The sequence below is a fragment of the Octopus sinensis genome, unplaced genomic scaffold (genome assembly GCF_006345805.1).
Source record: "Octopus sinensis unplaced genomic scaffold, ASM634580v1 Contig14555, whole genome shotgun sequence".
Taxonomy (NCBI): domain Eukaryota; kingdom Metazoa; phylum Mollusca; class Cephalopoda; order Octopoda; family Octopodidae; genus Octopus; species Octopus sinensis.
In genome coordinates, this window is record NW_021833274.1 from 33,560 (window position 1) to 94,507 (window position 60,948).

Below are 60,948 nucleotides of genomic sequence, written 5' to 3' on the forward strand. Positions count from 1 at the left end.
TGTCCGAAAAGTCGGCAGAAAGTCTTTTTATACAAAAAGAACACATTCTTGGTCTCAGTTTGATTGGTGCCCAGGTTTTTGTATGGTGGGATTTATATTTTCTCTTTTCAAGCTTTCAATATATTCAGCAGTAGACAAACAATTGCAGGAGTTCATGATTAATGTATAATGTCAGCGCTCTATACTTATTTTAAATCATTGGGATAACGCATAATCGATTATTTAAGTTATTTCAAATTAAAAATTAGCTTCATTGTAATTAAGCTCAATATTGTATTTAATTAAGAGCTGATCTTTATAGTCATTATGTCATAATCGAAATATTTTTTCACAGTTCGATTACTTTTAATGATAGAGTATAATAAATATTTGCTATGCTTGACATATTTTAAAAAGAATATATCAAATTTTACTCTAACCATATTGGATAATGACATTTCTTATTTACTGTTAGAAAACATTCGACAGACAGTTAAAAAAAGTTTATAATAAATTATAGCTCTATTCTGAAGAAAATATTTTAAAACTAAATTATTTTCAATTGTCTAATAATTAATTTTTTTTTAGAACTTTAATTAAGAAATCCATTTTCAGGATGGTAATTTGAGTTATCTCTACAATCAATAATTTTATTTACATTTCTCGTTTTTTGTTTTATATTTGGTTATTCTAGTGGCTCGCAACCTGCTTTCCGCAAAATTTATTCTAAATTTTTGTGTTAGTATTTCTCAATAAGGATTTTTTACGTCAAAGATATTATTCCGTTATCATTAGATTGTAGAACAGGCCCTGATTTAGTTTGATGTCTTCTCATAGATATAAAGTGTAATTTGATTCTGTTGGGAAGTTAGGAAGATGTAAATCGTTCTTCCAAAAAGTCTCAATATACACTCAACCCTCTCAAATTAGCCCCTCTCAAATTGGCCACAAATTTTATAGCTCCCAGCCTGCTTGGATGACTGGGAAAATCTTCATAGATTGGCTAATAAACTTTGATTTGAATCTAAAATTACAGAGAAAACAAATTTTGCTTATTCTGGATAACTTTCCTTTCCATTGCATACCAGAAAATTTGTCTAATATTGAAATCATGTTTATACCGCGAGATAGTACAGGCTTGGTCCAGCCAATGAACCTGGGAATCATAAAAAATTTCAAAACGCTTTTCAATAAGGACAAACTTGCATTTTTAACGGATTTGTTAGAACATCAAAAAATATTTGTCATAGTTCACATTAAAGAATGTTGTGATATTTGTTAAAATGGCATGGAAAGATGTGTCGCAACATATTATTTCAAATTGTTTGGAATTCTTAATAATAATAACGTGAAAAATAATTCAAAAGATAGTATATCAATAGAAAAGACAGATATTTTTGATCCGTTGGATATTGAAGAATTTCTTGCATATGAATATGCAGAAAATGATACAATAAAAAAGATGGACAATGGCGGAAACATTGAAGATGAAAATGATGAAAATATAAATCATGAGGAAGAAATTAACAAAAATGACATTCTGGTAAGGTTAACGACAATTGAAGAAGATTTATTTAAAAACATTGAAAACGAGAATGATGTCTTACTAATCTCATCTAAATTTTTTATTAATTTGTCAATAAAAGCATGAAAAAATGGCTAAGCAATTTTTTTTGACGAGCACTGTATAAGACGTTACAAAGAAAATATACTGATATCTAAAAAAACAAATGTGAATTGAATTTTACTTTAAAAAATTAAGATTTTTTTTAATTTTATTTAAATTTAAAAAAATTATGCTAACTGAAGATAAATTAAAGTAGTTTGTTTGTAAAATTATCGATTTTATTCTCTAATTGGCCAATTCTCAAATTGGGCAACAAAATTGAAGGAACCAAAAATGGCCAATTTGAAAGGGTTGAGTGTATGTGAAGTAGGTATAATCAATACAATTTTTCATGTTAACTGGTGATAGGATAATTACCAAGAACTAATTTCTTCTTTAGGGTTAATTAACCCTAATATTAACACTTATTTCTTGAAAATTTAATTTTAATATCTAGGGCATAGATCGAGTCAGTCACAATTAGGATAAAGAGTAAATTGAGGGTCAAATTTTGTAAGATAAAATTAAAATTATTAATTGTGTTAAAAAAACCTTTTTAATCTCCTCTATTTAAAATAATGTGGGATGAAATGCGATGCAATCATACATCATTACTTTTTAATTCGTGTCTAACCAATGTTTAATAAAAATTAATTATGTAAATTCTATCTTAAATTATTTAAGAATCCAGATCGTCAGTGATTTCTCTTCTTCGCTTGGAAGAAGAGTTTGCAACAAAATTCTCATCATTTTCCATTTCTGCGTCAAAGTAATTGTTCAACTGAGTGTCCTCACGACATGCCAGCTCCGCAAGTTGATTGGCGGCAGAGGCGTACTCCTCGTTGTCTACCTTCATCCCATGTCTGTGTTCAATAAGCATACTCTCTAGAGTCCTCTTCAGCACAACCGACTGGATGTATGTCCTCGTTCCTTCTTCAATGGATAATTTGTCCATATGACTTTTAAAGAACTTTGAGACAACTCCATCCCATGTCAAGACAATTGGAATAATCTTCACTTTTGCTTCATAGAGAACCGACAGTTCGTTTGCAAGCAGGTCATATTTGTGAAATTTCTCCACTTCAACTTGCTTTAAACGGTCTTGCGAGGTAACTCCCACTTCGATTAAATGAATTTCTCTTTTCCTCTTGTCATAAACGAAGATATCAGGTTTATTGAATTGAACCTTTGTTTCAGTCATAATTGAAGTGTCAACTCTGATTTCGACATTTTGGGTCGACAGTGTTGACACGACTGAATGTCCTTTCAATTTCCTGCTTCGTTTTATTCCATACATTCGACACAAGTGGAGATGAATACACTTTACCACTTCGTTGTGTCTTCGGAGATAATCACTGTTTAGCATCCTACCACACCGCGTGGCTAGATGGTCAACAGTCTGCCTGCTTTTTTTGCAGTGGACGCATAGTGATCCCGTGTATGCAAAGAACAAATTCCTATCTTGCAAAAGACAGTACAATGCTTCGCTTCGTGGACCATTGTTCCCTTTCGATAGCTATTGCGAAGAAGTAGATATGTCGACATCTGATTCCTCCATACATTTGAACATCACCGAGTGTAGTGATTTACTGTTAATTCGGTTAAGCAAGAGTTTCCTTTGTGCGTCCTTCAGTAACTCAATGGTCAGATTTTCCCTGCCGACAGCTGCATATTTGGAGACAAGAAATTCTGCGATTGTGGCTAAGTGCCATTTTTTTCCTTTTATTACTCGCAGAATACCCGACCTCCGCAGACAGGTAGTCGACTGTTTTTCCAAACTTTTAAGAAACTGGAAGAGCATTAATTCGCTTTTGAAAGAAATTGAGGCAAGTCCTCTTCCAAGGGTCTTGCGGTCCAAATACAACCTCTCCTTATTTGCAGGCTGGAGGTGTAACTTGAGAGTCGTAAGTAATCGGCGTATTTGTTGGTCAATCTCATCAAATTCGTAAGGTTCAATATTGATTAGCCCATATAATAATTATATAGGGATAATGCATATTCATTGATTCCACGAAACAAATTTACAGCATTCAGGTTTGTTTTTGACAACATAGTTATCCTCTTCTTGACATTCTCCAATATGGAGTCCATAACTTTATTCTTGAGAACATTACTTCCGCCATCTTCAAGTACACCCAAGTAGCGATATCCGTTGATTCCATCGACAGTCTCACAGCATGATAAAGATTCAACATTAGATGCTGATTTTTCGGAATTCATCTCTAGGCCGACACTTTCAAAAAATCCATTAACAGTCTCCATCATTTTGACTAACACATCTTCTTTGAGGGCAACTATTTTCAGATCGTCAATAAAGAAGAAATGATTGGTGGAGTATGTCAACATATTGGGATCTTCCCGACTAATTTCGAGTTTGGGAAACATGGAGTTAAGCATCCTGCTTAGGGGATCCATCGCCATAACGAATAGCAGCGGGGACAATGAATCTCCTTGGAGTATTCCCCGGCTTAACTTTACTTTCCCAATTCTTTTCCCATCGATATGTAAGTTTACTGTCCACTTCTTGACTATGTTCTTTACAAAGCTGACAATCCAATGTGGTATTCCAGAGCAATCCAATACGTGGAACAAGAACTCGTGATCAACTGAGTCAAATGCCTTCTTCACATCGACCCAAGCAGAATAGAGGCCATTTCCATACTCCTTATTTAAGCATTGGTTAATGAGGGCTTGCTCTTTGGCGCCTTGACATTGCTTTCTCGTCCCAAGCTGATTATCTGAGATTAAGCCAAATGCCTCGATGAAATCGGCCAGTTTGGCATTAACACATTTGGTGACAAGTTTATACAAAGTTGGCATACACGTTATAGGGCGTAAGTCCTTCGGGGTCTCACACTCACTTTTTTTAGGGATCAAGTAAGTTACGCCAGTGTAAAACCAGCTATCAGGCGTGTACTCTCCATTAATTATTCGGACTATCTCTTTACACAGAAACCCATGCAAAGAATCCATCTTCTTTAAGAAAAAGTTATACGTTCCGTCGCATCCGCATGCCTTCCAGTCAGGTGCATATTTGAGCATATCCATAATAAAATCACTTGTGAATTGAGGTCGCATGGTTTCACCGCCAGTACACCTCACACCCACAAAATCATAAACTACGGGCCCCATATTTTTCTTGCTCCAGACATCTTCCCAAAATGATAAGCACTCACCATCACCAAACCCATACAGGGTGGCTTCGTTGCTCGAAGATAAGTTTCGATAAAATCTTCTGCGGTTTAATTCAAAACACGCATTGTCTTTCCGGAAATTTTTCCTCGAGGAATGGATAGATATCTGTTTCTTTTTGATTCTAATTAGATCATTCAATAGAGTCTCAATTCTGGTTAGCTCCCCCTTCTTAGACTTCTTATATCCGTAGCGGCAGAGAACATCCATTGCCTTTTGCTTTTCTGCCTGAGGCAAGGTTTGTTTGGAGAAGGAACGAACTGTGTCAATTTCATCTGCTAATTTAGAGATTTTTCTTTCCGTGTTTTCCAACCATGTGCTCTGTGGTCTGGCTTTCGTAGTTAAGGCCAAATAAGCACACTGTGCAGCATATAGAATATCGGTAATTTGATTAATATCTTGGGGCGGATCATCTTTTGTAATATGATAAATTGCAGAATTTAATCCAGCCAGGATATCAGTTTTTACCATCCTTCGTTGCACCTTTGGAGTTGGCTTTCGAGAGTCTCTCTGAATAGACTGAACTTTCCCAATTTGGAATTTGAGTTCCTCTAGGCAATTTCTGAAACTGGAAATTTCTACGTCCACATCATCTTGCACTCTGGAAGAGTCGCATCTCCCTTGCACATTGTTATTCCGTCTAGCCATGCTCTTTAGTTGGCATAAACTGGAGCACTTTGCCGAGTACTTCTCATTGAACTTCTCCAGGACAAGGTTCCAACCACCTCTTGGCATCCTTCCAAGTCTTTGCTTCGCGGCAAGGGCAATCTGAGACACCCATTCGCCTTCAGAGACACCATTGACATTTCCGATGATCGCAGAAAGAGAATGCAAGTTAGTTTTGGCAGCATCACCAACAAGATCTTCTTTAACACCATTAGCTCTTGTGGCATTGTGAGGTCCCATAGGCGACGGTCCTGTCTTTTTTAAGTTCTTTTTATTTGCAGGAAGGCCCGTAGGTTTCGTTTTCCTTAACTGCTTGGAAACGTACATGCACACACCACAACAACTATAAACTTTACTTTTTAATATTAAAGTAAGATGGTTGTCATGTGGAAGGGTATTGCAAAGTTTGTTCGACTTACGTAGCGAACTTGTTGTGTTTTCCAAGAATCAAAATTTCTCAATTTAAATAAACAATTTTTTGTTAGTAAGGGAAAATTGGATATTTAGTTCTCATTTACGCGAAACTTAATAAATTTACATTATCGCTTTAGGAAAAATATCAAACTTTTTTATTTTAAATGTAAGAGAGTAATGGAATAAAAACGAAAAATCAAATTTTAGAGGGTTTTCGTTGATAAAATAAAATTTCATGTACTATTGATTTGCAAGAATGTCTTGATAAATCAAAATGCGAATTGAATGATAAAGTTCTTCAGGACATCAAAGATCAGTTGGTTATATAATTATGATAACATTCTGAAATATTTTCCGGATAAACTCGAGGACATTAAAAATGCGGCAAACATTCTTGAAATCGATATGTCAAGAGCTTTTGACTCGATCAATCGTTAGAAATTGATGGATTTCCTTACAGAATTTCTTAACAAATCCTCTACCAGGATGATCAGGGAACTCTTATAAGAAACCTATCTATCGGTCAGGGTACGTAACAAGTACTCTAAGCCATTTGAAACAACATCCAGAACACATTAAGAGGATCCGTTATCTTCTATGCTGTTTGTCATATATCTGGAAGATACACTGAGAGAATTAAAACTATACTATGAAAGAAAGATCAACATGGTGGCATATGCAAATAACCCGGATTTTATTTTCTCTGACAGGAATGCTCTAAAAAGCATATTGCAGGTGATGCTAAATAAACTTGCAGGGTAATTCCTCAATGTAAATGTGGAGAAAACAGAATTTAAGAAACCTATATCTCTATTGGGATACGAACAAGACCTGTTTATGTAAAAAACACATGTAAACAGCGCACTGAGCAGCCTAAACGAAAATTAGTTAAAGCGCAAAGGACTCAGTACACATACTATCATATCGAGGTTACCTCCAAGGTATAAAATGGACTGTTCTGGATGTGGTATATACTTTGGGTCATTCGAAATAACGGGGAATACTTTGATCAAGGTATTGAGGATCCTCAAGAAGAATATTTTGGCGTCGAAATGTCTAGAGAGCTTGTTCTTGCTGATCAGCAAGGCTATCAGCATTCGCAAACACCTCTAGAAAAACAGGACGGATAAGGATTCCAAATACAGACTCCTCACCGAGTGCAAATTAGTACGTCCACTCATACCTTCTCTATCATATCCTGGTTTTTCGATTAATTGTTTCGTTTATTGAATATATCATAATTTTCAAAAATTCAATTTATATACATTTATATGGTTAGCTGAGCTTTAATATAAGCATTAATGTTGAAGTTCTAAAAATTAGCTTTAAACAACATTTTTAAAGAATCAAAGTTCTATTCATTAATTGTTGATTTCAAGTAACAGAGATAAAGCAACGTTGTAAGTAGCAACTAACGGAAGAATACTCATTTTCGCCCAATATGCGAATTCCCTTTTCTGTTTGATTTTTTCGCTTAAATAATGAAATCGGAAGAAAATATCTGCAGACTTTACACATAATGGACAGTTGGATTCTCCGCTCCTCCAACTTGACAGAGAGATGTTTAGCGTGTCAGAATGTGAAGGGAAACGTTCGATATAATTCACTTTGTGAAGACGGGACTACTATAGCAGCCCTAAAATTAAATCTGGCTATTGAGGTTTAAAGTAATCAGCCGCTAGATATTTTGTATCAATAAATTGGCTGACTTTTAGGATAATTTTAATAAATCTTCTTGTTAGCAGGTGAATTGTTCATGTTGTGAAAGTGAGAATATCGTGCATTATATGGGATTGAATTGTCACAAAGTAATACAAGAGCCTCTTAGATTTTGTGGCTATATAAAAAAACAACTAAAGCAGGCATAGAACACGCAAGCGTGAAGAAACGTTGATTTTTATGCATTCTCATGAAGAAAAGCCCGAATTTAGGCACCTTCGAATCGATCGGTCTAAGAGAAAAAGGTCAGAGTCGATTAAATATTTATTCAGTAGACAAAGGTTATTCCACGGGAGACTCCATGATCAATTCTACAATATATTGAAACAAAGATAAAGATTCTTAGAATTTTAAACTGCGTGTTGATCCTACCATAACGACTAATACCAGTGTGACAAGTCTAAAAACTTTATTTACATCATAAAATAGATTAAAGAAAACTTAGGTCCAAAAAGTTCTTAGTCTAGCGTCAACATATTCGATAACTATTTTGCAATAATCCATTCCAGTTATTTGAGCATTCTACTAGAGTTTTTTCTCAACAGCTTTCCTTTAATGCGATGTCTTTGAGAGCATATCTAACCTCATCAAACGTTACTGTTCTCGGAGTAATCTTAACCTCTCTTTCCTGGCCTACAGTGTCTTAGAAACTGTTGGAAATGATGTTGTGAGCAAAGCCAATTTTATTATCAGAGAAAGAATTGACAACTTTGAAAAATGAAGAAAAATTGTCACTTAATTGCCATTTCACTATATATTTGTTATTTATTTGATAAATAACTTAGATTACTTTACGTTCGTCAATAAATAATTGGTTAAAGTATGATTTTTTAAAACGGACATTTGCAATCATTAGAAGTTGTAGATGATCAAAATAGGAGATAGATTAGTATTTTTGTAAAGTGAAATAATTGGTGGTTTTCAGTTGGTAGACTTCCGGCAAAGACGCTGCTCTACCGGTAGGTCAGTTTCATAAATTCGGCCTCATTGCTTCTGGGTCTCTCGGTTTGGTCGGTATATTTGGAAAAGTGTGGATATCTGTGAATCTGAGGCCAAAAATGTGAAGGGAGCTAATCTAGACACAAATACTCCTAATCGAGAAGAAAATATGGAGTTGTCAAAGAATGCATGAATGATTTCGGCTTTCACTAGAGTTTAATAAATCACGTTGAGATTATTTAAATTGATTAGCCAGAGGAGAGAGACCAACTTTGTTATTTAAACATAAAAGACAAAATCTTAATTATTGCTGAGGAAGATTGAGATTATTCTACAATTTTGCTACGATCATCGATCTGACTATTTTCTTCAATTTGTTAAAATATCCGTATAAAGTATTGACACTATACTCAATGTTCTATCTCAGCTTTAAATACAATTCTTGGATGTTTTGTTTAAGTTTTCGTGGAAAACGGTCATCGAATTGATACTAGGCTACTTAATAATATATTTAAAGAAAATATTTTTTTAAGCAATAGTTACAATGCAATTAAAAAAAATCTAGCTATTAAGTACCGGCTCGCAGGATTGAGAGACAATTCCTGCGTAAAACAGCCAGCGAGATCCTCTGAATAAGGAATATAAATTCCCTGGGATCTCTGGAACGATGGGTGCACAGACGGCCAAGTTTCTTAAAATAAGCAAGCGTCTTGGCCCCAAAAACACAGTTAGTCTCGACGGCAATTGCCCTAAATCAAAATCGATCGCGTAAATCCTCGTATTTCGTCAGTTTCGTTAATTCGGCCTTCTCGGCCGACGAACTGGGTCGACAAGCCGTGGAATTCAAGGCTCCCTTGGCGAAAGAGTCGGCACAGCTGACGTCCCAAACAAGCTGCTTCCGGATTCAAAAGCGAAAACCATAGAATATTTGTATTTGAATATCCTCTAGCTTTAGATTGAAGTTGCTTTCTATAGTTATATAATTGAAGTAACAATTATTCAAACAACAATTAAATCAATGTATTAAAGCAATTTTTTTATTTCTACAAAAATATTTAACACAATAAACTCATTGTTTTAAAGACTAAAAATAAATAACTTGCCTTTTGATTCTTTAATTTTGGATAATACAATTTGATCTTAATAATTCCTGAATGATTAACTTTAAAATAACACTGAACAACCAACAAAAAACTTAAATTCTACAAAATAAAATTTTAATAATCTTCATATAGACTGATTGCAAAACATTCTAAAAATCTGAAAATTGACAGAAATGATTTCAAAGGTTATTATTTTAATAAATAAAGAATTTATGCGCCCGATTAGTCAAAGATGACTTTTTTTAGTAAAAGCCGATAATTTTTAGTTTCGATAGTTAGTTAATACACTTCCGCGTTACTAATAAAACATGTTTATCGTTTCGTTTGTGCCATATTCTTAACTATTCTCGTCGTTAATCTTTTTCATCCGTTTCTTTGTCTTTCTCGCATTCTGATTTCATCCTTCAATCGGCCCCCGATAACAGCATAGTCCTCCCAAATATCCCGGGGAGACATATTTTTAGACGTCCTATAAAAGTTGGATATTCATTATGGGAAAAATTCTTCCAAGGAGGCATTACAAAAATGTTCCTACATTAATCCGTAAAATATGTCCAAAGAGGCGCCAACAAGCTTCAAGACTTATAGGTTAGCTTTGTTAATGAAACAAGATTACAAAATAATTTATTTTAAAAAATCAGGACTTCCTTAACGTACACTCATCAGGCATCCGTTCGACATAATACCTACAGTCTACAAAACAGTCAACTTGTGATTGGATATATACAAAATGGGAACTCCCGGTACTTTTCTGATTCTCCTTTTCAGATCCCGGTCACAAGTGGCCACAATGTAGCATTTGTGCTTAAAAATAAATCGACCAACTGGGAACCTCGGTGACGCGTTTGACAATGCAGTCGTCGCTATACGTCCCCTTATGAATGCAATTTAATCGACGAAAATTGCTTTCCTTCACAATCCTACGAAAATATACACAAAAGACACTTTAATGCTACTCTGAATTTCTTTCCGAGTTTTTCTAACTCACCGATCACGCAATCTGTGATATATGCCGTGCCTATAATCAAAAATGGCGGGAACTTACATTTGGCAGTAAGACATGTCATCAGATTCTCAACAATGTCCAATTTGTTACGAATTGATATGTTTATGAAGTTTGTGTCGAGAATAACATGATAGGGAGGACCAAGCTGAGTGTTGTAGCTCAGGAACATGGAGGATGATATTTTGTTTCTGAAATATTGAGGAATAAGCACAACATATGTTTCACGGTGATTTGGTGGCCTTCGTCTGGCTTAGGCTTGGGTTTGACGGGAGGACGATTTTCTTCTTTTCTAAGAAAATGTAAGTTTAATTATACATTCTACTGTCGTTTAAATTAATTAGACGTTTTTTGGTTGCAAATCTCTTTGTTTTTTTAATTCGAGTCTAAATATGAAATAAACCAGTACCATCACGTGATACCAAACGTTTCTTATATTTTATCCAAAATTAATTAATATAAAATAACTGACTAAACTCATATTATTAATAGAAAGTTTAATTTACTAAAAATTTTAAAAAAACTTAACATTAACTCTATCTTAGTTTCATTTCGTAATTCAATCTAAATGTTAGGAAAGACTATTAACCAATAATCTGTTATTGGACATTATATTGTTTACTTTTCCATTTTCTTCATATCCAAATTCAAATCTGTGTAGCTTTAATGACGAATTCGTCTCATAACCTTCATCGTTGACAGTATAACCTACATGATTTGACATTCAATTAATAATGAAAATAATTTATTATAAAAAGGGTTGGCTTCATTCACGAATGTATCCCAAAGGAAGGCTGCCATCCTTGCTGCTGAAAATCTCGTCAATTCAGAGACTCCCTTTGATCAAACCTCCCATAACGCGCTTCCTGCCGCGAATGATGGCGACTATCTCTACAGGAAGATAAACAGCAAACTCATAGATGGGGATGTTCGAGGAGCTGTCAGGCTTCTCGCCTCGACGAGTTCCATCTTATCCCCGACACCCGCCGTTCTGAATTCTGTCAGGAAGAAATATCCCTTCCAGCCCCTCGACTTCAGGCCTCAGCCGTCTCCTCCCACACTTGCTGTCAATCCCTTTTTGGTTTCGGAAGACCTCGTACTGAAAGACCTGAGGAACTTTTCCCCAAGAAGCAGCGGTGAATAGATGGCCTGAAGCCCAGTCATCTAAAAGATCTGACTTCCCCTTCACCGCTGAAGCTGGACGGAGATTACTACGTATAATTACCAACCTGTGAAACTGTTTTATTTCCGGTTCTCTTTTTGATTTTGCACGCGGGATCTTCTTTTCTGGTAACCTTATTGCCTTCTGGAAAAAGGACAACCGTATGAGACCTATCGCCGTGAGGAATGTTTTCTGGAGGCTCTTTGCTAAGTTTCTGTGTCAACCCATTGTCGACTGCTTGTTTTCGGAGTTTCTACCTGCCCAACTCGGAGTCGGTGTCAAAAATGGCTGCTAAGCGGCTGTTTAGTGAACTAATAGAATCGTCCTCGAAGTTTATCATGGTTAAACTAGACGTTTTGAACGCCTTTAATTCCATCAGACGTAATCACCTGCTAGAGCGCTGCCGCGAAATGCTTCGTTTTACATATCCTCTCGTGCATGTCTCATATACTTCTCCAAGCATCCTTATGTTTGACAATGTTCCTGTCTCTTCGTCCACCGGGGTCAAGCAGAGTAATCCCTGGGCCCGTGGCTTTTTGCTCTGAACGTTAATAGTATCGCCCACTCTGTCTGATTTTTTATTAACATTTGGTACCTGGTAGTATTAAAGAATTTGTTAGTTTTCTTAATAAAAAGAAAGTATTACGTAAAAGTCTCGATTAGTAAAAAGATGTTAGTTTATTGTTAATTAAACAGTTTTACGGAAGTAAAACATTTTCAATGACATTTCCATCTAAATTCCTAACAGGTTCATCTCGTATTTTAGGAAAATCTTCATTAGGGTTTTTGTAAGATTTTCCGGGAATGTTTAAATCACGTTCATTTTTATATTTTGGAGAAAACGGCAAATTTTGACCAAATCGGTCCATTTCAGGAAAATTCATATTTCTATTTTTCTGTGGTCTATTATGAAATCTTTGTCTTGATCTAGTATTTTCCAGATAACCTCCAAATTTTCTGTCGAAATATTCTTTACGACTTTTGAGATAATTTAAATATGAATAAAAATCTGGGTAATGTTCGGCAAGCTCAGACTCAGATTCAAACAATTCATGTTGAAGTGGATTTTCAAATCCTTCATTAAAATCAATTTCCGGTTTATAGAATCCGTGTATTTTTAAACTTAGTAGTATTACAGAAAATAAAAATTTGTTCATTGTTCAAAGTTTTATCAAGCTCTTTATATAGTATCTTTGACGTCGTTAATACGCAATGGTATATTTATTTACAGAAGTAAATCCAGATTTTGCTGATATTATGGTTATTTTTATCAAGCTAAATTGCAAAACATAAAAATAGTAATTAAATTACTCTTTTGAAAAATAGCAGACTTTTTAGATACAGTAAAACCTCTCTAATCCGCCGATTTTTTGGTCGGTCCCAAAATCGGCGGATTCGAGAAATCGGCGGATTCGAGAGGCAATTTAAATAAAATTTTATAGTTAAAACATGAACTTATAATATAGATTAAATATTTCTTTTTATATACAAATGACTGAATACACAAATTATTTATATTCAAATTATCAGAAATTTTATAACATTTCCTCAATTCGCATAATATTTTAGAGATCATCTATCTATTGCAAGTAGAATTTTTCTTTTTTGCTTCGCAAGTTCACAATCAAAATAACTGAGCCACTTGTTAAAAATTTCAGGGTTCATCCATGTCTTATTGGAATGGGTGTAGGCAACATATTTTCCAATGTTGAAATTTTTAAAACATCTTGGACTTTTAAATCTTCCTATCATTACAGGCCTTCTTTTATCGGAACCAGAACAATTTGCGCATAATAGTAAAGAAAATCGATCCTTCAATAACTTTATTCCAGGCCTTGATTTAGTGCACACATGTTTAGAAGAAATCGCCTTGTAAAAAACACCACTTTCATCTGAATTATAGACATTGTCCAATCCATATTGTTTAGTTTTTAAACTGATTGTTTCATTAAAATCAGCAATATATTTTTCATCATGATTTACTGATCCAGTGTCTCCATGAAATTTTCTGACTTGATGCCATTTCGTAATTTAAACTTTTCTAGCCACCCACGACTTGCTTTAAATTCTGGAAAATTTTTTTCAAAATTTAAGAGCTTTTGCAATTAACATCGAATCTGATAGAATTGCTCCACTAGATTCCATTAAGTCAATCCATGTTATCATCGCTACATCAATTTCATTAAATTTGAGTTTTGGAATTCTCATTATGTTTAATTTTTTGATATCAGTCCTATTCAAAAAGTCCGATTTTGATTTAAGGTCGTTTATAGTTTTCGGAAAAATTTTCTTTTTTAATCGTGAAAAAAAATCCTGGAAATTTGAGGTGCAGAAACAAATGGGTTGTCAGAAATATAACGTAGTATAGAAATTTTTTCGTTGATAGAAAGTCTAACACAACGACGCATTACAAAAATACAATTTAACGTGTAATGAAAATTTTAAAATGTTAATAAAAAATTATTTTTCATAATACTTGAGGAGCGGATTCGAGAAACAAGCGGATTCAAGAATCATTCATAAGAAATATCAAATTTTTGATTAAAACAAGCGGATTCGAGAAGCGACGGATTCGAGAAGCAGCGGATTCGAGAGGTTTCACTGTATTTTATTTTTTGCGAGTTTGTTCGTCCAAAAGTCATGGAAGCAAAAAAGACGATTTTTTATCTTATCCTTACTTAAAAATTAACGTGTTAGGTAGTGCAGTTAAAAATACTTTGAAATTTAGGCTCTATTTATATTTATCAAATTAATAAAATGTCTCTAAAAAGTGTCTTGGTCAAGTTTAAGCTTGATCTTAAATAGACCATTAGTAACAAATTATAAATAATTTTTTATTTACAACAGTTATGATATCCGATAGTTTTTAATTACGATAAGATGAAATTAATATAATTTACGTAAAAGGAGAAATCGTCAAAAAAAATCTAGCTATTATGTACTGGCTCGCAGGATTGAAAGACAATTCCCGCGTAAAACAGCCAGCGAGATCCTCTGAATAAGGAATATAAATTCCCTCGGATCTCTGGAGCCGTAGGTGCACAGGCGGCCAAGTTTTTTGAGATGAGCAAGCCCCAAAAACACAGGAAGTTTCGACGGCAATTGCCCAAAAGCAAAATCGATCGAGTAAATCCTCATATTTCGTTAGTTTTACGAATTCGGCCTTCTTACGTAAAGAAATTTAATTAAAATCTAAAATTACATTTATAATTTATTAAATTTGCTTTTTACAATTTATTGAATATTTTGTATAAATAGTACAATTTTTAGTAAAAAATAAAATTTTACATTATTATTTTATCTACAAATCACCAGGTTAGAATAACAAAAAAATCCCCAATTGACTAACTTTAGCACTGTCCAATTATTTATTACTTTGGAGAAAACATAAGCTTTAAGTCTAAGCTAATAAAACAAAGCGCTCGAAAGGTTTATAGACCAAACGATCAGTTTTAAGAGACAGAAATTTAAATGTGAAAATAAGAACTTTACAATTCCTGCATCTTTATTAGAAAATATACAGGAAAAAATTCGAATTTTATCTAGCTCTTTTCTCCAATCTTTTTCTCTTTCAACTTTATCTAAAAGCAACTGACCATAGATGATGATCATTAAGTATTCTAGTAACCGTTTGAGATCGTGCGACAAAATAGGAGACATTTCAAACCATTTACAAATTGTTTTATTTGAGAAGACATCATGAATTTCTAGAAATGAGTTTTTCATATCTTTCTAACAATTATTTCTCAACTTTTAGTTTCAGGATATAATTTATTTGATCTTGACACTCGGGTAAGATGAGGAGTTTTGCCATCTTTCAAAAATTCTCTTTTCTAAGAAATAAATACTTTTGAAAAATTTATTAAAAATATGAAATTATACCAATTAACAGCTGCATGCTCCTATACAATTACTTAAACAAACCACAGCAATCGAGATCAACAAAATATTTATTTATGTTATTTATTAAAAAATATTTTACGCTATATTTTTTGCTAATTCGATTGAATAAGAATTTTTTGTTCTACAATTACGTGTTAATTACGAAATATTTTATATATAAGAAAAAATCAAAATATGTAAATAGTGTTATCGCATTATTATTTATTATTTTTATTAATTTATGATATTTTACTACGAATTTGGTATAAATATAATTATTTCACATAACAAACAAAACAAAAACATTTAACAAATTCATAAATTATGAAAAAACACATTTTCACATAAATCATATTGCAAAACCTTAATTTCAAATAACGAATTTTTATCCTTTTCAAAATTCCACAAAAAACTATATTTATTATCCTTCTCCTTGCAAGAACCATAAACACACGGTGGATCTTCAAAAAAACAGCATGCACACAGAAACTAATGACTAAACCAAGGCTTTCAAAGTCCACCAAATAAGCCCAGATCTCCAGGCTTCTTTCAGTACTGAAACAGTAATTTGCTGTCCTCAACTACCACAGCACCCTCATTCTTCAAATTGAATAAACGCACTCCCAAAAACAATTTAAAATCCGACTCCGCCTACGTGACTATTGGTTGTAGCCTGAAAATTAATAAATATCCCACCATTTCCACTTCTATCCATATTGACTCTCTTCTAAAACTCCTTTGATGAAGTTGCAAACTCAATAGGGGTACTTAAATCTGAAAATATAACTACACATTTCTAAAAAGCATTGTGGGACAGGCTCGGAAGACCCTCTACAGCATATATGTGAGGACTGTGACCTATCAGTATGGATATTGATTTGGAAAATGTTATATCAAGTAAATAATTTTGTGCATCTTCAAAAGTAGCTGTGGCGTATAAAATATGAGCTTCAGTTATTCCGCTAAATCTGTTGTAATTAATTTAAAACACCAAAACGTTGTATTGTTATCAATGACTGTATTTTTTGGTTTTACAAAAGAGTCATAAACAATTTTATTAGTATGATAAACAACACTAAGTCTTGCTAACTCAATTCCAATAGTTGTGTAAACCTTTAGATAAATTAAACTAAAAAAAGCCATTCTGCAATCCAAGGAATAAATTCCATGCAGATTAAAACCATCAGAACAATCACGAGTCTTAAGCTAATTCTTGTTACATCTTAAATTTATTTTGTGAAGATGTTTCTAAACGTAAGTACAAAAAAACATTTGCAGAGCAACTGCATACCACCACAACAAGGAAGATATTGCATAGAATGATATTTACATTGGTCACTATCAAAGTTTGTATTATAATGTGTTGAAATTTCAAATGACTCACCGCATCTATAGCATTTTGTGACATTATCATCTGGAAATATTTTTAATAAAAAACATTCTAAAATCTCCATAGAACTCTTGAAAATCGCAACCCTTGTAGGTGAAACATATGTTGGAAAATCGTTTTCATAGCAATCTTGCGAGGTAAGTTTTTTAATATTCGCGGTGCAGCCAGTGGCGAATCATAATAGTTTTCTCCTTCTATACTTTGAAATAATAAACTTAATAACCAATAATCAAATTATTCCAGATTCCATAATAAAACTGTAAGTTAGAAAATTAAAGACAGCTTATCAAAAATATGAGCATAAGTTAGAATAATAGAGTAAGCATAGAAGTCTGTGTATCACTCAACGGCAGCACTAGTCGCATTCTAATGATATCATTATCAGTCGATAATACATTTTTCGATCTCATGAGCGTGCATCCAGACTATCACATATAATAAGGTTAGGTTAAAAACTCGGAAATTAATTGACCATGCCCAAATTATTTACTCCAAACAGCCTGTTACTTAAAAAAGTGGCGGTGTGTATTTCAGAAAATCTTTGTGTCTAGATTTGGATGAACATATCGAGCAATATTTTTGCCTATTTTGGGGTATCCATAGTCATTGGTTTGGAAAATTGTTTCTGCTCTAATAAAGGCTCCATACTGAAAACATTATTTTTTGAAAATTTTATTCAGATAAGGCAGATCGGCCACGCCAGTAGTACCTTCCATAGTCATAAATGAGTTACTCCCCTTTTGGAATAAATTCATTAGTAAAAGCGATGATACGTGTCACACCTCCAATAATGACCCACCGAGAATTCATGTTTGGTAAATCACTACGATTATAAAGTGAATAAATTTTCCCTTGTTTTTTGCGTCGATAATGAATAGAATGCCTTTCTGCCCAGCCATATCTCTCGAAACACGATTGTGCTCATTAAACTGTATTTTTGCACCGAAACACAATCATTATAACATTTCTCCACAAAAAATCTTATGCAATTATTTGTTTTTACGGATATGGCATCGTATTTTGTGACTCAAACTGGCCAATAACATAATTTCTTCTCTATTCTTCAAAATCCGTGAAACTTGGGACTGAGTTTACAAGCATTCGTCTTTTTAACTCCTTCTGACACTTAAACATAATCTATCTGAGGTAATCTAGGTGCTTATTTTATTTAACCCAATTCCCCCTGAAATTGGGAGGAATGAAGGACATACCTCTTAGGTCACACCATAAGTTAAGGAGCTCTAATTCCTCGGCCACTTTTCTTTTGGACCTATTGTATTAAATAAACCATATTCATTCATTCATTCATAAGTTAAGGAGGGAGTTAATCTTATATGATCTTCTTATAGCGCTTTTTTGCAATCCAGGAGGACGTGCGTTACTGTGTGTCGTCCGTCATGGCAAATTAGGCAGTACGGATCAACATCCTTATCCAGTTTGTTTTGATAGTCAAAGAGTAAAGGATGATGGTCACAGTGAAATCTAGCGAGTTCGACCCGATTATTGTGACTGAAATCTTTTTCAGCTGAGTTTATTTTTTAGGGGGGATAGTTGAGGATATTGTTTTCGGTTAATACATTCAATAATGATTTTGTTATTAATTCTTTTATTTCCGATGGTTTTTTATTAGAGAATAAAGTTAGGATACGTTGCCAGTGCCTGTCAGGAACTCGAAAAAAAGAGCCGAGCTCTCTTACCTGAATCACTGCGAATAAACATACCTATCATTATTAAGTTTTTGAAGTGTTTTTGTAGTTTATTTTTGACAAAAATAGAAATAAAAATTTCCCCAAAAACTAATTTTTAGTTTTTAGTCGGCAAATTTAAAGCATCGAATACCGTCGTTAGATTTGTTTCCGCCTATCCCAATCACTTTGCCTAAGGTCTCAGCCCCTAGCAGCAGTGGTGGAATAGACGACTTAAAGCCAATGCATCTTCGTGATCTCTTGTCTTCATTGACCCACGATTCGCTATCTTTCATCATTCGTCTTTGCATGTTGTGTCGAGACTAATTTCAACCGTCGCTAGAAAGTTTTTTTTTTCTGCAGGGTTTATTGCTTTGATAAACGTGTGAGGCCTATTGCTGTAAGTAACGTCTTTAGGAGATTCAGCCAAAATAATGTCATATACAGTGCTCGTCAAAAAAAATTGCTCAGCCATTTTTTCATGCTTTTATTGACAAATTAATAAAAAATTTAATCTTACGCTTCATTTTTTATTCTAATTTTTAAGTATATTAATTTATTTATGCGATTTTATTTCAATATAAGGAATTTAAAGCATAAAAATTTAAATCTCGTGACAAAAAACATTGCTCACTTTTCGTGTTACAGTCCGACCCCAAAATGGGGCAGACCCCAGGGGTGGGGCACCCTCGGATTTTGGGGCACCCCCGCAATTTGGGGCACTTTATTCCAAAAGTACATTTTGGCAGAAAAAAAATAAAAATCGATAAAAAATTATGGAATTTTTGGGGCACCATAAAATCATTTATAAGGAATTAAAAATAAAATAAAATTATAATAAATTAATTATTTTTTGTTTTATTTTCAATTTATATTTTTATTGTTGTGGTTATGGATTACGAAACTAAATTGAAGATTGCTAAAGAAATTTTGAAGAAAAATTTATCTGAGAGGCAACTAATGAAAAAGTACAACACAAGTAAAGGAACAATATCAAGAATAAAACGAAATATTGTACCTTTCTTGCAACACGGCAATACTATTTCTGAGGAATATGACACATTTAAAGCCGATAAAGATAAATTTGATGATCAAGTCTTTGAAATATTTCAAAGACTACGCGTAGATAAAATTCCGATTTCAGGCCCTATTTTGAAAAAAATTGCCTTAGTTACAGCTTCAAAAATTGGATTTACTTCTTTTAAAGCTTCCAATGGGTGGCTTGATAGATTTAAATTGCGGCATGAACTTCAATTCAAGTCAATATGTGGTGAAAAAGCTTCATGTGATTTATCTTATGTGAAAAATTATTTTGAAAAATATGACCAGAAAGTATTAAAATATTTTGCCGAAAAATACAACGCCCTATTTACAACCTTTGGATATGGGAATAATCAAGATTTTTAAAGATTATTATTCCTCTTTCTTAATGGAATTTTTATGTTTTCAAGATTTCGAAAACGATTTTACACATTCTATTGGTAAATTAAATTTGCGTCAGGTTATGATGCTAATTTCAAAAGGATGGGAGAAAATAGATGCTAAAAGTATTGTTAATTGTTGGAAGAAAATCGACAGGAACCGTGATTCTTATGCAACAAAAAACTGTCTAACAGATGAACATTTAGATCAAGTTGTTAACGAAACAATTGATGGAGAATGCGAAGACATGAACAATAATGTTTATGATACATATTCAGAAACCGAAAATAGTGAAAATGTCGTAGCAAAAACAAAAGATCTGCTTAACAATTTAGAAGAAAAAATTTCTAATGTTGCACCAAGTATGCTCCGAGATTTTTTTGATTTTCGGCTGAAATTGACGAACAATATCAGACAAAACTCTACAAATAAAAAGAAAATAACTGAATATTTTAGTAAAAATGTTTTTTGATGTTTATTAATGGTTTAATTTTTAAAAAAATAACAAACCCCTGTTTTTGGGGCACCCCCGCATTTTGGGGCACTTGGTGCCCCATTTGGGGGTCGGACTGTATTGCATATGCCACGTTCTCCCAAGAAACAGTTAACTGAATTTAAAAAAGGCATGATTATTGCGTACTTTAAAGAGGGTAAATCAATCAGAGAAATCTCAAAAATACTTAATTTGCCGTATTCCACAATTTCATTTAATATCCAAAAATTTCGAGAATTTGGAACACTGCATCGGAGACCGGGCTCAGGACGTCTTCCGAAACTAAGTTCCCCCCAAATACAATTTTTATGTAACGAAACCGATTCACATCCTACATTGTTGGCAGTGGATTTGTCCAACAAAACTAAAGAAACTTTCAATATTGATGTTTCCCCTAGGACAATTCTGAGAACTTTGAATAAAAATGGGGTATATTGTCGTGTAGCAAAAAGAAAGCGATTGCTTTCTCAAAAAATATTATTTCGAGATGGTCTGCGTCACTACGATTTTTATCGATATCTGATAGTACATGGAAATCGGTGATATTCTCAGATGAGTCAATGTTCGATATTTTTAACAACAGAAAACATCAGGTTGTTTACAGAAAAAATAAAACGGAGTTAACAAATGCACATTTGCTGCCGACTGTTAAGTTCGGAGTAGGGAGAGTTATGATTTGGGGCTGTATATCGTATAGTGGTGTAGGCAATTTGATTTTTATCGAAGAAACTATGAACTCTGGATATTATATAAATTTACTGTCTAATAATCTGGACTAATCAGCTGAAAAAATGGGCTTATCCTCGTTTATTTTTCAACAGGATAATGCTCCATGCCATACATCTCGTATGGTTAAGGCATATTTCGAAACCAAAAAATATATTATTCTTGATTGGCCATCGCAATCACCGGATCTTAACCCAATAGAGCATATATGGTGCTTTATGAAAAGAGAATTAGCTAAAAATCCTCCGAAAAGTAAAGAGGATCTAAAGACAAATATTATGAAAATTTGGCAGTCAATTCCTAAAAGTTTTTTACAAAACTTAGTAAATTCAATGAGAAAAAAGAGTTATTCTTTATTTTTAGCAAGGGGAGGACATATTAATTACTGATAATGAGATTTCCAAATTTGTGCTAATGTTTTTTGTCTTGCAATTTTTTGTTTTGTTTAAGTTTGTAAATAAAAAAAAATGTTATTACAAAAATTAAGGTACAATAATAAAATACTACTTAAAGATGTTTACAAAAAAATAAATCAGAATAATGCTATATAAAGACATAAACATTGGTGAGCAATTTTTTTTGACGACCACTGTAAGATGGTTTTGGCTTTGAGTTTAGAGTTCTTCCCTTTTCATTATGGCGTCTGTTTTAAAAATGCAGACAAAAATCTTGTGGACGGCACTCGCCAACTTGCCAACTCAAAACCCAAAAATTCAAGTTTATTGTTATGGTAGACGTTACTAATGCTTTCAATTGTGTTCGACAAAACCATTTGCTCGAAATAATCTCTATACGATGCCCAGAGCTCTTACCATTTGTAAAATTAACGTATTCCTCCACAAGTCGTTTTTGATTTATGACCAAATTATCATGTCTGAATGCGAAGTGACCCACTGGACCCATTGCTGTTTGCCAATTCTGTTGACCATATTGCACACAACATTTGCAGCGATCTATAGTTATTTTGAACTCGTCAATTTCCGACCATAGCATAGTAAAAAATTTTTCTTTCACTCTCAAGCCAGGCAGTCTTCCCGGAATGACAATTTCATTTTTTTCAATACTCTTAAACTTAAATCTCTTTTTTGAAAACTATATTTTGAAATTAAATGATAGGTAAATTAAAAAAGTTGAAAGTAGATTCACACCAATGAAGTCCTTAGTTGACGAATATTCAGTGGGAATCGGTAGACAACGGATGTTCTTGAAAGCCACCCCGTCGTTTTGACTGTAAAAGATTTGGGGGCAATTAGACATTTTTTGAGGACAACTATGACGGAGAAGGATGATGCGACTAAGCGTCAATTAATGCAGGGAATTTTAGAAATCAATCCAAAGTATGACGAATTTTATTATTGAAAGACATCCGATTGTCGTCAGACTACATGCGGTAAAGGATAGTGACAAGGAATTGGCAGTCATGTTGGTTAATCAGTTATACGAAAATGCACTAGCTAATGCTGGTTTGTGCGAAGATCCAAAATTGTTGGTTCAAAAAATTAATCTTTTGGTTGCTAAATTATTGGAAAAATAATAATTTTGACTCGTTAATAGTCGTTGATTTCATGTTTTGTTGTTCGAAAAGATTTATAATTAGAATAAAAAATGAAACTTTCCATAATTTTAGTTTTGTTAATGGGATCGGTATTCGGTAGAATTCTTTGAAAAATTATTTAAGATAATGCCAGAAGTGATTGTTTGATTCGCTGCTAGGTGATATCCATCTTTTTATATATTGGTTAAATGATTGAAATTAAATACTTCCTAAGTACTTTTTGACTTTACCTTATACCGAATGACCTCGGTCGATCAAAAAATACTTGATTTTGGATAGTTCACACACTTCATTTAAATATGAGTTTTTAAACTCTGTTCCATTGTTAGTGTGCTATGTAATTGCCGCCACAATTAAAAAGAAAATCTCCTTTAAGATATTGGAAATTTCAATTGCAGATTTTAATTTGGCAGTCTCAACCACACCAAATTTAGAGAAAGAGTCAATAAGTAAGACAATCTTCTATAAATATACACGAAGCCAGACCCATGAGAACGAATTGTTTATTTCCGAGTATGTTCGTAAATCCACGAGATGGATATTATATCTGACCTGCTGCGCATAAGCAATTAATGTCTGTGTGTTTGAGAGGTTTAGATGGCATTAACCGTTTAGAATACGAATTAAATTACCTAATTTACCTGAAAAAACGCACTGTCCGATAACTTTACAAATTTCTAGTCTTTCTATTCCATATATTTTGAATGATAATAAAGTAAGAAGTATATCTGTACGAAAATGGTTAGAATTGTACTCAGGCTTAAAATTCTAACCAATACGTTTACCTAAATAGTTTTCATCTTCAATTCAGCTTCATCAGTAGGAAATCTAAAAGTTTCCCTTTTTCAAAAATAAAAAGTTGAAATATCTTTAAAAAAAACTTTTGATACAAACAGCTCTTTTTGCCAAAGACATGACTAATCTAAAACGAAATCTGAAAAATGGTGATGATTTGGATTGCAAAGAACCGTGAATTTAGATGAAAATAGCGAAATTCATTTTTATCAGTTCGAGTTAATTCATGGCGCATGGTCGTTGTCACCTTCTTCTCGTGAAATGAATCTGCATTTATTTTCCGCAAGCCTCATACACATCAACTTCAGTAGTAATAAATGACCTCAGCCTCTACTCTTGGCCTCAAACATGCTCTCAATTTTGGCCATTGAAATTCTCACATCAGATGCCATGTCCAACTGGCATCCTTCTAAATATGGTTTTGGCCACATTCACTATTTCTCAACTCAATGAGACTTTTCACAGTTAGGGTTCATAAGAATTGTATTATTAAATTCATTTAAAACCAGCATGATTCTTCCACGCACATTAAAAACTCAAATTATATATTTATTTATATTATGGAGTTTAGCCTATTAAATGGTAAACCTAAAACATTCACATTGCTTAATTAACTGCGTCAACGAGTCGCATGTGTTTTTATTGCAAATATTAATTTTTTATTTATAATTATTTCAATTCAAGGACTTTATGCATATTAATATTTGCTCAGAACCTTCTATGAATTAAAAAATTGTTGGTTATGAGTTTTTTTTCAATATTGTGATATGTATTATTTCTTTGTTTAATGAATTCTTTTTAATGACCTAATTTTAAATCCTAATTCTCAAATCGATTCTTAATTTGACCTGTTTATAATTTTATTTTTCAAACAATTTAGTAATTTATTTTTAATGTTTTTTGAGTGCTATTACTCTAACAACATTTCTTAATGATTATTAATGTCTTTTATACTTTTATTGTATGCCGAATTCTTATTTTATTAAATATAACAATTTCTATTATTGGATTTCCTTTTATTTATTTTTTGGTTGGCTTATCAGTGCTAAGTACAAATAGAGTGATATCGCAGGATAACGCAAGATAAGGCACGATTGTTGTAACTCATATCGTCTTTCCCGTATTATCAACGAACTATCTTTTGATTTAAATCCATTGTAAGAAAACTAACTCACCATATGCTTCCTCGGTGATTAATGTTGCCATTTGAGTTTTATCTTTATATATTTTTCACGTTTTTCAAGAGAGAAAATTTGAAACCCAGCAAAATACAAACAGCGTAGAATTTTGACAATCGGAATGTTACTGTGGATATCATAGATTCTAAGTTTCCAAATTCAAGATATTCAAAGACCATGAACAAAAAATTCTGATTTTTTTAATATATTAGAACCATTGAGTAAAAATGTGAATGAAGATGCGACAAAAATTTGTTATGTGACTTTTTCGCTATGGAAAAAATGTAAATCTCGTTTTTTAGCTTCATTCATTGTAATTCGGTGTTTTTCCTGCTCTTCATTCTTGATGGCATATAATTTCTCATCTTTTTTGTATTTATGGAAAGATACCTAAATAAATTATTATTGTATGTATTTCATACATTTCCGAAGTTTCTCTGCATTTAATCTAACATACAGTGGGCCCAAAAAGTCATGGCACCACTTAATAAATTTTAGTATTTTACGTTTTTACCCATAAAATATGAAGTATTTTGACTTTTAATTATTTTTTTTGTTTGGGATCGTTGTCGTGTTGAAACGTCCAATTGCTTCTTAGCTTTAATTTATTGATGGACGGAACTAAACAATTTTCCAAAATTTCGACGTACATCTTGGCATTCAATATTCCATCTATGAAAAATAGTTCACCCACTCCTTGAGACAAAAAACACGCCCAAGACCACGCTAAAAACCGAACAAACGTCACGTGATCCCGATGCACTCAACCAGGGACCTCATCCTCGCTCGGTGATCTTTCCACGAGCCCACACAAGATCGCACTGGGCGGCAGGCCGTTTTTGGCGGAGTGTTATATTCCTTACTGAACTTTTCGGAATATTGAATTGTCTGGAAATTTGGTTGTAACTTTTTTTTCTTGGTGGGACTTGACGATCATCTGTTTTAGCTCAAAAGAATATTCCTTCCGATTTCCCATAAAGTAGTGTTAAAAACGGCTGTTTTCGTAATATCAATATTGATAATGCGTTATTAAGTGATAACAAAGCTTTTGTGAAGAAAACTTAAAAGAAATAATCTGACAGAATGACATTTTCTTATCATATGCACTTAAACTAAAACTGTAGATATAAAAGTGCCAACACTTTTTGACTCTTCAATAACGCTAAAAATTAAAAAAAGTTGTTTTTTCTTTGTCAATTATCAATGTTTTAAGGATTTAAAATTATTTTCTAAATCAGAATCTTTTTAATTTTTCAAAAAAAATAATTTATTTAAAAGGTCAATTCCAGAAAAATGTTAACTAAGGTCAATAAGAAGAACTGATGGCGATCCTGTTTCCCCTCACTATTGCTTGGGACACGTTCTGGAGGAGCCATCTCGTCTCCAGAGGATTGTGTGTTCTCAAGGTCTTGAGACGTCCAATACACTTGAGGAAGCACAACGACTTCTTCCCAGGGTTTCGACAGCACCTTGATTCCACCATCTGTCAATGGGCAGCCTAATATCTCCAGACTGATACTAGACGTGATGGACGGTCCGGGAATTATCTCACTGAAAGAGGAAACAATAACCTCGAATTCATCACGACGGAATTAAAAGTCAAAAAAATAATTAAAAGTCAAAATACTTCATATTTTATGGGTAAAATACTAAAATTTATTAAGTGGTCTCATGACTTTTTGGGCCCACTGTAGTAAAAATCATTTTTTAATATTGATACTTATGGTTTTGTTTTAAGAATTACGATTTAGAAATAAGCTAGGTATTTTTTATAAATTGTGGCTAGAGCTTTCTATAAATTGTGGTTTTTTATAAATTGTGGCTAGACTAGATTTCAACTGGATTTAATTAAAAATAGAATATGACTAAAATCGGTGCATTCTGTTTATTTTGAATTTAAAAATGTTAAATTTATTTATTGTGTCAATAAATTTTTTTCAAAATGAATGTAGTTATTTGCTGTTTCTATAAAAAAAATTAAGAACCAATTAACTACACAATTAGCTAAACATTTCCTATCAAAGATTTTATAAAACATTTCCTATCAGTCAATCTTCAAAAATATAGAAATTCAAAATCATAAAAATTCATGAAATAATAAAATTTATCTCAAAGAAAAGAACCTTTGTCCTTACAAATGACTTTAGCTGGCTTTTTGATCAAAAACACTTACCTACAAACCATTGCTCTTTTATGATAAAATTCAAGAACACAGCTCTGCGTAATTTCATTACAATTAAAAAAAAAAATTTCGAAAAACTTTATGATCGAATTCGCAAACACAGCAGGTGAATATAGTCAAACCCATCTAAATTGATTCCTTCCAGGATCCATAGAATTGTCCGGTATAGAGGGGATGCCTGTATATTGAAAAAGTTATTAAATTTACTTAAAACGAAAAAATGAAACAGTATAATTGATAGATATCTGTCTATAAGAATTTCCTCAAAATTTAGCTTTGATTCAATATGTGTTAAGAGAGTCGATTGTGGGGCAGATGAGTGCCATTTCTGCGGTATCCTCAAGTTTTTCTTTCCGTTGATGTGGTAGCTATAAGACAGAAGCAGAATGGTTGGGTAGACCGAGGCCACCTACTTGTTTTTCTTTTTTCTGGGCTCTTCGGGGATCGGAAAGACAGAATTGACCAAACCGATGGCAAAATACCTTCACGGAGACAAGAAAGCCTTCATTCGAATGAACATGTCTGAATTCCAGCATCAAAACGAAATGGCCAAGTTCATAGGGTCTCCTCGCGGGTACGTAGGTCACGAGGAGGGAGGACAGTTGACGAATCTACTAAAGGAGTCTCCTGATTCCGTCGTCCTCTTTGACGAAATAAAAAAGCCTCATCCTGACGTTCTGACTATAATGCTCCAATTATTCGACAAAGTGAGTGTGTGGGGAATATTCGATAACTTCGGAATAATGTGGCATGGACAGTTGTCCATAATTATAAATATTTTTCTCCCACAGCATTTTATTTGATTATCCAACCCCTTTATCCAATTTTGAAATATCATTGATGTCATCCATGATTTGGTATTAAATCTGTAATCAGAATATAAATGATAATTGAAGCATTTGAAACAACGCGGATTATTAGATTTTCCAATCACAAGGGACGGTGTTTTTTGGTCCCATCTGAATTAAAACTTGAAAAAATTGTAATTCTTTCTTCCTGTAATATTTCATGTGACAGTCCGAATAAAATACACGCCGAATAATCTACACTTGTCACAAATGGCTGAAAAAATTAGAAATCTAAAAATTAGTATGAACAAAATCAATAATTGATTATTTATTTTAGTAGAATCACATTATTATTTTTTATTTAAAAAAGCGTGAAACATGCGTGTAGTGAGATTATTTAAGGAAACACTGGACAAAATCAAAGAAATGAAAGACTCCAACTTTGATACATCGTCAATCGAGCGGCATGAGCGATACAGGCTCACAAAATTGGGAAAGAATTTCCATTTTGAAAATGGAAAAACATATTTTCGAAAAAATGGGCTTAAATTGCGTTTTTTCTGTGAAGATGAAATCGAATTAAAGCTTAAGTGCGTTGAGGTCCAACTTAATAAATAAAATTTAGGCGGAACATAACTATAACCACTTTGGGAGAGACCGGCTTTTTTCGAAATTAAGAAATCTCTATTATGGATTGAATAGAGAAGAAATCTCTAAGGTGATTTCGAATTGTGCTTTCTGTCAGGTAATAACTCCTTTTAGTAAATATTCTTAGTCGAAAAAATTATTGTCTACGAAGCCTCCGATTACGCCAATCATTGCAAGGAGATGTAGGGACAGATACATTGCGGATTTAATTGACCTCAGAAGATATTCGGCGTTGAATGATGGCTTTAGCTGGGTATGAATTTAATGTTAATAAATAGATTTTGGTAATTGTGGATTCTTTTTCCAAATATGTAATGCTTGAACTGTCGGTGACCAAATCTTCTGAAGAAATCGCAGATTTATTCCAAAGAATTTTTTATTATGTCGGGCCTCCGCTTATTCTACACACTGATAATGGAAGGGAATTTTGCAATTCGCAAATGGATGCTCTATGTACGAAATATGGTATAAAACATGTACGTGGGAGGCCTCGTGCTCCTTGGGTACAAGGGCAAGTCGAAAGGTTAATGATTTAAAATCGATTTGTAGATTTAATCAAAGCATAAAACGCTGGATATCGTCGGCAAGTTCTTCTCAAAATTGTTTTGGACGATATCGCGAATGCATAAAGGACATCGTGTATGATTACAATAACAGCAAGAAATGATCTCTATGTTATCGAAAAGGAGGACGGTGAGCGGTTACACGGAATTCATATTTCTCGATTAGCTAAAATTGATTAATTTTCATAAATCCATAATAAAAATAATTTTTTATTTAAATTAACGATAAATTTTATATGAAAATTTTATTAGGATAACCTAAAATGGAATAACAATATTCAAACGTATAAGTTAACTGCGTAAATTGAGTGTGGTTGGTTTTGTTTATATAAATTAGTAAAAAAGGTTAATGAATTTTACATTAAAAATCATATTTTTAATAATAATTAAACATTTTGTTGTGTAAATTTTTAATTTCAGTAAAATTAAAGAATGTAATTATTCGGCGTGTATTTTATTCGGACTGTGACATTTCATCATTCAAAACAATATTTTTAGACCTTTTGTTTACAAACCAAATCCAAAGAGCTCCCTCCAGATCCAAATTCTTCACAGATTTAGTGCGCTTAGCTTTTGAGTTATAATCATCCAAGTTTTATCTGTGTCGTAGTATTTCACAAACAGTCTTTCTTTGGACAGATAGTCTCCATATTTTTGAGAAGTGATCAGCAATTTCCTAATGCGATTTATGTTTATTATTGTTATAATATTCAATTATTTCGTTTTTATGCTTAAAATTAAGAGATAGTCTTCTACAGCTTTCACTATTTACCATTCTGCAATTTAAGTGCTAAAATCACGTAACCTATAACCGGTTAAAAACAATAATAAATTATTGTAATTCATATGACTTAAAAATAATAATTAAAAAATTTGAATGGCGTTATATCAGATAAGGCAAATAATTTGGCGTGGCAATAACTGAGTGGCGGGGTTTAGCATTATAAAGAGAAATTCAAAAAAGAACAAAAAATGACGCGGCAATAAGCGGGGTGGCATTATAAGGGGATGGCATTATAGAGGAGTTTAAGTTTATTTGAAAAATTGGATTTTAAAGGAGACGTATGTGGAATAAAAAATTAGATTATCAAAAAGATGAATTCTAATGATATCAATAAAATAATGAATTTCGATGATCATCTCATTTCACGTTTGATTATTTTTTGTTAATTGTCAGACTATATCGTGCGCAGTGTAATGACTATTTTCGATACAAAATCTTAAACGAAGATAAGAATTTTAAAGTGGATAATGTAAAATAGTATTTAATTGCGAATAAACAATGGATAAAATCATAAAAAATTATCTACGCACGAGACAAGAAAAGTGTTCCGACTAGATAATCAAAAATTCGACTAGATTTATGAGTCAATCATCGAACAAATACTTGATGTCATAAACGGAAAAACTATTTCAAGAGATTGGTTCTACACAGGGGTGACATATCTTATTTCGAAGTGTAAAAACCCGGTGTCCCCAAAAGAGTTACGGCCTATAACATGTATGCCGTTTCTTTATAAATTAATGACCAAATGTGTAAACACTAAGTTTGGAAAGTTTGTAGAAGTTTTCGGCCATCTTTCTGAAAATCAACTGGGAACAAGTAAGCTATGCCAGTGGAAAAAGAACAAGCATTCGTGAATAGAGTTAAACAAAGCGAATGCTTTTTTAGCGTGGATCGACGCTAAAAAAGCATTTGATTTAATAGATCACGATTTTCTGATACAGATTTCGGAAATTATGATCTATTTGGATGGATTGTCAAGCTTTTTGAGTCGATGGTCACCAGATAAAAAGTCAAACTAGGGCTATATGGCAAGTACATCAGATGGAGAGTCATCGAACAAAGCTAAAAGAAATAGGGAGAACCTCATTATAAATAGATCTTTTTCAGCTGTGTTTATTTTTGAAGGGGGATTGTTGAGGATATTGATTACAGTCAGTTCGTTCAAGGATGGCTTTTTTATTATTTCTTTCATTTTCAATGGCTTTTTGTCAGTGAATGAGTTTAAAATACGAGAAGTAATTTGCAGTCACGCTGCATGTTGTGTTTTTGTGATGTTCATTCTTCTATTGAAACTTAATCAAATATAAGACCCACTTATCTGGTCAGCATGAGCGCTCTAATGGAGTCACCAGATCTGGATCCACAAAAAAATTCCACAATAATCTCCCCGGGTAACACGGATACGTTTATAGAATTCACTGGTGAAACCCATCCACATCTATAATGTCGGAACATGGGAATTTTCTGATACGGATAATTTTAATCTTCACTCGGGAAATACACCAAACTATTTAGTATATTTATTTCAAATATAATTCCACACTGAAAATAGACATAAGATATACATTTACTTACAAAAATTAAAGATAATTTTTTTGTCACATATAAAAAAGTAAACCCATAAATCACTTCAGCAAGAGCCGAAATACGAATGACGTTTGACATCACCTGAGCACAAAAAACGAATTAACTTTCAGCAAGACTCAGCTCATTCACAGACAATCCAAAAGAGATGATAGACCCCCCAAAACAGGTATATTCTCACCAACAAATCCCAAACCAAATTTGAAAAGTGTGTCTCTATCCTTTAGTAACTACAACCTGAGTACAATTAGTACAATTGGGAGTAGTTTATACTAATTGAAATTATCAAAATAACAGCATAGAAATGCTCTTTGTAATAAATACGGATGTTAGATATTATTTTTTAGACTAGACTTCATTCGGATGTATATGGAAGCCAAGAGTTTATCTTCTTAGATTTAATCTTTGAGATCGGTAGGACTATGATTTTTTGTGAGGAATGCGACTGATTTGGAAATAGTGTTCATTAGTCTGCTCAGGTTTTGTTTTTGTAAAATCCATTCATTTTCATTGATTTTTTAGGATTTTATAACTTTTCTGCATTTTCCATAAACGAGAAAGGGGAAATTTCTTTGTCACCCCTGTTTTAAGTTGTGTGAGTTTTCTTCCTTGTAGTCTTCTTCTAAGTTTAGTACTATATAAAATTTTATTTTTATCAAGAACTGATATATAGACCCTAGATATAAATGACCAGTCAACAAAATTTATTAGAGGATTTGATTATGATAGTTCTTTAGTTCATAATATTCCCTCAATGAGAGTAAACATAATATCCGAGGATCTCTCTACCAAAAATCCGTTTTTCAAATTAGTAAATCGCAGGATACCACATTGATTTTTTGCCAGAAGTACTCAAAGTAAACTTTATAAACAAATTTAGACTTTTTTGTTTCTATTTAATAAAATTTTATTTTTTTAATTTTTGTACAAAATTATTGTGACCGGTTTTATTTTGGACCAGGTTTTATTTTGGACCTCTGAAATCTTCGATGTAATTAAATCATGTGTTGAGTGCCTTTTTGTTACTAATAAGAGAACATAACTTTAACTTAAATTAGGATTTTAGTGTTAGGGTTAAAATTTTGTTTAGGGTTAAGGTTAAAATGTTTAGCGTTAAGGAGAAAATGTTTAGGGTTAGGGTTAAAAATTTGTTTAGGGTTAAGGTTAAAATTTTTAGGGTTAGGGTTAAAATGTTTAGGGTTAAGGAGAAAATGTTTAGAGTTAGGGTTAAAATGTTTAGGGTTAAGGATAAAATGTTCAGGGTTAGGGTTGAAATTTTGTTAGTTGAGATTAAGATTTTTATAATTAAAATTAAATTAAGTTTTTTATCGTTTGGACAACTATTAAAAATAGGGGTTTTAAAATTAAATTAAAAATTAGGGTGTTTTAGAATTAGGATTTTGGGTGTTAGGGCTATTATTAGAATGTATATGTGTTAGGGTTATATTTTTAAAATTTTTAATTAATAGAATTATATTTAGTTTTTAATTTTTTTAGAATGGAAGACCAATTTTTAAATAAATATCGTAACGGCAACGCTGTAATTATCAAATTTGTTGATTGGTTGGGTTGTGCATACTTCCATTTTTTAAAAAACTAAATGAAATCAAGAAAAAACTATACAAAAGTATAATTTAACATTAACTAATATATTTTTAGTGGAATAAAATTTTTATTATTGATTTTTTTTCTCGGTCCAAAATAAAACCTGGTCCAAAATAAAACCTGTGACAATTATTTTTTTAAATTAGAATAAGATATTTAATATATTTGGCCACAAAAAAGATCAGGATAAAACCTATTTATTATAACGTTAATTACTCTGGACAATATCTTTGCTTAAAATCTTGATAAAAAATGTTGAAAAGATTATTCCCATATTTATTGTCTTTTTTTACCGAGGTCGGACTGCTCAGACTCCCAATTGTAGTTTCTTGGTCTATCAGTAATAGTTCGCATGAATTAACATTTATTTGATTTCTTTAAATGAACAAATGAAAATGTGGTTTTTTTGTTCGCCATTTCCTTTTTTATTACTTTGTTTGTATAGATTGTTCTTTCATTGTCATTAAGTGAGATTAAGTCGACTATTAATGATAATAAAATAAATATAAACTTATTTTGTTTGAGCAAATCACACGATTTCTAATTTTTTTCCACAAATACGCAACATTACTCTTTCCTTTATTCTATTTTACCCATAAACTTACAGCAACCATTTAGTTTAATTATGATGTCGTTCTAAATATTTTTATTTTAAAATCACATGTCGTAATTTATATTTGAAATAATATAAATAATTCAATATCGTACTAAAAAAGATTAAGTCGTAATTGTGTTTGTTGTTGTTTCTTATTAAAAGATTTATATTCAAATTTAAAAATATTTATCCTTAAAAATTTTTTTTACATATCTCTGAAGTCAGTGTTTTGTGGTATATATTTTTAGTCAATTATTATGGAAATTAACCATCTGAATATTCTCAGAGTAAATGCTTCAATCAGGCATGAATTCAAAACACCGTGAGTAGAAGAAATATGACCAACTCTTATTTGAATTTCTTGCTAAATCTTGTTAAGAGAGTTAGCATGCAGGTATAATGGAGATTAGCTAAAAAATACGCATATATTAAAAATTCTATTATTATTTATTATTATAGCACTTTCACGAAAGCCATAATGTTTATAGCCCCGCATGTGCAACACTCAATGTAACGATATTTAAGGTTAGTTTTTTCCATTTTCCTCTGTCGTATGCGAGTGATCTCAATTCGTCCAGGTCGTCCCCCGTCTTTAGGTTTTTCCTCATTCGATTTAGGTTTTTGTTTAAGGCAGTTGGAAGTGTCGATCTAGGTCGTCCGCGGAAGGGTATGTCGCATCTGTCGAAGTAGTCTTCCATCGCTTTGTTAGCGGGTGCGTCCGGGTTCATTCTTAGTACATGCCTGAATAGCCTCCACCGGGCATCTACCACATTCCCGCTGATGCAGGAGCACATACACTTGTTGTAGATACCATTGGTTGATATTCGACGTGGTCACTCCATTCCGAGTAAGCTTCTTAGTTGCCTTCTATGGAATGTAAAAATTCTATTGAATTCTTAAAAATAAAAATTATAACCTTTTAATATAATTTTTTATAAAACTAATCAAATAAATTTTTCACATGTGCGTTTCGCAGTTTCGTTAGTTGTATTGACTGCAACATAATATGAGGCACTAAGAGGCATAACTTGATTTTTATGTTGTCATATGTCTCGTACATTTTCTAATGAGCTTTTTTGGAATTATGCGCAAATGATTACTTTTTTCCCCGACTGTTTCTTTGATGAGTCTTTCATATGATGCGCATTATATTAGGTAGAAATTATGAATCATATTTTTGTGATTTTTAGTAAGGCCTAATGGCTAAAATTCTGAGATTTTGTTACGCCATTTCTTGGTGATGTATTTTTTAAAAGTCTCAGAAAGATAGAATCTTTCGAATCCCCATATAGGAAAATGTTTTTGCTACTTCTAAAAATAACTTGTTAATAACCACCTGGTTGTATCTGAGGGTATCTATAACAATCTAACGAGATAACTCGTTTGCTATCGGCGGTGTGGCCACTGGCGAATCCTATTTTCATTATTTTTTATCAATTAAATAAATTTTAAATAAAAAAACTTGTTAATACAGTAGAATATCCATTTAACAAAAAATTTTAATTGAAAATTTCAAACCACTCACCCTTAAACGGTTGAACGGTTAAATTCCAAAATGAGTTTGGAAAATATAAAGATTTTGTTTCTTTTAGAGCATGCACCAGTCTACTATTTTGATGGAGAGTAGAGTAATATCGATTTGTATTTTCTTGCTGCAAAGACAACATCTAAGATTCTATTAATTTATCATGGGATTGTAAATTCATTTAAATCGTCGTATAAAAAATGACTATAATTTTGAGTATGTAATAGAATAATTTGAGTATGGGAACAAGTATACAAACATTGTTATATACTGTTGAACTTACTAAATTAAAATTAGTGAATGTTCCACCTGTAATTATTGAGGCCTGGAACGAAGTCACAGTGGTAAGCTATTAAAGTGGCTGGAAATAATAATTTTAATATTCTAAAATCTTTAACATGGCTAAAGAAAGGAATATATTTGAGGCTGTGTTCTCTTATTCAAGACAGAAACAGTAATGAAAAACGTCTTCATTACGAATTTTCCACTAAAAAAGTGGATTATTTTGAAACTTGATGTAATAGAATATTAAATTCGAATGACACGAGAAGGAATAATGAGATTGAAAGATGTATTGACATGTATTCATGTCAAAGATTTTGAACCAAAAAGTACCAAAAAATTGATAAATTACTATGCAGACAAAACCATGTAAAAATTTATGAATTTTTTCGAAAAATCGACTCTGTTAGACCAGATAAATTAAGTTTTGTTAAAATGTTCAGAATCACGTCAAAAATCAACTAATTTACATTTCTCTAAAACGAAAAGTTATTTAAGTTGCCAAAATTAAAAAAGTTTTTCAAACCACGAGTTCGAAATCATGCATGCAGAGTGTTAACCTACAGCACTTGTTTATAAGTACTTGATGGTGTCTGCTTCAGGTACACTCTGGCATTTAAATAGCACCGAATGTGCTGCCTCTACGATAGTAGCCATCTGTAGTTTTTCTTGACATAACAGCCCTTAGAATCTATGTTTTTATAGTATCTTATACTGACTGTTCTTTTATGTCATTGAAAAACTAAAAAATTCCAGTCGATTTTCAAGTGTATCAAAGTCAATTAATAATTTAATAAAAATGAATTATTAATACCTCTACGACTCACTGTAAATCTGTAAATATAATTTCATGATGTAATAGGATGTTAAATTCAGATTACAGCAGAAGGCATAATACATCAGGTTTATTTGCGTGCATTTATGTTGGAGATTTTAAATGAAAAATTTAAGAAATTGAAAAATTACTTCGTGCACTGTATTATGTCAAATAGTTTCGCGGAAAGACGGGTCGATGCTACAATTAAGCTTAACAAAAATACAATATAATAAACCTGATATATTCTTGATTTCACCTCAATAGAAACTGTTTGATTCCCTCATTAAGGCAACCAAAAACAAGGGTTTTATAAAACATTGATTTCTAAAAATCAAAAATCAATTTTAGAAAAATAATTAATAACAGTTTTCATCAAATTAAGTCAAAAATCTTAAAATTTTTTAGCACAGTATCTATTGAAATGATCTCAGGAATAAAATGCGTAAAAATGTTTCTTCTCCGACTCATCAACAGAATCTTGCGTTTTTCTTCCAATTGTTTTGAAATCATCGTTTCCTTAATTTTTGTTATAAAAATTATGGAAAAATTTTCCAATTCACACATTTAATATTTTGTGTACGACATTTTTTATTGTAAATTAGTTAATCTTACTTTACTCAGATTACAGCAGAAGGCATAATACATCAGGTTTATTTGCGTGCATTTATGTCGGAGAAAAACCAGCAGGTTGAATATTGAAAATAGTGTTCAAAAAATAAGGAATATGGTCAAGGAAAAGAAAGAAAAAATGGCCAAGAATAATCAAAATCTCTCATCAATCAAAGCTTGCTCCAAAGTTCAAAAACGAACAGCGGCAAAGCCACAGCCCTTTTGCGAACCCATCAAAGCTGAAGATCCCACAGAACTGCCGAAGTCTACTGGGCCTCAAAAACAGAGTGAGACCCAATCCCATCAGACGAAAACTGAGCCTAACACCTCAAGCCTCACATATTCCCTGAGTATCGAAAACTCGACACTTGGAAAGATCAAGAGGTTTAACCTCCTATCCAACTCGCCAACTGCCTCCAAAGCCCGGATAACTTTACAGAAGTCCGGCACCTTCATTCTAAAATTCAGATCGCCCGAGGATGCTGCTGCTTTCAAAGCAGAGCTGTCTCAATCAAATATGTTTGGGGAAGGCGGCCATAAACTTGCCTCAGTAGCTGAGAAGGCCTCAGTCTTGGTCCTTAAAGGAATCCCTCATTGGATCTCGACAGAGGATCTTAACCTCCACTTGAGAGAAAGTCTAGAATCGGACTTCAAGTTCGAAAGATTCTCTCGCAATGGAACCGACATACCTGTCGGCAGACTCACGCTGGATTCCAGAGCCGAGGCCAACACCCTCATCCGCTTTGGAATAACTGCGGGCTTCAGCCATATCCGCTGCGAATGGCACAAGCCGTCAGCAACGAGATGCTTCTGTTGCAATCAGTTTGGACATACGTCCTACAGATGCTCCGAAAAACTCCGTTGTCTCCTCTGTGGTAAAGAACACAGGCACCAAAACTGCCCGAGTTCCAAGCCCAAACCGAGTGTCCCAGCTGCAAAAACTTGCATTAACTGCAAGAACACTGGGCACTTGGCGTGCTACGGTGGATGTCCGTCTGCCAAAGCAGCAACAGCAGCCTTAAGGGTTTCGAAGAGCCCACAGACTAAAAGCCCAGTACGCTGGGTAAAAGCCGAACGGATGGAATCAGTCTGGACAAAAGGGTCTCCCCAAAGTCCGTCGAAAGTCGATGTCTCTATTCAGACGTCGCCGGCCCTCAGGTCTCAAACAAGCTCGAAGTCAAACACTAATGAGTCCCATAACTCAGAAGTGGTCCGCTCGGCTCCCCCCCATAAGAAGGGAGAGGACCTACACAACAGAGATTCCCTATTGGAATCCTTCTGCCGTTGGGTAGACACCCTGACCAAGGCTGGAGTAAGTTTGAATATGGTGCAAGAGCTCCTGCTAGAAAGGAGCAATTCACCAACATAGCCACGATCAAAATAATCGTTGTGAATGCCCGTTCTATCAAGAGACGGCATCACGACTTCGTTGAGATGGTGAACAGCGGCCATCCAGACATTATTGTCGTCAACAAGTCGAAGCTCAAGGAAGATGACTCGTACCAGCTCCCAGGCTACCGGTCAGTGGATCTTAAATGGGGTAGCTGCTCTACGCCTGGGACTGGTTCGAGCATCTTTTACAGCGAAAATCTCAAAGTCTGTAACCTCACTATCATCGAGGGGACACTGTGTGAATTCCTCTTCCTTGAGGTGAAAACAGAGTCTTTCTGGCTAAAGATCGGTGGAATATACTGCAAATATCTTCCTCCCTGCACCAGTCTGATTAACGATTTCTTCTCAAATACCGCTCACTGCCTTCTTATTGGAGACCTAAACTCGAAGCATACGGCGTTTGGATGTCGATTAAGCAACCAGGATGGTCGAACACTGAAGAAGATCACTGACAAACTTGGTGTTTTCGTCAGGACATCTGAAGTGCCGAACCACTAATCGCCCTACGGCGAGGACAACCTATGCCTGTCCATCTGTTCTCACTCGATCGCTACCATTATGGAAAAGCCTACAGTGCTTGACGATATCGGAAGTGATCACCTTCCTATGGAGATCAAAATTCACTCTAGCTCTATTAAAGAAGAAGACGTATCCACAGGCTACAGTCTTTCAAGAATCAACTGGCCACACTATAGAAGCTCCATGAGTGCCTTTCTACTTGTGAACACTCACCTTACATACTACAACACTGCCAGCGACATCGACTATGCAAGCGATGAGCTAACAAATTTCATGCGCCATTATCTAAAATCGTACGGAACAGTGCCATGTGCTGACCGCCTACGAAGATCTACTCTAAGCACGAAGGTGAAACTTCTTCTCAACGAGAGAAAGCGGCTGAGAAACAAACTCAAGCGCTGTGTTGACCCCACTGACAGGGGTAGACTTAAAGACATGATCTCGAAAATTGGCTATGAAGTTCAAGTCGTGACAAAGCTGGAAACTGCCAGGAAATGGCAGAAGGCTTGTCAAAACTTAGACTACAGAAACCCAAATTTCTGGGACTGTTTCCGCAAAGTGGCTAACCTCGAAGGAAAATCCTCACCCCCGAGGCTGTGCAACCAATTTGGTATGCCCGTCTCGCCACAGGAAATCCCGAAAATTTTCGCAGAACACCTGGCCATTATCCAGGAAGCCAATCCAATAACGCCGCAAGGCAGGGAGTCGGAGCCACTGCCGCGCGCACTGTCGTCGGAACATCACCCGATCATCACTGCAGAGGTGACCTGGGCCATCCGTTCGTCAAAAGGCAACGCACCAGGCCACGACAAAATACCGATGCGGCTGTTTAAGGAAGCCTCTGAAGACCTACATGTGTTCCTTGCGGATCTGTTTACGGCAAGTCTCAAGTGGGGCCATGTGCCGGGAAAATGGAAAATCTCAGAGGTCCGGATGATCAAAAAGCCTGCGAAGCCTGTGAACCTCGCTAGCAGCTATCGTCCCATAAGCCTAATCCCAACTATCTCAAGGCTGATGAAAAAAATCATGGCCAAGCGCCTTGACTTCCACTCAGAAGAAAAGAGAGTGCTGCTAACGCAGCAATGGGGTTTTCGTTCTGGGCGTAGCTGCAGTGACTGTTTCATAACGGTACAGTCCATGATTTCGAGAGCAATGGAATTTAAAGAAACTCTATCTCTTGTATGTCTGGACATTTCAAAAGCTTTCGACACCGTCTGGCACAGAGACCTACTGGAAAGGATCCAACTCTGTGTGCCTACAGCGGAAGTCTACCTCTGGCTGCGCTGCTTTCTCTCCGAACGATACTCGTTTATTTCCGAATCTGGTTTCCGCTCAAGAGATATTTCACTCCGAAGAGGGGTTCCGCAGGGGTCCTGCCTCAGTCCACTTCTTTTCAATTTGGTTATGAGCAGTTTCCCTTTGCCCCAGGACCCTCTGACAAATCTACTTCTCTATGCTGATGACGTCCTTATCCTTGACACCTCAAAAGATGTGATGGCCTCAGAAAAGAGGCTTTTCACCTACATTGAGGTAATAAAGGAGTGGTGCGCCAGCAAACAGCTCTCGTTAGCAATGGATAAATCCGCTTTCCTACAAATCAACTCGAAAAAGTCATCAGATCAGAGCTCTGGGCCCCTAGCCGAAATTGGACGCCCCAGCTGCATACGCTACCTGGGGCTTACGATCGACGCTAACTCAGGCTACCGTCTGCATGTAAAGAAAAAGAGAGCGAAAGCCATTGCGGCTCTCCGCCTCTTAAGAAGCATGCATCTGGATCCTAAGACATTCCTCTTTGTGTTCCATGCAACCATCCTACCCAGCTTGCTGTACGGAATGGAAGCATGGTACTACTCGAAAGATCTCGAGAAAATTTACGGGAAATGCGAGAAAATCCGACGCTACGCGCTGAAGCTAGCTTATAGGCTTGACCCACGAGGCCCCGTCCCAAGCTGGGCGGAGACCAGATCCCTGGAGATACGACAGGTCATTGAGAAATCTATCCGGTCTTTCCGGAGGAGATCCCAAGTGACCGACCTGTTTATCGACCGGTAACTCTCTGCACTCGTCAAAAATTAATGAACCTACTCTGGCTCACGACAGATGAATTGGACGCAAGCTCAGAAGAGTTCAGTTGCCTTGGCATCAGTCTCGTCCTATCACCGTCCTTAATTCCTGTCACTTTCTCTTTCTCTGTTAATTTACAATAAACTTAATTCATTCATTCATTACTAGTTTTATTCTAATTTAGAATAACTCGACGACGCTGTTGCATTATTTTTCTGGAGTTTTGTCGCAAATCCACTGAAAGTTTAACTAAATTTTAAATAAAATATTCGTCTCACAGTGAATGGAATATCTCAAAACATTCAGTTGTTCATTAATCAAACTCTATAGACATCACCATTTATCTTATTTAAAAAACTAATTTAAAAAGTTGTATGCTCATCGTATACGAAATTTTTCAAGCATAGTCACTCTAACAAGATGGCCCTGCAGATTATTTAATCTGTGCAGTTTATCCACCATTAAAGTACATCTATATTTATAAAAATAAATTATGATTTTCAACTCTAAGTTGAAATTTGTTATAAATGACAAGACTGATGCATTATATCAGCATTTCTCAACCTTTTTAATGGGAACCCCCAAAGTGTTTAAAAATTTTCAGGGACCCCCTATTATCGATTTTATCTTAATTAAGTATTAAATCAAATCTTATTAATAAAAATTCATAATTTAATAAAACTGACTGATGAGACTTTTTCTTCCATTTTAGTGATTAAAATATCAATGTTCGACTTTTTCTCGGATAGGGAAATACGCAAATCATCCCTACTTTAAGACGATTTGACACTTTGACTTTAAATATGCAAAATGTGAGATTGCCGTTTCACACAGATATGTTGTGTGAGATGGAATTAACTTCTCTACTACTATAGAACTGAGTAATGGTATACAGTTCTTAGTTCACACCAGAATTCTATTAATGTACTGTTTATAAACGATATCAAAGCACTTTTTAATTCAATAAGGGATTATTGAATTTTAGGTCGTCATCTACATTCATTGGAGAAAGGAAGCGATTTACAATCCAATCAGGAACAGAATTTTATGCAGGAAAATAATTTTCAAATTTCTTAACAAGATTTGCAAAATGTTTATCAATAATTTCCAAAAACGAATTATCGGGATCTGTATTTCGATAAAAAGTTTCAACAAGAGGAAAAACTGAAAAATGTCAGCAAGATAAATTAATATTTTTTGAATTCACTGGATTCCATCAATTAAAATAAATCAAAATGATTATTATTTTTCAAAAACATTGAAATAACATCAGGCAACCCAACTACTTTTGTCAAAGCCTTTCCCGGGAAAGCCATCTGATTTCTGAATAATATAACAAAATTGAATGTTCTGATCCAAATTATTGTGACAGCTTTTGAAAAATTCTATAATTAACTGCTCTCGAACGAATAATATTAATTATTTTTATTATTTGATCAAAAACAATCTTAATCTCTGATAGTAAAGTTTTTGATACAAGAAAATATTTGTCAAAGGACCACTTTGAGAAACGCTGCCTTATACAATACCTGTAGAGATTATAAATATTTTTTAATAATGGTCGTTAGTATCTTTTGAAATGTGCTTGTCAAAACCGTAGATCAAAGATGTCCTAGGAGTAGGAATGTGTCTGTTCTATACATTTTGTTTAGGATCTCAGCAATGAATTCATACAGTTTATGTGTTCCGTATTTAAAGAATCTGGAAATTAGGAAATCCGGGCCCGGGCTTTTGTTACTCTTCAACATGGAGCTTGTCTAAACTCCGTTTGGAACACCAAGTGTTTCAAAAACAGAAAATAGAGATTGCTCCAAAAATCGTATAAAAATTTGCTCTTATTGTGTGGATAAATATACTTTGTTGATTACAAACCTTATAATTTAATGAAAAACTATTATTGTTTATAATAATCACTATTTTTTGTGTCCATAACCATATTTAAATATTAAATTGCGCATGAATTTTTTTCTAAATCATAAAAATCTTCGAAAAAATCCGGCAACATATTTAACACATTTTCCTCAATTTTTTTACTTTATCAATGACTATTCTTATAGTTTCCTGTTGGGCACGGTTCTCTCAACTGACTTCGAACATTACGTGCCTCCTAAGTTATAATCAGAGGTCCTGAAGTGGCACTCGCTTGGTCTTGAAACTCCGGACCTTCCGCAAAGGCAATTTGGTACTTGTAGATTTCAAATTTGCTTGGACAAAATTCACATTCAATATCGTACTAAGTCATTCCGCGTATCCCTAGATCAACAACAGTAATAAACAACTGAAATTTAGCTTCAATTCAATCATGAAAAATTCGCTCTGATCAGGGTTTTTTTATCTAAAACATATTTGATAGCTTTTGGTTATTTTTCTGTGATTATTTAAGTTTAATGGTTATTGCTCCTGATTTGATGGACGGTGATGTAAAATTTTGATTCAAATTAATCCAAAATGAGTTTTATTTTTTTTCTTTTTATTGATGTGCTGCTGAAAAAAACTGAAAATCCCATGACATTCCATCCGGAGTCCAACTTAGATTTTAAATCCGCGTTATGAAATTTTGACTTTGACCTTACTTATTAAAATATTAGGAGGATGAAAATTTAGTTAAATAAAAAATATTATTTTTATTAAAAAAATTCAATTTCAAAAGTATTAATTTTTGATTAGATTTATTAACACGCTGTTTTGTTGTGCTCTTAAATTATTATAATTTTCAATGATTACAGTATTATCCCTGTCTGATTATGTGATTTATTTACTATATGAGAAATTAGCTATTTTTATAAAGTTTTTGTAATGAATTTGTAATTATTTACAACTATAACTGACAATGCTTTGGAAAAAAACACTCCATATAAGATTGCGTTTAACTGGATTAGAATAACCTCGGAAAGCCGCTTAAAAGAGTTCAAAGTTGAAATAATTTGGACTCATTTTCACTATTTTGATCGCTCTAGCAGTAGAAAGTACAGAATCAACTTAAACAGAGAAATTAATTAGTTGAATAGGCGAATATTATTCGGATATTCAATGAGCATCCATGTATTATTGATAAAGAAAGTTAATCTTAGTTTAATTTGTTGTTCGATAATTGTTAAACTATTTTTGAATTATAGTTTAGTTGCAAAAACAAACAAAATTTAGTCAGTTTGTTTAAAAAATTATGGTTAATTAAATTAATTAATCAATTTATTTATAAAAACAGAGCAGTCTGCAAGCACGACGGGGCAGTATCATCTGGACAAATTTAGTCTATCTAATAATTAAGATTATTCTTTTATGAACAAACGAACCGTCCCGTCATGTCCCGACCCTCTCCTATTCGTATTGCAGTAGGGAAACTGAGTCGTCTGGACAGTCAACTTCTCTATCAGTAACACTACTTGTTGCGCTGATCGTTATAGTTACCAATAACGTTAATAATATCTTATCCAGATAATATTGTTTTCAGCTTCCTCCTTTCGCCTCCGATCCGTGTCATGGAACGGAATATAGCGTCCGTGTCCTCGACAGGTTTCATTGATGTCTCGTGGTGGCTAATTCTTCTATTCAGTTGCTCATTGCTTGCCCCAACATCCATTAAAATACTTGTTACATGATTTGCCGACGCTACTAATAGTTTGTATTCTGGACACATTTTCTCTAATCTCTTTTTAATCACGACCGTCTAGAGCAGGGTTTCTTAACCGGGGGGTACGAGGAACATTTTTTAATTTGTTATTATTAAGATGATTTTAATAATTTAATTTAATCGATTTTGATAAGATGCTTCATTTGTTTTTCCAATAAGCATCCATTGTTTTTCCAATAAGTTGTATGAATCTACCGATATCAGTTCAATGTGCCAACTAGTCGCATGTGTTCGATTTGTTGAAGAGGATTCTGTCGTGGACGAGTTTTTATTTTGTTTGGAAATAACAGGAAGAACACGAGGAAATGATATATTTTATCTCTTTTCGTCTTTTTTTGTTTCCAATAATATTCCCTGGACTTAAGCTGGGGTGATATGCACTGATGGAGCACCTGCCATGCTCGGACGTCGATCTGGTTTTATTGCACTGTTTAAGGATGTTGCACCTTATATTATCGCAAACCATTGTGCAATACATAAGTATGCTCTTGCTGTAAAGACGCTGCCTTAAGAATTGAAAATTGTTTTTCATTCGACCGTAAAGTCAGTTAATTTGATTCTTGCGAGGGCGAAAATCATAGGCTTTTTAAATTATTATGCGAAGAAATGGAAACAGAACATTCAGTACTAATTTTCCACACTGAAGTTCGGTGGTTGTCAAGAGGAAGGGTGCTTAAACAGATTGCCGAACTAATTGGTACACTCACTACTTTTTTACAAGAAATGAAGAATATAGAACTCGCCAATATGTTCGCAGATTATGCCTTTAAACAAAAGTTATTCTATCTTGCTGATATATAAACGAATTAAATTTATCCATACAGGGTAAATCTTTCTTTTTTATCGTGAAGGTAATAATATCTCAAGCATAGAAGCTTTTGAAAAAGTTGCAGGAATTAATTGGAAATAATAAACTTGAAAAGTGGATTATTTTACAAATCGACGAACACCTAAAAATTTGAAAATAAATTCGGAGAATATTTAATAGCGATCAGATTGTTCCCGATTTGATTTTAGAACCATTTTTTTGTAAGATTGATGAGGCTCAGGAACTTCCTTTTCTACAAGAATTAATCGATTTATGAAGCTCTGCGACTGCAAGGGTTACTTGCACAATTTTGTGACTATTCAGATATGTTTTAATTTTTGCACACTTATGGAATTTTGGAGTAAAATGGTTCTAAAGTATTCGTTATGACTATGGCTAGTATGCAATATTTAATTCCTTATCCAACAATATATACTTATGCGAAACTGCGATGTCTTGTTTATCATCTATTAAAAAGAAATCTCGTAATCGATTGAAAGTTTTTAGCACAAAATATTTTATTGATTTTGTTTAGTTAGTTAGAAAATAATTTATATTTTGTAATTAAATCATTTATCTCAAAAAAAAGATATGTAAAAAATTTAAAAATCGACAGGGAGGTACGCGGGATCCATTATTAACCACAAGGGGTACAATTTATCAAAAATTTGAAAAAGGTTAAGAACCGCTGGTCTAGAGTCTAGACATAGACATGGCTCGAATCATCACTTTGTAGCCAATATATACTATAATTAGAACTAAATTGAAATTGCTTGAATAATCACCTTGTAGACAATATACTATAATTAGAACTAAATTGAAATTTTGAGGGAATCTAATTAATTCCAGAAACAAACAAAATGTTTTAGGAAATACTTAATAGAAGGACAGAGTATTAGTTTTTACGACCAGAAAAAAACTTAGAATGGAAAAATTAAATAAAACTTATTCAATTTAGACTATGAAAAAGATTTGATATTTAGACAGCCACTACTGAGATCTCTAATCGTCAATTTAAAATTTATCAAAACAAAATATTTTATTTAAAACCAAATGAATGAACAGTCACTAGTATCATTTTAAACATGACTTTTCAGTCAACTTCCTAAAAAATATATTTAAAAACGTACCAAATTGTCCAAGTTGTCCGAAAAGTCGGCAGAAAGTCTTTTTATACAAAAAGAACACATTCTTGGTCTCAGTTTGATTGGTGCCCAGGTTATTTGTATGGTGGGATTTATATTTTCTCTTTTCAAGCTTTCAATATATTCAGCAGTAGACAAACAATTGCAGGAGTTCATGATTAATGTATAATGTCAGCGCTCTATACTTATTTTAAATCATTGGGATAACGCATAATCGATTATTTAAGTTATTTCAAATTAAAAATTAGCTTCATTGTAATTAAGCTCAATATTGTATTTAATTAAGAGCTGATCTTTATAGTCATTATGTCATAATCGAAATATTTTTTCACAGTCGATTACTTTTAATGATAGAGTATAATAAATATTTGCTATGCTTGACATATTTTAAAAAGAATATATCAAATTTTACTCTAACCATATTGGATAATGACATTTCTTATTTACTGTTAGAAAACATTCGACAGACAGTTAAAAAAAGTTTATAATAAATTATAGCTCTATTCTGAAGAAAATATTTTAAAACTAAATTATTTTCAATTGTCTAATAATTAATTTTTTTTTAGAACTTTAATTAAGAAATCCATTTTCAGGATGGTAATTTGAGTTATCTCTACAATCAATAATTTTATTTACATTTCTCGTTTTTTGTTTTATATTTGGTTATTCTAGTGGCTCGCAACCTGCTTTCCGCAAAATTTATTATAAATTTTTGTGTTAGTATTTTTCAATAAGGATTTTTTACGTCAAAGATATTATTCCGTTATCATTAGATTGTAGAACAGGCCCTGATTTAGTTTGATGTCTTTTCATAGATATAAGCTGTAATTTGATTCTGTTGGGAAGTTAGGAAGATGTAAATCGTTCTTCCAAAAAGTCTCAATATACACTCAACCCTCTCAAATTGGCCCCTCTCAAATTGGCCACAAATTTTATAGCTCCCAGCCTGCTTGGATGACTGGGAAAATCTTCATAGATTGGCTAATAAACTTTGATTTGAATCTAAAATTACAGAGAAAACAAATTTTGCTTATTCTGGATAACTTTCCTTTCCATTGCATACCAGAAAATTTGTCTAATATTGAAATCATGTTTATACCGCGAGATAGTACAGGCTTGGTCCAGCCAATGAACCTGGGAATCATAAAAAATTTCAAAACGCTTTTCAATAAGGACAAACTTGCATTTTTAACGGATTTGTTAGAACATCAAAAAATATTTGTTATAGTTCACATTAAAGAATGTTGTGATATTTGTTAAAATGGCATGGAAAGATGTGTCGCAACATATTATTTCAAATTGTTTTGGAATTCTTAATAATAATAACGTGAAAAATAATTCAAAAGATAGTATATCAATAGAAAAGACAGATATTTTTGATCCGTTGGATATTGAAGAATTTCTTGCATATGAATATGCAGAAAATGATACAATAAAAAAGATGGACAATGGCGGAAACATTGAAGATGAAAATGATGAAAATATAAATCATGAGGAAGAGAATTAACAAAAATGACATTCTGGTAAGGTTAACGACAATTGAAGAAGATTTATTTAAAAACATTGAAAACGAGAATGATGTCTTACTAATCTCATCTAAATTTTTTATTAATTTGTCAATAAAGCATGAAAAAATGGCTGAGCAATTTTTTTGACGAGCACTGTATAAGACGTTACAAAGAAAATATACTGATATCTAAAAAAAACAAATGTGAATTGAATTTTACTTTAAAAAATTAAGATTTTTTTTAATTTTCTTTAAATTTAAAAAAATTATGCTAACTGAAGATAAATTAAAGTAGTTTGTTTGTAAAATTATCGATTTTATTCTCTAATTGGCCAATTCTCAAATTGGCCAACAAAATTGAAGAAACCAAAAATGGCCAATTTGAGAGGGTTGAGTGTATGTGAAGTAGGTATAATCAATACAATTTTTCATGTTAACTGGTGATATGATAATTACCGGGAACTAATTTCTTCTTTAGGGTTAATTAACCCTAATATTAACACTTATTTCTTGAAAATTTAATTTTAATATCTAAGGCATAGATCGAGTCAGTCACAATTAGGATAAAGAGTAAATTGAGGGTCAAATTTTGTAAGATAAAATCAAAATTATTAATTGTGTTAAAAAAACCTTTTTAATCTCCTCTATTTAAAATAATGTGGGATGAAATGCGATGCAATCATACATCATTACTTTTTAATATTAAAGTAAGATGGTTGTCATGTAGAATGGTATTGCAACGTTTGTTCGTAGCGAACTTGTTGTGTTTTCCAAGAATCAAAATTTCTCAATTTAAAGAAACAATCTTTTGTTAGTAAGGGAAAATTGGATATTTAGTTCTCATTTACGCGAAACTTAATAAATTTACATTATCGCTTCAGGAAAAATATCAAACTTTTTTATTTTAAATGGAAGAGTAATGGAATCAAAGCGAAAAATCAAATTTTAGAGGGTTTTCGTGGATAAAATAAAATTTCATGTACTATTGATTTACAAGAATGTCTTGATGAATCAAAATGCGCATTGAATGATACAGTTTTTCAGGACATCAAAGATCATTTGGTTATATAATTATTATTACATTCTGAAATATTTTCCGGATAAACTCGAGGACATTAAAAATGCTGCAAACATTCTTGAAATCGATATGTCAAGAGCTTTTGACTCGATCAATCGTTAGAAATTGATGGATTTTCTTACAGAATTTCTTAACAAATCCTCTACCCGGATGATCGGGGAACTCTTATAAGAAACCTATCTATCGGTCAGGGTACCACAAATACTCTAAGCCATTTGAAACAAACATCGGGAAACACATAAGAAAATCCGTTATCTCCTATGCTGTTTGTCATATATCTGGAAGATACACTGAGAGAATTAAAACTATGAAGGAAATATCAATGAATTCAATGTGGTGGCATATGTAGATGACCCGGATTTTATTTTCTCTGACAGGAATGCTCTAAAAAGCATATTGCAGGTGATGCTAAATAAACTTGTAGGGTAATTCCTCAATGTAAATGTGGAGAAAACAGAATTTAAGAAACTTGTATCTCTATTGGGATACGAACAAGACCTGTTTATGTAAAAAAACACATGTAAACAGCGCACTGCGCAGCCTAAACGAAAATTAGTTAAAGCGCAAAGGACTCAGTACACATACGATCATATCGAAGGTTACCTCCAAGGTATAAAATGGACTGTTCTGGATGTGGTATATACTTTGGGTCACTCGAAATAACGGGGAATACTTTGAGCAAGGTATTGAGGATCCTCAAGAAGAATAGTTTGGCGCCGAAATGTCCAGAGAGCTTGTTCTCGCTGATCAGCAAGGCTATCAACATCCGCAAACACATCGAGAAAAACAGGACGGATAAGGATTCCAAATACAGACTCCTCCTCACCGAGTGCAAATTAGTACGTCCACTAATACTTTTTCTATCATATCCTGGTTTTTCGATCAATTGTTTCGTTTATTGAATAAATCATAATTTTCAAAAATTTAATTTATATATTTATATGGTTAGCCGAGGAAAAGTATTTATTTCTTGTTGTGTACTGCATGTCTGTTTCAAGCAAGATGAATGAAACATATCCTAATGACCTATCTAGGAAGAATATTGATAGAGAAAACACTACTAACGTAGAGAAAGTGGTCAGGGGCAGCATGAAGCTCAAGAAATCGACATCGAACCTCATCCCTGTGTTACAGAACCTGTTTTTCGAACAAGACTACTATCTTTACAATCAATTATGGATCAAGTACAAACGGATGACAAACTGGAATGGATCCATGAAGTAGTTCAAGCTATTAAATCAAGATTCGATCGAATACCGTATGGAGGATGGCTTCTTATAACAAAAGCTTTCAATGAAAAGTTCTCTTCTACCAAGTCAGTTTCTAACATAAAGATGTTGTTGAAAGTCAAAGGAAAAAAGGCTAAAATTTCCATGGACAAATTATCTGATGCAAATGACCCAAAAACTGAAGTCTCCAATTTTAGAAAATGCTATGAAGAATTTTGTTCCCAAATTGAGAGAGTAAAATCAATCCCACGTGATTTACGAAAGCCAACAAGAAAAGTGCCTTATCAGTTACTAAAGAAGGAAATTTTAAATGGGATTAATTCAGCAATCTGGGAATTTTCCAAATCCAATTATCCAAAAAATTTAGATGACATTACAGATTTTGTATATGCGGGGCAATTAACTTACGAAGAAAAGCAACTGGAGTGAGCGCATTAATGAAAAACTGATTAATCTGAATAAGAAGTTGGATCAAATTAATTCATTCGACTTACAGAAAACAAACCATAAATTTGATGATGAAATTAGAGAAACTCTTCGTGAGTACCGATACAAAAAGTCTAAGAAGGGAGAATTTGAAAGAATTTCGTCCTACATTCAGGATGAAATAAAAATTTTGGAAAAAAACTCAGAATCCACGAGTCAAGAAAGGAGTTCAGAAAACAAAATTGGTGTTTTGAACTTAACAGAAGATATTTTTACAGAAATTTGAGTGGGGACAAGAAAAATGTTAAATTCGAATTTGATGAGGATGATTGTTTATCTTTTTGGAAAGAAGTATGGAAAGAACGTGAAAGGAATGAAGAAACATTTACGTTAAATAACAGATCTACTGGTGCTGAAACCACACATGCAGATTTCACTAAAGAATTCATTATCGATGTGTTAATGTATCACCAAACTGGAGAGCAGCTGGGTGTGATGGAGTATATAATTTCTTTATAAAGAAATTTACTTCAATTCATGAATTTCTGTGCAAAGAAATTATAAAGATTATAAACGGGAAATACTGTCCAGCCGAATGGTTCTATTCAGGAATTACCTATCTTATTCCTAAGAAAGAAGTTTGCAACTCTCCTAAAGACCTAAGACCGATTACATGCATGCCAAATTTATATAAACTGACTACGAAATGTGTGAACAGGAAATTATCAGACTACATCGATGCATATCGTCTCGTTAGTGATAATCAGTTGGGAACGAAAAGAATGTGTCAAGGAGCCAAAGAGCAAGCAATAATTAATCAGTCTGTCAATCAACAAAACGGAAATAATTTGGCCTCTGCATGGATCGATGTTAGAAAAGCTTTCGACACAGTGGACCACGACTTTCTCTTTAAGATTCTTGACTCTTCTGGCCTTCCAAATTGGATTAAAGATTTCATCAAAAATTTGGTGAAAAGATGGAAAATTAAATTGATATTTGACAAAAAAAGAAATTGGAGAACTTAAATTACGAAAGGGAATCTTACAAGGAGACTCGTTATCCCCTCAGATCTTTGTGCTATTGATGGATCCGTTAAGCAGATTATTAAATGTGAAGTACCCAAAAGTGAATATGGACAACTCTGGCCAGGGATCACTTACATACTCAACAAACCATCTACTTTTCATGGATGACTTAAAAATATTCTCGAAGAAAGAAGATACGTTGATAAAAATGATGAATGATGTTAATCTTTTTTCCGAGGCTGCTGGACTAGAGAAAAATGTGGAAAAGTCAGCTACTAACGTGCAGTGCTTGTCTTCCGAGGCAAAACTACTTGATGGACTTGATAGCTACCGATACCTGGGAGTGCTCGAAGATAAAATGAGTAACATACTGAAAAGCGATGTGCTAAAATCAATCTTTGATGAGATGAAGAAACGAATTAACAATCTGGCCACTACAAAACTTAACTCTGGGAATCTATTCAAATCCATCAATGAACATGCATTGTCTCTTTATAATTATTATATTGGACTTATTGATATCGACCCAACCGAATTTGAGGTTATTGACAAGAAAATCAGAGGAATTCTAATACAGAATAAGATTCACCTGAAGCCGGCGAACAAAGAAAGATTATACCTACCCAGGAATTGTCTTGGAGAGGGCTCGTATCTATAACTCAAAAAAGCGAACGAATGCTCCTCCAATTGTTCAGAGACCTTGAAAAGAAGTCTCATTACTGTTTGAGAAGAGCGGGAATTCTGCGGGTGATGAAGTAAAGAAAATACATATGGCCACAATCGTAGAATTTATCACTCGAAAATACAAAATTGGAGACCATGGAAGTCTCAATGTGAAGGCACTGCAAGGATTACAGAATGAATACCTAATTGCAGAAATCAGGAAAAAACCTCTGCATTCAATCCTCTTTAATTGTTTGGAAGATACTAATGTCGATGTTACGGAGTTCTCCGCGTGGTTAACATATGGAAACATCTTTCCGAGATCAGAAGCATCCTTCTGTTTACTACAAGACCGCAATTTCCTCTTTGGAGCAGGAGAAACGAATTGCAAACATTGCAACTCTGCGAAAAAAACTGTTGACCATCTAGCTACCAGGTGTGGGCGAATGCTAAACAGCGATTACTTACGACGGTATGGAATAAAAAAATCAAAAAGATTGAAGACCCATTCAGTCCAGTCTATAGTTGCAAATGAAGCAGTTGAGATCAGAGTCGATGCTACTATAAGTACTGACACACACGTTCATAACAACAAGCCCGACATTTTCGTGTGGGATAAAATTAAGAATACGATTACACTAATCGAAATTGGAATAACTTCGCAGCAAATTCTTAAAAAAGTCGAAGTCGAAAAATCCCACAAGTATGATCTCTTAGCAAGTGAATTGGCTTTAATCCACAAAGCAAAAGTGAATATAGTACCCATAGTATTAACGTGGGATGCCATTGTCAGTAAATACTACAAACAATACCAGAATGGTCTGAAAATTGAGTACCCTGTAAGAGCATACATCCAAACTATTATCATGAAGAAGACTCTTGAAAGTATGTGCATCGATTATAAAATGGAATGATGTCCCAAGAGGACGACGGTTTTGAAGAAAATAAACTTTCCTTGATAACAACATAAATCAGAAACTCGACGAAACCGACTTAATGACGGGAGCATTTGAAAAAGAGTCCTACTCCTATAATAACATTAATCGACTGGAACCTGATGAAAGTCGTCTCATCCGGGAAAAGAAGAATGGTCCTTTAGATTGCCTAAAAGAAGTTTGGAGACCGGTCGAGGTTGTCCGTGTTGGGGCAAAGAGGAGGATGGTCTATTGAGCTGGAAATTCGTTTAATTAGTTTAGTTTATCGGTTTAATTGTAATAGGAATAAACTCAAAAAATGGTTAGCCGAGCTTTAATATAAGCATTAATGTTGAAGTTCTAAACATTAGCTTTAAACAACATTTTTAAAGAATCAAAGTTCTATTCATTAATTGTTGCTTTCAAGTAACAGAGATAAAGCAACGTTGTAAGTAGCAACTAACGGAAGAATACTCATTTTCGTCCAATATGCGAATTCCCTTTTCTGTTTAATTTTTTTCGCTTAAATAATGAAATCGGAAGAAAATACTGCAGACTTTACACATAATGGACAGTTAGATTCTCAGCTTCTCCAACTTGATAGAGAGATGTTTAGCGTGTCAGAATGTAAAGGAAAACGTTCGATATAATTCACTTTGTGTGAACGAGACTACTATAGCAGCTCTAAAATTAAATTCGCAAGCGCGAAGAAACGTTGATTTTTTATGCGTTCTCATGAAGAGAAGCCCAAATTTAGGCACCTTCGAATCGATCGATCTAAGAGAAAAAGGTCTAAGAGTCGATTAAATATTTATTCATTAGACCAGGCATTCTCAACCTTTTTTTGTTTATCGCCCCCTTAGATATTTTATCGCCCCCTTGTCCACATACAATTTAGAAATTTTTGCGTAGACGATGCGAGGGATGAAGAGCATAGAGTTATATCGGGTGACGTAGGTTTGTCAGTCACTCTGAGTGGAGTCCTTGTGTTCCTCGATGGGTCGTTCAGGATTATAAATTTAAAGATTATAATTTTTTTCCTTATAAACATGAACTTTTTTCACATCTAATTAGTATCATCAGGGCTTGCATAAGCACAGTTTTATAGCTTGTTAATTAGACCCGCCCTGAATTTTTGAATTATACATCTGAATAAAATATAAATTGTTTTTTACTATATCAATTAAAATTAATTTTAAAATCAACGTTACAGCCCTATTAAAGATGGGGAGCAAAATATGATACTTCTTGTTAATATTGAGTATAAATATAATATATTTATTTTTCAAAGTTGGTTCATGTGAGTGAGCAGAGGGAATTCATGTTACATTTACATTTATAAGTCAGGTTTTCAATGTGTTGGCGAAATCATATGGAGAAATTATTGGTTATCCCGAATATTTAATTTTTTGGTGTGGGAGATTTGAATTTTGTTGGGTGTAATTGTCGAAATGAAGTTTTGTTCTCGTATATGATTTGTTAGAAGAGTGGCTGAGATTTAGTTGGTGATAGAGATAGGCCGTTTAGAGTATCCAGTTGTACATAGTATCAATGAATGGTTGAACATGATGACATGCCGTATTTGCCCGTGTTTTAATGATGTGATCGTAATATCATCTGCGTATAAGTACAGATATATATTTTCGGGTGGCATAGGAATGGCTATTCGTTAAAAAGCAATAGGTCTGGTAGATTGAATTCACTGGTCTTCAATTCCTTGTTCAAATATCTGATGCGGGTAATTATGTCGAAGGACATTCGGTTTGACTTCTGAGGCGATTTCTCTCCTTGGCCAGGTCGGATCTCCTTCGGCTACAAGCAGCGTGAGGTGGACGTTTAGGTATAGCCATTGCTTCCAGAATGATCTTCGAGAAGAAGCTAATCCCCTTGTCGAGAGAGCTACAGTTGCACAGATTGCAATTCTTTAGCCTCGTGGTCAATATCTTTTGGAACCATGGGCAGTTGGCCGCTTTGTAATTGTATGGAATGGGAACTTTCCTGCTGACAACTTCTCTTTTGATCTTCACCGCTATCGGGTTGTGGTCGCTTCTCGTTTTATAGAGGAATGACCACTGCATAGACCAGCTATTCTCAACCTTTTTTTGTTCATCGCGCCCCTTGTCCACATAAAATTTAAAAATTTTGTGCATTGTCCCTTAATTGGTTGTTTTTTTTTTGTATATAACTCAAAAATCAATAATAAAACACTAAATCAAATTAAAAATTGAATTTTTATTAAAATTATTAGTGAGTAACACACTTCCAATATGTCATAATATTGATAATATGTCATAATATTGTTTTGACTAAAATATTTACTTATCTCAGGTAGTTGTGAAATGTTTCCAAACTGATTTATAGAAAAATTATGTCGATAAAGCAATAATTTTCTTGCAAATATTTTCATTATTCTTTTTCAATCAATCATGTTGACAAAATTTACTTTGAATAAACCCATATTTTAAATATTCGTTTTGATGATGACGACTTTTCTAATTTGAGCCTGAAGACATCTTAGATATCAAACAAAAATGTAAAACAGCGTGTTATTTAGAATATAAAATGTAAAGATAAACACAATAGAAGAAATATTAATAAACTGAAACATTATTAAAATTAACAGTATAAATACTTGTATTATATTTAAATTCGAATATTTTATTAAATATATTATCGCCCCCTTTGACCTAATTATCGCCCCCCTGTACAAAATTTTCGCCCCTACGGGGAAATTTGCAATCATTGGGAGTTGTGGATGATTAAAATAGGAGATAGATTAGTGGATTTTATTAAAGTGAAATAATTGGTAGTTTTCAGTTGGTAGACTTCCAGCAAAGACGCTGTTCAACCGATAGATTAGTTTCTTAAATGGGGGCTCCTTGCTTCCGGTTTTCTCGGTTTGGTCAGTATATTTAAGAACAGTGTGGATATCTGTGAGTCTGAGGCCACAAAAGTGAAGGGAGCCAATCTGGACACAAATACTTTCTAGTAATGCTAATAGCAGTTCGCAAACAGTATTTTGTCCGCAGCAAGAAGAAAATATGATTTTCTGAATGATTTTGGCTTTCACTAGAGTTTAATAAATCACATTGAGGTTATTAAAATTGATTAGCCTGAGGAGAGAGACCAACCTCGCAAACAAGGTAATTTGTTATTTAAACAAAAAAGACAAAATTCTTAATTATTGCTGAGGAAGATTAAAATTATTCCACAATTTTGCTACGATCATTGATCTGACTATTTTCTTCAATTTGTTAAGATATCTGTAGAAAGTATAAAAGTACAGAGTCAATTTTTAAGTTGATTAATGTCACGTTTCAACCAATATTAATTTAATATATTGGACATTCTATTAGTTCAATAATTCCATTCTTAATTTATACTTGTTGTTTCCTTCTAACGTCATTAAAAAAATCATTTTAACGAAAAAGATATTTTATTTCAGTCACTTAAATTCTCCATCTTTCTCTTGACACTGTACTCGATGTTCCATCTTAGCTTTAAATACAATTCTTGGATGTTTGGTTTAAGTTTGGTGGAAAAGGGTCATTGAATTGAAACTGGACTGCTTGATAATATATTTAAAAAAAATATTTGTATTTGAATATCCCTCTAGCTTTAGATTGACGTTGCTTTTTTAGTTATATAATTTAAATCATGTATTAAAGTAATTTTTTTTATTATACAAAAATATTTAACACAATGAAGTCATTGTGTTAAAAACTAAAAATAAATAATTTGCCTTTCGATTCTTTAATTTTGGATAGTACAATTTGATCTGAATAATTAACTTCAAAATACACTGAACAACCAACAAAAAACTTAAATTCTACAAAATACAATTTAATATTCTTCATATAGACTGATTGCAAAACATTCTAAAATCCGAAAATTGACACAAATGACTTTAAAGGTTATTATTTCAATAAATAAAGAATTTATCGCCTGATTAGTCAAAAACGACTTTTATAGTAAAAGCCGATAATTTTTAGCTTCGATAGTTAGTTAATACACTTCGCGTTACCAATAAAAAGTGTTTATCGTTCGCTTGTGACATATTCTTAACTATTCTCGTCATTAATCTTTTCCATCCGTTTTTTTGTCTTGTTCTCATTCTGATTTCATCCTTCAATCGGCCCCCGATAACAGCATAGTCCTCCCAAGTATCCCGGTCAGACATATTTTTAAACGTCCTATAAAAGTTGGATATTCATTTGGGAAAAATTTTCCACACGGAGGCATTACAAAAATGTTCCTACATTCATCCGTAAGATATGTCCAAAGAGGCGCCAACGAGCTTCAAGAACATCCAGACTTATAGGTTAGCTTTGTTAATGAAACAAGATTACAAAATAATTTATTTAAAAAAAATCAGGACTTCCTTAACGTACACTCATCAGGCATCCGTTCGACATAATACCTACAGTCTACAAAACAGTCAACTTGTGATTGGATATATACAAAATGGGGACTCCCGGTACTTTCCTGATCCTCCTTTTCAGATCCCGATCACAGGTGGCCACAATGTAGCATTTGTGCTTAAAAATAAATCGACCCACTGGGAACCTCGGTGACGCGTTTGACAATGCAGTCGTCGCTATACGTCCCCTTATGAATACAATTTAATCGACGAAAATTGCTTTCCTTCACAATCCTACGAAAATATACACAAAAGACACTTTAATGCTACTCTGAATTTCTTTCCAAGTTTTTCCAACTCTCCGATCACACAATCAGTGATATATGCCGTGCCTATAATCAACAAATGGCGGGAACTTACATTTGGCAGTAAGACATGTCATCAGATTCTCAACAATGTCCAATTTGTTACGAATTGATATGTTTATGAAGTTTGTGTCGAGAATAACATGATAGGGAGGACCAAGCTGAGTGTTGTAGCTCAGGAACATGGAGGATGATATTTTGTTTCTGAAATATTGAGGAAAAAGCACAACATGTGTTTCACGGTGATTTGGTGGCCTTCGTCTGGCTTAGGCTTGGGTTTGACGGGAGGACGATTTTCTTCTTTTCTAAGAAAATGTAAGTTTAATTATACATTCTACTGTCGTTTAAATTAATTAGACGTTTTTTGGTTGCAAATCTCTTTGTTTTTTTAATTCGAGTCTAAATATGAAATAAACCAGTACCATCACGTGATACCAAGCGTTTCTTATATTTTATCCAAAATTAATTAATATAAATTAACTGACTAAACTCATATTATTAATAGAAAGTTCAATTTACTAAAAATTTAAAAAAAACTTTACATTAACTCTATCTTAGTTTCATTTCGTAATTCGATCAAAATGTTAGGAAAGACTATTAACCAATAATCTGTTATTGGACATTATATTGTTTACTTTTCCATTTTCTTCATATCCAAATTCAAATCTGTGTAGCTTTAATGACGGATTCGTCTCATAACCTTCATCGTTGACAGTATAACCTACATGATTTGACATTCAATTAATAATGAAAATAATTTATTATAAAAAGGGTTGGCTTCATTCACGAATGTATCCCAAAGGAAGGCTGCCATCCTTGCTGCTGAAAATCTCGTCAATTCAGAGACTCCCTTTGATCAAACCTCCCATAACGCGCTTCCTGCCGCGAATGATGGCGACTATCTCTACAGGAAGATAAACAGCAAACTCATAGATGGGGATGTTCGAGGAGCTGTCAGGCTTCTCGCCTCGACGAGTTCCATCTTATCCCCGACACCCGCCGTTCTGAATTCTGTCAGGAAGAAATATCCCTTCCAGCCCCTCGACTTCAGGCCTCAGCCGTCTCCTCCCACACTTGCTGTCAATCCCTTTTTGGTTTCGGAAGACCTCGTACTGAAAGACCTGAGGAACTTTTCCCCAAGAAGCAGCGGTGAATAGATGGCCTGAAGCCCAGTCATCTAAAAGATCTGACTTCCCCTTCACCGCTGAAGCTGGACGGAGATTACTACGTATAATTACCAACCTGTGAAACTGTTTTATTTCCGGTTCTCTTTTTGATTTTGCACGCGGGATCTTCTTTTCTGGTAACCTTATTGCCTTCTGGAAAAAGGACAACCGTATGAGACCTATCGCCGTGAGGAATGTTTTCTGGAGGCTCTTTGCTAAGTTTCTGTGTCAACCCATTGTCGACTGCTTGTTTTCGGAGTTTCTACCTGCCCAACTCGGAGTCGGTGTCAAAAATGGCTGCTAAGCGGCTGTTTAGTGAACTAATAGAATCGTCCTCGAAGTTTATCATGGTTAAACTAGACGTTTTGAACGCCTTTAATTCCATCAGACGTAATCACCTGCTAGAGCGCTGCCGCGAAATGCTTCGTTTTACATATCCTCTCGTGCATGTCTCATATACTTCTCCAAGCATCCTTATGTTTGACAATGTTCCTGTCTCTTCGTCCACCGGGGTCAAGCAGAGTAATCCCTGGGCCCGTGGCTTTTTGCTCTGAACGTTAATAGTATCGCCCACTCTGTCTGATTTTTTATTAACATTTGGTACCTGGTAGTATTAAAGAATTTGTTAGTTTTCTTAATAAAAAGAAAGTATTACGTAAAAGTCTCGATTAGTAAAAAGATGTTAGTTTATTGTTAATTAAACAGTTTTACGGAAGTAAAACATTTTCAATGACATTTCCATCTAAATTCCTAACAGGTTCATCTCGTATTTTAGGAAAATCTTCATTAGGGTTTTTGTAAGATTTTCCGGGAATGTTTAAATCACGTTCATTTTTATATTTTGGAGAAAACGGCAAATTTTGACCAAATCGGTCCATTTCAGGAAAATTCATATTTCTATTTTTCTGTGGTCTATTATGAAATCTTTGTCTTGATCTAGTATTTTCCAGATAACCTCCAAATTTTCTGTCGAAATATTCTTTACGACTTTTGAGATAATTTAAATATGAATAAAAATCTGGGTAATGTTCGGCAAGCTCAGACTCAGATTCAAACAATTCATGTTGAAGTGGATTTTCAAATCCTTCATTAAAATCAATTTCCGGTTTATAGAATCCGTGTATTTTTAAACTTAGTAGTATTACAGAAAATAAAAATTTGTTCATTGTTCAAAGTTTTATCAAGCTCTTTATATAGTATCTTTGACGTCGTTAATACGCAATGGTATATTTATTTACAGAAGTAAATCCAGATTTTGCTGATATTATGGTTATTTTTATCAAGCTAAATTGCAAAACATAAAAATAGTAATTAAATTACTCTTTTGAAAAATAGCAGACTTTTTAGATACAGTAAAACCTCTCTAATCCGCCGATTTTTTGGTCGGTCCCAAAATCGGCGGATTCGAGAAATCGGCGGATTCGAGAGGCAATTTAAATAAAATTTTATAGTTAAAACATGAACTTATAATATAGATTAAATATTTCTTTTTATATACAAATGACTGAATACACAAATTATTTATATTCAAATTATCAGAAATTTTATAACATTTCCTCAATTCGCATAATATTTTAGAGATCATCTATCTATTGCAAGTAGAATTTTTCTTTTTTGCTTCGCAAGTTCACAATCAAAATAACTGAGCCACTTGTTAAAAATTTCAGGGTTCATCCATGTCTTATTGGAATGGGTGTAGGCAACATATTTTCCAATGTTGAAATTTTTAAAACATCTTGGACTTTTAAATCTTCCTATCATT

At 33.5% G+C, this 60,948-nt stretch overlaps 2 protein-coding genes and 1 pseudogene across 2 annotated transcripts; 2 read left to right on the forward strand and 1 right to left on the reverse strand.

Moving 5' to 3' along the window:
- Positions 1-10,311: 10,311 nt before the first annotated feature.
- LOC115230136 lies at positions 10,312-11,345 on the reverse strand (annotated as a pseudogene).
- A 40,479-nt stretch (positions 11,346-51,824) lies between these two features.
- LOC115230137 lies at positions 51,825-52,376 on the forward strand. Its single transcript, XM_029800352.1, has one exon. It carries the CDS (start codon positions 51,825-51,827, stop codon positions 52,374-52,376), a length of 552 nt encoding a protein of 183 aa, XP_029656212.1.
- Positions 52,377-52,488: 112 nt separating this feature from the next.
- Positions 52,489-53,295, forward strand: LOC115230138. Its single transcript, XM_029800353.1, has one exon. It carries the CDS (start codon positions 52,489-52,491, stop codon positions 53,293-53,295), a length of 807 nt encoding a protein of 268 aa, XP_029656213.1.
- The last annotated feature ends 7,653 nt before the right edge of the window (positions 53,296-60,948 follow it).

Bases quoted from the DNA above. Each gene is read 5' to 3' on its own strand.
- LOC115230137 (XM_029800352.1), top strand. From the start codon at position 51,825: ATGGACAACTCTGGCCAGGGATCACTTACATACTCAACAAACCATCTA.
- LOC115230138 (XM_029800353.1), top strand. From the start codon at position 52,489: ATGGCCACAATCGTAGAATTTATCACTCGAAAATACAAAATTGGAGAC.